This window comes from Xenopus tropicalis, chromosome 1, assembly GCF_000004195.4.
Source record: "Xenopus tropicalis strain Nigerian chromosome 1, UCB_Xtro_10.0, whole genome shotgun sequence".
NCBI lineage: Eukaryota > Metazoa > Chordata > Amphibia > Anura > Pipidae > Xenopus > Xenopus tropicalis.
In genome coordinates this window covers 151829347-151901435 of record NC_030677.2, presented here as the reverse complement: position 1 = coordinate 151901435, position 72089 = coordinate 151829347, and the positions used below count along the sequence as shown (strand labels likewise).

Here is a 72089-nt window from a genome sequence, read left to right as displayed (position 1 = left end):
TGAATCAGTTTTCCACCAGTCTGAACAGTCCAGACCAGTGATCCCCAATCACTGGCTCATGAGCAACATGTTGCATACCGCCCACCCCCTTTGATGTTGCTCCCAATGGCCTCAAAGTAGGTGCCCATTTTTTATTTTCTGTCTTAGGGCAGTGACACATGGGGAGATTTGTCACGGTGGGACTAATCTCCCCGTGTGTCACTTCCCTTAGAGGTAAGTTTTGGAAGCCTGCAGGCCAGCAGTGCACATAGGGCTACCAAATAGGCAATCACAGCAATTATTTGGCATCCCCAAATAACTTTTTTCATGCTTATGTTCACCAACACTTTTTACATCTAAATGTACTGTAGCTCACAAGTAAAGGTTGGGGATGCCTGGTCCAGACTATTAGAACTGCAAATGTGTAACAATTCAGAGAATCAGGAGAGAGCCAAAAGCAAAGAAGAAAAGATAAACATAAAAATGTAAGGGGCAAAGGGTTCTTGCACAGCCACACAAAGTGTAAACACTAGATAAACTGGTTAGTTTAAGGATCATCTGCTCTTCAGGTGGGATAAACACATACTGTATATCCTACAGTTAGAAAATTTGCTTATTCTTCCAAGAACCAACTATATATCTATATATCTATTTATTTATTTTAGACTGGCACACCCTTATTAAAATTCACAAAAATCTCTCTGCTAAGCAACAAATCTTCCTTGCCGCAGGTGACTAAACTCCCTGCATGCCATCCAAAGGGCAAGAATACGCATTGCTACGATTTGCTGAAGTCGCCGAAGTTTCCTCTCAAGGCAACTTCAGGCGACTCTGGGACATCGCAGCAACGCATATGCCATCCCACCAGCGGTTTACATTCTTGCCGATGGGATGGAATTGCGGGGAGATTAGTCACCCACGGCAAGAAGATTTGTTGCAGAGCGTCTAATCCCCCCTGTCTGCTACTGCCCTTAGATTTACTTATACAAGATGTTCAGGGATGTAGTTTCCCTTTAAGTCCACTTCTATGCCTAACCAGGTTCCTCATTAATGACACACAGCAAAATTAAGTGACTGCACTTGAAAGTAGATTGGTTGTTACTGGTGAAGTGAAATTTGGAGCAAAAATAACCTGTTTACAGTGGCACATCAACTCTATTACTTTCCCCAGTTGGCAAGAATTTCTGGGATGTAAACCTATATGAATTATGGGGAGTTCTGACCTAGGCAACACCACACATATCACTTTCTTCCAATAAATGTGTTGTGCAAAGAAAGACATGCATGAAAATAATTATTTTAAAAATAAGATTACAAACATTATTAATATTAAAGAAACTAGACAGGGACTCATTTGACAACACCTTCTTATAGAAATACAATATGGTCAGCTCTCTCCAACATAATAGCCTTTTTTGAAGAACAAGGTGTACTTAAAGGAACAGTAACACCAAAAAATGAAAGTGTTTTAAAGTAATTAAAATATAATGTACAGTTGCCCTGTGCTGGTAAAACTAGTAAGTTTGCAACAGAAACGCTACTATAGCTTATATAAATAAGCTGCTATGTTAACACGGGGGCAGCCACTGAAGCTGGGAAAAAGGAGAAAAGGCACAGGCACATAGCAGATAACAAATAAGCTTTGTAGAATATAATGGGGTTTTATCTGTTATCTGCTAAGTAACCTGTGCCTTTTCTCCTGTAAATGGCTGCCCCCATGGCTACACAGAAGCTTTATTTATATAAACTATAGTAGTCTTTCTAAGGAAAACACACCAGTTGTACCAGTACAGGGCAGCATTACATTATATAGCAATTACTTTTATACACTTTCATTTTTTGGTGTTACTGTCCCTTTAACCTGTTGTCCACTCAACAACTGTATTGTAACACTACAGTGAGGCACAAAACGCGTAAGGCTATTCATGTATAATTGTATGTAAATAATAATAAACTTTGGAATGCTTTTTAGTGCCACAGGACGTAGAATCTACGTCCTGGGTACCAAAGTACCTAAGTGCCACATAACATAGATTCTACGTCCTGCTACACTTCCGGGTTTGGAAGCGGAGAAGCGGCTTTTCAAGCCGCTTCTTCGCTCCCCCGCCTCCAGACAATAGTCAGAGGGGGGGAACGAGTGGCCCCTGGGTCGCGATCGCCCAGCGGCCCCATAGGAAAAGCCTAGCACGTGTATTCTACGTGCTAGGCTTTCCCTGCAGTTTCTCTCCCTCCACTCCCCCTCTGCTCTCGGCTCCCCCTCTCTGCACCGCCCCCTCTCACCATAGGCTGCAGCTGCTGTGGAATGTCTCTCTGTGTCTGGCTTCGATCTTCAGCCCAGGTAGGTGCCAAATACACACACACACACACACACACACACAATCACACACTTATTACACTAATACACACTTATACTCACACTTACACACACAAACATGCATTTTTGGGGTGGTTTTCACACATTCACACTCACACTTACTTGCATTTTCAGTTATGCATAGTTGTTGTTCGCTTGACTTTGTCTGTAAAACCTATTTGCCCAAGCCAGAATACTCAAACTTTTATTCTGACCTCAGATATTATTAGGCAAAAAAAAAAAAATTTTTAGTGATTTTTCTTTATTTTTATCAATTTTATTGCATTTCATATTGTTCTTTATTACTTGTTTTTGCACATGGATATTTTGTCTGCTGTATTTCAATTTGGCATCCTGTGTACCCCACTTAGTTTGGTAAATATATGCATATTGGGCATCAAACTTTTCAGTAGACCCCTGGCGTTCATACTTTTTGAGTGTTTTATGTTGGTACGTTACTAAATGTGGGGTACATAATGGGGCAACATGCAAGCTTTGTGACAATTTTCAGAAATGCCATAAAAAACGTTCTGTTAGCTTTGTAGTTTGGTAGTTTGCAGTAGAAAGTTGTATTTACCCATTTTTGTTTTGTCAGAATGTGTACTTTCGGAAAATATATGGTTTTTCTAGGGTGTCCATACTGTTAAGGGGGGGTCTTATGGCACATAATACACATACCGGGTGCAAAACTTGCACGAGCCTGAGCGTATTATGTGAAAATTCATATGTACTATTTTTATTTGGGTGCTCCTGTAGTTTGGTAAATCTATGCATATAGGGCATCAAACTGTTCAGTAAACCCCTGGTGTTCACATTTAGAATGTTTTATGTTGATACGTTACAAATGCAAGCTTTGTGACGATTTTCAGAAATGTAAAAAAAAACGTTCTGTTTAGTATAGCTTTGTAGTTTGGTAGTTTGCTGTAGAAAGATGTATTTACCCATTTTTGTTTTGTCAGAATGTGTACTTTCGGAAAATGTATAGTTTTCCAGGGTCTCCTTACTGTTAGGGGGTCTTATAGCACATAATGCACATGCCGGTAGCTTATATTGCAGCGTATACACTTTGTATGCACTAACTTCCTCTTGGGGTCTCTAAATGCCAGATACATCGGTGATTCTATGCACAATGGGCATCAAACTGTTCAGTGGACTCTTGGCTTTCATATTTAGGGTGTGTTTTCTTGGTACCTAATGTTATGTGGGAGATTTGATGTGATTATCAGGTATTTTACCAAAACTTGCAATTTTGGGAAAGCATTGGGACTCTGTAATTTGGAGTAGAAAGACATGGGTACCAATTTTGAATTCGTCCGAATGTGTACTTTCCAAAAATATATGGTTTTGGGGGGTCAATGTATTTTTTTGTGTTTTTATCCCACAGAAAATGCAGTAAACGTGTTAAATTTTCATGAGCTAAAGAGACCTCTGGGGCAATTTCTATGCACTAACTTCCTTATGGGGTCTCTAAATGCCAGATACATCGGTGATCCTATGCACAATGGGCATCAAACTGTTCAGTGGACCCTTGGCTTTCATATTTAGGGTGCGTTTTCTTGGTACCTAATGTTATGTTGGAGATAAAGTGCTTGAAAGTGGAAGATTTTATGTGATTTTTAGGTATTTCATCAAAACTGGCAATTTTGGGAAAGCATTGCGATTCTGTAGTTTGGAGTAGAAAGACATGGGTACCAATTTTGAATTCGCCCGAATGTGTACTTTCCAAAAATATATGGTTTTGGGGGGTCAGTGTATTTTTTGTGTTTTTACCCCACAGAAAATGCATAAATGTGTTGAATTTTCAGTAGCTAAAGAGATCTCCTGGGCAATTTGTATGCACTAACTTCCTTTTGGGGTCTCTAAATGCCAGATACAGTGCTGATCCTATGCACAATGGGCATCAAACTGTTCAGTTGACCCTTGGCTTTCATATTTAGGATGTATTTTCTTGGTACCTAATATTATGTGGGAGATATGATGCTTGAAAGTGGAAGATTTGAGGCAATTTTTTAGAATTTTCATAATTTTTTATAGAAAATGCTAAATTCAGCAAAGCATTGCCGTTTGGTACTTAGGAGTTGGAAGACATAGTTACCCATTTCGGATTCGTCAGAATGTGTACTTTTCAAAAATGTATGATTTCCTGAGGTAAACCTAATGTTCCAGGATTTTTGGCTTTGGAATGTAAAGTATGCCTTATTCTGCTGTAATGCTTTGAAAATTTAGTAATTTACTGCTGGGAGTTTTTGATCGATAGAAGTCAGAAATCTCAATAAAACTATACACATCAGGTATTGGCACATTCGGGAGACATGAGGCTTTCCAAATCAGTTGAATTTTTGTCCATAAAATATGTTTCTGGTATAAATCCCTATATCATGAAAAATAGCATTTTTTCTTTTTTTTTTTTTGTATTTCAAGCTCTAAATCTTGTTCCAGAAGTGGAAATACATAAAAACTCATATTTGGAAAGCTCAGGTTCTCCTGAAAAAAACAATATATAGTTTGCCTACCTAAACTTAACCCTGCCCCCAGTAAAAGCCCCTAAATTGAGAGAGCACAGAATGTTTACAAAACGTCTGGCACTGAGCCTTGCAGTCACACAAGCAAACATAGGCTTCAGTTCCCTATCAGGTCAGCCGAGTTAATAAAACCAAAGAACAGGTTTATACACTAAACAATCAATGATAGCACATCTGAAATGCACCTCAGTATTTTTTTCTAATGTTTTAGCATTTCAATTAGCGTCTCCAAGCCATTACCAGTTAAAATAATACTCACGTTGCTCCAACTTTTCGAAGCCTGAGGAATGCAGGCGTAAACTGATAACGAACAAACCGCCCAGCACTTGCATCTAGCTGAGTGCTCTCCTCCTCCTCTTCCTGTTCTGTAAGCATAAAGGGAAAGGGTGAATTATAAGGAATTGTAATATAGATAGGCAGTTTTTTTTCATGCAAATGGACATTGCCACTCAGTGCTTCTAGGTCTTAAATTGTCTGGATCACTTCTAATGAATACATTTTTCAATCAAAGCATGTATGGCGGTATTGGAAGTACTACTTCTAATATGTGCCATGTATTTCACTACCACTGTGGTGCCTGCACCTGGGCCACTGCATTGGCCTGGATGCAGGCACATCAGAAAGCAGTTACAAGTGTAGGAGTAGATTCTCAGCCTGCATTTATACGCAGGTCGAGAATCTGCCATGTATGGCACTAGTCTTATTTTGGCTACATCTTCTGCATGTCCCCAATGTTTTCAAGTTTGTCACACAATTCTCATTGCTGCTCCAGATACTTAGTTGCCACCAAGAAAGTGGAAGGCAGCCATGAAGAAGTAGCACAGCTGACTGACTGGATATACCTTGTGCCTATACTCTTCTTCTTTAACAAATGCACTGGTCTGGGGTACTTTTCCTGTGCCATTTTTGTTCTGGTGTCCCACTCCCAGGCATTCCCCGCACCTATTAAAACTGGGTACATATACAGGACAAAAATCAGCAAAGAAGTGCACCCATGCCTGCAAGGGAATCCCTGGGCTGCTTGGACACCCCTGTGATTTTATTTTTGTTATTAACTGATGTTGAGATATAAAAGGCTGATCACTGTTCTTGTCTTAACCTTACCATTTTTACCTACAGCCAACAATGTTTTTGTTTTGTTTTTTTATCAGTGAAGCATTACAAACTGCTGACTCATTACAAACTGCTGGAATCAGCCAGTTATACCATATAAATCGGTCAGTAACTCACAAACCACAGAAAAAAGTGCATAAACACTATCTGAACTGACAAAATATTTTTATGTGTATGTATATGTGTATATGTGTAACTGTTTCTGCTTTTCTATGTTTCCTTCCCCATTCATTTCTTTATTAATTTGTTGGGGGTTTTTAGTTTTCATCACCAGGATTAATGTAAACTTTTAATCGGTGTAGACTGCAGGACGCTTGTGCAACATGGTTCACTCAACTTTATCTTATATGCCTCTAGCTGTATATTCCTGGGGAAGGGAGATATAAATGCTGTACAAATGTATACCAAATGCAACTTCTACTACAGATGTACAAAATTCTCTCTAGCCAGTGCAACAAGAAAAGTTAACAACCTTTATAGCGTCTTTTGATGTACCGTGTTGATAACTTATATACAGTCATGGCCAAAATTGTTTGCACCCCAGAAATTTTTCCAGAAAATCAAGTATTTCTCACAGAAAAGTATTGCAGAAACCCATGTTTTGCTATACACATGTTTATTCCCTTTGTTTCTATTGGAACAGAACAAAAAAGGTAGGAAAAAAAGCAAATTAGACATAATGTCACACAAAACTCCAAAAATGGGTCGGACAAAATTATTGGCACCCTTAACTTAATATTTGGTTGCACACCCTTTGGGCTTCCTATAACCATCAATAAGCTTCTTACACCTTTCACCGGGAATTTTGGACCACTCTTTCTTTGCAAACTGCTCCAGGTCTCTCTTACTGGAAGGGCGCCTTTTCCCAACAGCAATTTTAAGATCTCTCCACAGATGTTCAATGGGATTTAGATCTGGACTCATTGCTGGCCACTTCAGAACTCTCCAGCGCTTTGTTGCCATCCATTTCTGGAGTTTTTTGACACAAACCCAGCTTTCTGACACTGGGCTCTACAGTGCGACCCAAAAACCTTTGGTAATTTTTAAATTTCATGATGCCTTGCACACATTCAAGGCACCCAGTGCCAGATGCAGCAAAACAACCCCAAAACATTATTGAACCTCCACCATATTTCACTGTAGGTACTGTGTTCTTTTCTTTGTAGGCCTCATTCTGTTTTCGGTAAACAGTAGAATGATGTGCTTTACCAAAAAGCTCTATCTAGGTCTCATCTGTCCACAAGACATTTTCCCAGAAGGATTGTGGCTTACTCAAGTACATTTTGGCAAACTGTATTCTTGCTTTATGTCTCTGTGTCAGCGGTGGGGTCCTCCTGGGTCTCCTGCCATAGCATTTCATTTCATTTAAATGCCGACGGATAGTTTGCGCTGACACTGATGCTCCCTGAGCCTGCAGGACAGCTTGAATTTCTTTGGAACTTGTTTGGGACTGCTTATCCACCATCCGGACTATCCTGTGTTGCAACCTTTCATCAATTTTTCTCTTCCGTCCATGGCCAGGAAGATTAGCTACAGTGCCATGGGTTGCAAACTTCTTGATAATGTTGCGCACTGTGGACAAAGGCAAATCTCGATCTCTGGAGATGGATTTGTAACCTTGACATTGTAAATTTTTTTCCACAATTTTGGTTCTCAAGTCCTCAGACAGTTCTCTTCTCCTCTTTCTGTTGTCCATGCTTAGTGTAGCACACACAGACACACAATGCAAAGATTTTTATATTGCCCACACCTGTTACTTGCCCCAGGTGAGTTTAAAGGAGCATCACATGTTTAAAACAATCTTATTTATCAAAAAAAATTTTTTTGTTCTGTTCCAATACACACAAAGGGAATAAACATGTGTGTATAGCAAAACATGTGTTACTGCAATACTTTTCTGTGAGAAATACTTGATTTTCTGGAAAAAATTTTGGGGTGCCAACAATTTTGGCCATGACTAAGTCAAAATATAATAATATGGGATGAGGATTGAAGCGGTGTGCCACCCTTGGTTCGATATATATATATATATATATATATATATATATATATATAAATGAACTTTACACAGGGCATACCTGAGCAAGGTTTAGAAATCTCAAAGAGCACAGTGCCAGTCTCCAGGTCTCTAATTTTGAAGCGAGTAAAATCAATACCATAGATGTTATCTTCAGGTTTGCACAAGTAATCTATATAAAAGAGATAAAAGCAGAAAAACATGTTAGGTATTTCAGATTGTCACCTTCTTCTGACTTGTTTACATCTACCTTATGTGCCTGCCTAGTAATTAAATTGTTTAAACTGACCTATTCTGGAAGCATAAGGCTAATGCTACATGGGGCTAATTCACAAGTGAGTGCAGACCAAGAATCAGCCCCTACCCTGGAATCGGCCTTTCCCTGTGCCTGCACTCAGAGCCACTGTGTCACCCAGGTGGCAGGCACACGGAGCAAATTTTGGTACAAAAATTAATACTAGAGCATTTCACAAATGTAACTAAACTCCAGTTGAAACAACTCCAGGTACAGGAAAAGGCTGATGCCAGGGTAGGGGCTCATTCTTGGCCTGCGTTTACCAGCAGAATGAGAATCAGCCCTATCTGACATTAGTGCAACAGTAAGAGCTTTGCCTGCAGCTTGACAGGAATGCAACCAAATAATAAACTGAATAAAACTTTAACTGGAATACAAATGACTTCTTTATCTCCGCAACAACTTTCCAAAAATAAGTATTTTACATGTTAACCATCAGTGAAAGACAAATCAATCAGCAGTCTCTCCACTCTAAAACTACACTGCTTCGAGAAGGTTCCCTGGCTGGACACACCACTGTCACAAGTTGCAAACAAATTATGCTCAAAGGATCCTATGTGCCATAACCTGTGGCATTTACAAAATGCTGTGCCATTTGTAGTTACGGGTCTTGGTTTGGGCATAAGGCATAGCAGTATGGTGTCTTCCTTCTACAAACACTCCAGTATACTTTTTATTTTTCCACCACATCAATATAGGTTCTGCCTCAGCTGTACCTTTATGCCAGCAGTACAGAGGGTAAAGTGGGAAAGTACCTATGATATAGTTGGATGACGCCTACTTTAAACTTTGCTGGTTCTTATGGAGTTTTGTTGTGGTTACAATATGTTCCCTCTTTCCAACCCTCGTAACAACCCACAACAACCAGATCACTGCAGGGTGGAAAGAGCGCGAATATCCCATGTTACAGCACGTCCCTCGCTTATCTGGTGCCATGCCTAGTACTCACTCTCAGTAACCCGACTCAGGCCCAGAACATGCTCCGGTCTCAGGTCGTTCAAGCCCAAGAGCTCCTCTTCTCTAAACGGTGTTACGGAGCTTTGGTCTGAGGCTCCAGATTCCTTTCCCTGTACGCGCCGAGCCTTTAGTCGGTTTATCACTCCGCCTCCCGATTTCTTTCGCTCGTCTTTGGGCTGCCCAGCTACAGCCGCCTCCCGGTTAGACCCGCTCATTTCTCTTACAAAATGGCGGTTGCCACCTCCGCTAGCGCCGTAACTAAGGAGAATTGGGCTGGAGGGGAGGGGGCAGTTACCTGGCAACAGAATCAGCAACCGGAAGAGGCTGGGAAATGGGCGAGTGACTTTAAATAATCAACCAATAAATGTAAAGGAAATCGCATCATAATCTCTATTGAAATCAAAGTGGTCCTTTGGCGTGTGTGTGTGTGAGATATATACAAGATATGTATGGCTCTTCTGTAAAATGTCCCACTGGGGTCATTACACCTGCCAAAAAGACAGGAATATTCATCATTGCGGTGTCAATACTCTAAAATTTGACATTTTTGTTTTAATAGTTTGGTAGCAATTTTTTTGCAATACATTTCACATTTTGCTGGGAGATATAAACACCTTTTGACAGGTTCATGTTCAGATTCAGACTAGGCATTGGCATTTCATGTACACAGAAGCTTTTTATCAGTTAATGACATGGGGTTAGTTGGCCACTGCTGGAAGGGAGTGGGGGGGTTCACTGGACAGGTCCCAGTTATTGAACCAATTTATAATTAAGATTATATACTCTTTATAGCTGGCAGCTGGGTCTGACCCATCCAGACTGACCCGCTATGGTTCCCAACCATACGACCAGTGGGCAAATAGATAGACACATGTTTTAACCACCTTCCTATTGTTCATTTTGTCCCACAGGCCAAACGACCAGAACAATAGGCATTAAATAGGAGCTGGAACACGCATACTCTGGCAGATATGCTACTAGTAATTTTTGCAGGATGCAAATAAACTGAATCCAGTAAAAGCCTTATTGTCATATGACTTTAGACCACATGAAAACAAAAGAGAACCTTTTTTTTCACAAGATTCTGTTTTTTTGGAGGGGCAGATTTGAATATGAAGATTATGGTTCCATTTCAGGTTCATATTCATCTGGATCTTTTGTGGATAATTCATTATTTCACTGAATGAAACCTGCCCCACAACCTGAGCCCCACTTGATTGGCCCCCACCTGTTATTGTCAAAAGTGTTGATTTCTTTGTACCTGGAGAGATGAGCAAAGCCAGGGATCCACAACCTTTTTTTTACCTGTGAGCAACATTCAAATGTAAAAAGTTGGGGAGCAACACAAGAAAAATGTACCTGGGGTACCAAACAAGGATTGTGATTGGCTATTTGGTAGTAGCCCCTATGTGGCAGCCTACAGAAGGCTTTGTTCACATGGTTTTTATGCAACTAAAATTTGCCTCCAAGCCAGGAATTAAAAAATAAGCACCTTCTCTGAGGCCACTGGGAGCAACATCCAAGGGGTTTGTGAGCAACATGCTGCTCCTGAGCCACTGGTTGGGGATCACTGAGCAAAGGGGTTGGCAGCTGACATCTTGTGTTGCTTCTGATCTTCTTCTGTCAGATCATGCACAGTTGACAAAAATCTGGTCCTAACTTGAACTCTGCATGCTCTAGCTGGCAAGTTCTAAGAGAGCAATATCTGAAAAGGCGAGAGATGGTGCCTGTCAACTGCATAACTCTTCATTTTTGTAGCAGGTACAAAGAAAGTATGCTTGGCAGTAACAAGCGGTGGCAGAGGGGTGGATGGAAAGGGTGTGATGTTGGGGGAGGGTTTTATTATCCTTTAAAGAGAAAATATACCCCCTTTTTGACAGTGCTAATTTAGACTAATGTGGTAAATATGCATAAACATCTGAACTTCCACAAACAAATAATAAACATTATATACCAGATTCCAGACTAAAAAGAAAACAATTTTCTGTCCCTTTACTGTAAGAACTACATGGAATGGATGCACTGTAGCAGGTGGTACTTGCCATACTACTTAAGCCATCTTCATAAATTCTTGAAAGACAGCAAAGATCAGCATTGTTTTACAGCTGAGTAAGGTAAGCCTTGTGATTTCCTTACGATCTTCCCGTTGATTCCCAAGTAGATTCAATGGCTCCTGCAGAAATTAACAATCCTGTGTGATAGGGACCTTAGGCTGGTTGTAAGTTCCACTGGGACAGGGACTGTTGTGAATGATGTCTAATGTCTGTAAACAGCTACAGGTTATGTCTTTTACTTTTTTTTTTTTTTTTATCTGCAGCTCTCTTGCTTGGAATTAGCCAGCTATCTAGTTACTAGGGCTCATTTATACTAAAAAAACAGGCAACAGTGTCTGAATTAAAAAAAAAAAAAAAAAAAATGGCTCATAGTGTTTTTTGTTACCGTGGATGTTGGCAACCTGATAGCACTGTCTCATGAGCAAAACAGATGGATACCGCATGAGTAGCTATACATGTACATCTCCACCTTCCATTGTTCTGTTCATTTGGACAGAAAGCCTAATAAATCTGAACTGCAGGAAGGAAAATGCTTCAATAATGCCTCCCAGGAACCCAAAAACAAGAAACCTTAATTTGCTGATAGAAAAAAAAAATAAACTTAACCATGAAATTCTAGATCTTAAATGGTTTTCAGGTGACCTCCCTACTACTGGTGTGTGGAAAAATCGTTTGCGGGAGCATCTTACTTTGGCACTCTTGGTATGCACCCAAAGGGGTATACCCAATAAATTTGACCAGGTTTGGCAATGTTGGCTGGACACCCCCACATTAAGACCAATATTTTAACGCTGTGTATTATTGTATTGTTATTTTTCATTGTGCCTTCTATTGATAATAGCATGTAAAATAATAAAAAAGAAAAAAAAAATTAACTGTGCAAACCCGCCTATTGTTTTCATTTGTTTATCTATTTGTTTTCCTTTATTTTTTGTTAATGTTTGTATTAAAAGCAATTAAAAAAATGCTAGATCTTAATTAGTTCCACAGAGCAGAAATGTATAATATAAACTCTTTATTTTTGTTTATAAACTGGCAGAAATATTTTATTTCCAGGTCAATTATTACATGAGTAAATCAAGCACAAAAAGTAAAAGAAAAGGTACAAAGGGGGGCAGGGTAAGAAATATTTTGGCTTTTGGTGCTTTTATTGACCAAGGGAGAGAAGAAAAAAAAAAAAAAAAAGCTAGAGCCACCTGTGTTACACCTCCTCTTTGCACAAGAGCGTATGCAGTACAAACAGCAAGACACATTCAAGACACTTATCGAAATATGTACAGTTTACACCAAACATCAGATAGAGAGATAATGAAATTAAGATTGTGGGGGGACTTTTCTACAGTAGAAACCCAAATATACCTCACACAAAGGAAACAGAAGGCAAGAGTAAGGCAGATGCTGAGAGACCAAGCATGGGCAAAAAAATAATTTTGCATGCACCAGTGAGCCTGTACAGTGGTGGAATATAGTAGTAGCCACTTGAGTGTATACTGGTGTCTTCCTAATGTCTGGGATACATTTCACCATTTTCATTTATAAACTAGGCAGCTTTTTTCCCCACTTTCCACTCATTCCGCACTGAAATGCACACTAACAGATACAGGCATACAGTGAATGACCAGTGTAAACTGTACTTTTGTCAACTGACATACAACTAGGAAATTTAAAAAGGCAACAAAACAATTTTGGAGAGTGCATTAAACAGGTCCAGAATAGAACCTACTTTTTCAATAAAGCAACTAAGCTAAAATAACTCAAAAGAAAAAATCATTTGAAGCCAATATATACAGTACAATTGGTTCAGCTGGTACCTAAATTCTGATCAAAATCATACACTTCAGTTATAAAAGAAATGCAGTGTTTCCAGGGGCTGCCAGGAAAGGATCAGTATTTGTAGCTGTGACAATGTACAAGGTACCATAATAACATTCAAGTTAAACTGGAAAAGAAAACAAAAACTGAAACTACCAGAAATTAAAGCACTGCGTTTCAAGAGTACCGATAAACGAGCGACCATTTCACTCTAAAACATTACTTACCCACTATGGGTTGAAACGGTTTAAGATGATGAACAAGAAAATTAGATTAAGCATGGCGGGGAGGCATGAATAATTCCAGTAGGTGTTTTGCAGGCTACCTACCCTGGAATCTCTAAAATACAGAAACAAGAGATATTCCATTCAAAGGGGAGTGTGGATAAAGTGATCACATGGCAGCATGTTTAAATAACTCGAGGACAAGGTCTAGACTTAATATTATGAGTATTTTCTTAAAAGATTTCCATCAAGATGATGGAAACTAACATCACACTGTTAAATGACTGCAGGCCACCCAACGCAACGTAGGCTTAAACCTGGCTAGTGGATCCAGCCGCCATCAGAACTAAAAATAGTAAATCCATATTGTTGAGCATTGTTTCACCCTATATTAAATTCCCTATTGCTCAGATTTAGATGGCTTGTTGAATCTGTATTGCTCCATACGGTTTCACACACAAGGGATATCCAAGCTATAAAAATGTCTATTTCTGACCTTGATACATCAATACTCTTAAAGAACCAGATGCATTCTTTTAATTTACCAATAAAAAAACAGTACCTAACTCCATACACCCAAAAAAGGCAAAGTAAACAAAAAGGCACTGATAAAATAAAAAAAAATAAGTGCACTCTCCATACAAGTTCTAGCCATGAGAAAGCCAGCAGCATATAGCATATGTTGGTGGGCATGAAGCAGCGGAACCTTCTTCCAACCTATAAGAGAATAAAGAGCATATGGACAGAGAGCTGCAGGGCTCAGTTCAAGGCTCTGGAAACAATCCCTACCACAAATAGAGCACTGAATTTGATCTGTTCTTCAAAATTTTTGAAATATATACTAAAAATAAGAAATTCAAATTTATTACAAGCTACTCCAGCAGCAAGAAATATAGGTACAATCTGCTTTATGACTGCATGATGCTTAGCATTAGAAATTAATTCTTGTTACTGGCTGCACTAAAGCACAACTAGATGCTACAACAATGGAGCTGTGTGCTCTTACTGCAGCCTAAAAAGCGGTGCACAAGGCAACTCAGCTTGTCAATGTGCTCTCAGTTAATTCAACATACTAAAAGAAAATAAGCAGCTACCAGAATAATATCCCTAATACAGCGCAGAGGCTCCCCTGCTAAGAGTATAGCAAGAAGGCATTTATTACTGTCACCATCTAATCACCTTTAACTTTACTAGGAAAACAACAAGATCCAGTTGTACTAGATACATTCCTCTCTACAGAAAACAGCATTTGGACTTGAAAGATTGGAGATCAGTCACTTCTAGCCCTGGAGGTTTTATAACATTCAAGTCCAGAGATCTGAAGAACAAATGAACAGAAATGCAGCACATACAGAAACAAATACCCTGGATATCAGGCAGTGACAGTTTACAGGATACCAATCCTGCTTTGTGATATGGACGACTTGGACCAGCAGCTTTTAGTTGATTATTTTCTTTTTAGGTTTCAATCTTCAGATGGATGTGTTATGGATGCTATACTTTAACTTCTTTAGATCCACAGTCCTTCAAAGCTGTGCAGTTCTACTACTGAGTTTGTCAAGCACTGCAGCTCCATGTCCATATATCAAGTACTCCATGACAAGTTCAAGGAGTGACTTGCTCCATTTACAGGACCATTTTTGATAAATTACAAACAAAAATTATTGGAAAACCAAAGCTAAAAAAACAACAAAAAGAAACAGACTGGCAGCAGGCTGCTTATAGCCGACACAGACAGAAGAGTGTGGGGATAAACACTCCAAAGGCCACCAGGATGGGAAACATGAGGCTGCTGTTGTCAGAGGCATATGGGTTAGGGGTCCTTGGACCTGACTGGACACGATTTTTGTTGCTCTGCTTCTTGCTAGTTGAACCTTCTTCCTCTTCCTCCTCTTCTTCCTCTTCTTTCTTTTCTAGGCCTGGGTGAGGCTGCAGCTTTGGGACGTCTGATATAGGCAAAAAAAAAAAAGGAAACCATACAGATCTGACAGATTCTTCACAATATAATGCACATCGCTATTTTAAATGTCTGCCAGTTCTCTGTCACATTCTAACACAATGCAAACTCCTATCCACATTTCTGTTATTTAAAAGGGGCATGAATGCAATAAATAGGGCGTGGGCTAAACATACTTTTTTTTAACCAGGAAATCACAGTATATAGTATATAAGCCTTTAAATTAATATTACATTGCTTTCTTCCTATAAAATGATTTCTACTAGATGTTAATCATAACTTACCATCAGCTGTTCCCTTCATAATGTACAGGGCACAAACTTTGGGATTGTCGTAATATCCCTGGAAAAGGGAAAAAAGTGCTTAGGTAAGAGTAATTCAAAACAATTCCCACAATTGGACAGATTCTTTCATGTAATCTACACACACGAAAGAAATAATGTTAGGAGAGCAGAAAAAAAAGGTGCACTTGTTATTTTGCCATTTTATTACCCCCCCCCCCCAGTGATTGTTTTGGCTTAGTTGATAACAGGAGCACTGGACCAGGGTATCAGAAAACTGAACTGGCCCGGGTACATGCAGGCAAGTGATCCTCTTCAGTCTTTCTCTGCGCCAGCTTCACATGTGCAGTATGGTGGAAATCCGACCTTTAACAAAAATGCTGGCTTTTTCACTCTATTGCACATGCACCAGCCCTGGGATGGCAGGAAAAGAAGGAAGGAAGAGATCGCTCACCTGCATGTATCCCGGGCCGGTGCAGTTTTCTAACATTTGGCTACCCCCACCCAAGTGATTTTAACTTTCCTTCTCTCTTAAGTAGAAGCTTACCATTAATAATGTGGGGTCAAGGTGCATTTTCCCCAGACCACCACAGTGAGTAATAGTCTAAGAATCCAAATAGGGGTAGGCACACATAGAAACCCATGTAAATGCAAGTAAACAAGTAAATGCAAGACATTTAAAGGAAAACTATACTCCCAGAATGAAAACATAATATAAACTGTTGGTTAAGTAAAGTGACCTATTAAAGAATTTAGTCAAACAGGAATATATATATATATCAGTAAATATTGTTCTTTCACATTCTTCCCCTTGAGCCGCCATTTTGTGATGGGCTGTGTGGTCCCTCAGAGATCACATGACCAGAAATAATACAGCTCTAACTGTAACAGGAAGTAGTGTGGAAGCTAAAGGCAGAACTCTGTTGATTAACTGGCTGATGTGGCGTAATATGTATGTGTGCACTGTTAATCCTTTGGTCCCAGGAGGCGACCCTTAATTCTTAAAATGGTAATTTCCTATTTAGAAAGTACCCAATACCACATACTGCTAAAAAAGTATATTTGTATGAAGATGGTTTATTTAGATGAAGCAGGGTTTTCACATATGAGCCTGTTTATCAAATATATTTTTATAGAGACCTACGTTGTTTGGGGGTATAGTTTTCCTTTAATCATAGGCTCATCATGATTAAGTACCTTGCAGCATAAAGTGTGTAAGGCTTGTTCTAAGCATGTAGCAGCAACAAACTCTACTTCATTTACAGGCCTGGTCATGGGTCATGTGTGTCAGCCCCCACAAAGATTCCTGGTATAGCAATGCAAGGTACGCCTTATATAATGCACCCATTCCTATCATTTCTGAGACAGCATGGGTTTTATAATAAGTGTAAATTATTTATTTACAATATGTCATGCGTTTATCAACATATGAAAGGCTGCAGGCTGCTTTTCCATTTCAATTTTAAAACTGCAGTTTTCTTTTTATGCCCATTATGCCCATTTTTTGCAGTTTTCCCTTTAATTAATATTAATAAAATAACATGTAAACCTACTGTGGTTTCTTGTTCTTTTTAGATAGGATCTGTTACAATGATCAAATCTAAGCTACAAAGTATAACTGGCCTTCTGGTTTTGAGAGAAAGGAAGGACGTGTAGTCACACAAGCAACAGGCGATGCACTACCCTATTTGAGCACAACTGAAGTTGCATTACATTTGCTGTGAAAAATGTAACATGCACTGCGGTACATTACACTAGACATTACCTTTACAAATTCCACACTGAGTTTCCCTGTAAACGTTGACACTTCCCCCTGCACACTTAGCTTCCCCTTCTTAATGCTAATGGGGATGATCTCATCGTGGGCTGTGCTGTGTCCCACCCGATCAAAAATATCCAAGTCCTTCACCACAGTGTGGCCATTTACACGGACATCAAATACCTGAGGACAACAAAGGGGAGAAATTGATCCATCAATTGGGCATTATTTTCTTACAGCTGGCAGCATAGCATCTGTGAGGTTCCCATAAAGCACGAGCACTTACAGCCAGAGGAGGAGGTGACAAAGAAATGTGAGAAGCTTACCTTCTGCTGAGACTGGGCAAAGTACACCTCAGCAAACTTCAGCACTAGGACATATTCCCCTTCCTCCTTGATGGGAATATCATACCCAAAGCTGTCCTCATTGTAACGTTCAGTCTGATACAAGACTTGGTCTTCTGGGTTGGAACGCAGAATAGGCAGCTTCATACCATAATCGGATGCTGTGTAAACAAGAAGAACACATAACCATTCATTATATAATGCTGATACAGTTATATATAATTTGGCACATTATACCATATCCTTAATCAGAGACATAACTAGAAGCTACTGGTCCCCACAACTGAAATATTTTAGGGAAGTTAGAGATTTTTCCCTAAACATATATGCAACTACTTGTGAGCGCCCCCCCTAGGACCCAGCAGTCACAGGGTCTGCTTCCTTATAATTTCCCTAATGCCAATTGTTTTTGTACTTTACTTTTACAACACCTACTGCAGTTTGATTTTGTTTTTGCCACTTAGTAATTTGTGTGACTTTATGGCTAACCACCAAAGCAGCCCTTGCACAGCACTGTGTACCACTGGCTTTTGTAATGACAGGTCGCACTTCCTTGGTATAATAATCATCAAGATTTCTGGTGTAAGAACATGCAAGATTTTAACAGGGATATTGTTGTGTGTATATAAGCTAAGTTGGTGTACAACAATAAAGAGCTATCAATATATAATAGGATATTAAAATTATTATAGAAATAAGCTTATATAAAGCTGCAGTGGCTGCAGAGAAGTGGGCACTGATATATTTAGGGGTTTAAAGAGGAACTAGAGGCTTGAAAACATTTTATTCAACCTTCTAGTTCCCTTTTAAGACCTGTAGCCAGAGTTGAATACTCGTTATTAAACGAAACCAAAAGAACATGAAAAAAGGAAACAGCTATTTCAGAAGCAGGTGCCCAGACAAGTCCTTGCTATTTAGATATTGACACACTTGAAGCATGTATCATTCAGTAGCACTGACAAATCAGAGTGCTTACTGATCCATCTGTACTTCTACCAGAACATCACATAATATCATGCAATTGGAGCAGAGAAAATAACGTAATTAACCTACAGACAAATACAAAACACTTTATTACACTGAGCAATGTTTCCTGCTATACCATCCCCCCTCGCCACCACAAAAACATAAGTATACAAAAATAAGTCACTTGAATTCAGTCTTAAATAATGCATTTAGATTAGAGAAATGGAACTTTCATTTGAAGCAGCGTAGGTGGTTTTTCACAGTAAGGTTGTGGAATGCCCTTCCTAGTGATGTTGTAATGGTTTCTGTTAATGCCTTTAAGAGGAGCTTGGATGATTTCTTGAGAAGGCATAGCATTCAAGGTTATTTTGATACTAAAGTCTACAATAAGTATCGATGTTGGTATATATAGTTTATGCACAGTATGCAAGTGTATAGACAGGTCAGTATAGGTTTGTGTGCCGGGTTCACTTGGAAGGGTTGAACTTGATGGACTTTGGTCTTTTTTTTTTTTTTTTCAACCCAACTTAACTTATGTAATGCCACCTCTAATCTTTTGTTGTGCTAAGTCTAAAGCTGGCCATACACGTGGCGATCTGACGATGTTTCATCGTCAGATCCGCCACACACTGTCAGGGCTGAAACAGCAGATAAGGAGGTAGAAACAATAGGATTTCTACCTTCTTCTGCCGATTCAGCCCTGATGGCAGATTTTGGTCAGGCGCCTTCTATGGCGCCCGATCAAAATTTTCTAACCTGGCCAATCGGCGAGTCGACCGATATCAGCAGCTTCCTGCGATATCGGTCGACTCGCCGACATGCCATACACGCACCGAATATCGTAAGAAACGAGGTTTCGTACGATAGTATCGGTGCGTGTATGGCCAGCTTAACACTCATTTAAAAACTGCCTTCCCATTAATTTCTGGTTTGCTTCAATTAGAAACATAATTAAACCATTAACAACGCATTGTGCTTAAGGCCCTATATAAATACACTACCTAGACCTACTTGCCCAAAAATATTGACTCCTCTGGCTACAGTCTAGTCAGATAAGCTTATTTTCTCAGGCATATTTAACAGGAGCTACAAGGACAAACACTTTAATTGATCTTTAATGAGGAAATGCAGCCAACATCACATTAAAGGAAGTATCATAGGGATCCGGCACACGGGGAGATCAGTTGCCTGCAACATATCTCCCTGTTCGCGGGCGACTAATCTCCTTCCGGGTCCTTCCGGTCCCACACGATGTGCAGGCGATTTCGGCAAATCGACGAAAATGCCTCACGAGGCAACTTCGGCAATTTGCCGAAATCGCCTACGCAGCGTGTGCCATCCCACCGGCGACTTACATTTTCGCCAGTGGGATGGTAGTTCGGGGAGATTAGTCACCAGTGACAAGATAGATTTGTCACAGGCGACTAATCTCCCCGTGTGCCAGGGCCCTTAGAGGCACACAAAAAACAACCAGTGGTCTACAAAACAGTTAAAATGGCCCCTCTTCCTCAATAGTACATATGTGCAGTTGCATTTACTTTGCACTGTTTAGGCTAGACATGGGCAACGTGACCCTCCACAATGTCAAATTACAATGTTTTTTGGAGCAACACTACTCTCCTGAACATTTTAGAAATGTGCAGGATATGTGCTAAAGATATTTAAGGAACAAGAACACCAAAAACGAGAGTGTTTTAAAGTAATTAAAATATAAGCAGCAGAAATTATCTGTTATATATTATGTATCCTGTGCTTACATGGATTCCCCCATGGCTACAGAGCAGCCTATTTATAAGAGTTTCTGACGCAAACACATATCTGACGAAGGGGCATGCCCCCGAAACGTTATATGGTTTGCTACTATTAAAAATCAGCAGGGTTTATCCCATTTAAATTAAGTCCTGTTGTGCCGGTATTTTTGTGCTGTTTGCAAACACATCAGTTTTACCAGTGCAGGGCAACAGTACTGTACATTATATTATCACTCCTATAAAACACTATCAATTACAGAAGTTCCTTTAAAGTTGGTTCAAAATTCTATTGGGGAATATAGTTGTATCTTACCTTGGCAGTTACCCAATGTATGTGTAAAGTTGTAGATGTATGTTGTTCTTCCTCTAAGTCTAAGCAACACTTGTAACAAGAGAAAGCTTATAAACGCTTCTCTATAAATCTTTAAGACAACAAGCAGTGTCAGTTAATATAGCTGTCGGCTTCACCCTGGTCGCAGGATAACGGGGAACATTATATCATAGTGAGCTGTCTATTATTTCTTTATTTATATAGAGGTGAGATCTTTTGTAGAACTTATAAATATATGACCGTAAGATGGCAGCTACACTGTAGAGAAAGGACCAAAGAGTCCCCTTTAACTCCTCCAGTGTATAAGACATGACTTCCCCCGCTCTTTAGATTGCTGCATGTGTAAAAAAATGTAATTGCCATTCATACATATACACTTAACTCCTATATAAAGCAGCTGCTCACTTCACAAGGTAGGAATGCTGGAAATGCTAGGGTTACAGTGCTGCTGTAGTGTCAAGCAGGCTTACAAAAAAATAAATAAATAAAAGCACAGGTGATTTTTTTTTTATTGATAAATAACCCCCGTAATCACTGATGGGAAGTTGTCCAGGGTGTCATCAGCTATACAAATCCGCCTCTGCTACTCACTAATGCACCTGTTATTTTATCCAGAGAGCATATGTCCTAAGTTTGAAGCAATCTTGCCACTAGTACTTAACATGCCTGGTGTGAAACCTGGCTACACTGGTCCATAATAAAGAATTAATGTTATGCATTGCCTTGCTTAGAAAGGACAACACACTTATAGCAAGGAAGTCAAAAGGCTGCCCTCCAACTGTCCTTGAACTACATCTCCCAGCATCCCCTGTCTGCTGATGCTTGAACCTGCAGTGCAAACGTTGGAGGGCCTTACGACTGCGACTCCTAACCTAGCTGCGGTAAATTCTATCTACTCTGCTAATGGGGGCAACTGCAAAGGCTGCAGGAGCCAAGAATTAAAGGAGGGGACCTAAGAGCCAGAAAACTAAAGGAACTTGCTGTCCTCTGTCTTGCTCACCCCATCCAGGGTCCTGTCCCTCTCATGCTGTCCCCCATTGTATTGGTCTTCCCTTCAGAGTCCCGCTTCTCCCAAGCGCTTCCACTCTCCTGATGTGCCTTCTAGAGCAGCTGGACTGTCCCATTACCTCTGCCCACTCTGCCCTCCAGCGGGTCCTTCCGGTAATGGATGCCGTGAACATCCACATGCGACTCGCCTCCTGCATTCACTGCCCAGATCACTGTATCCGCTAGACCAGATCCATGCGCTCCGAACGGCCCGAGTACTGTAAGAAGGATAGCGGCCAATGGCCCTAGAACTGTCCGGATGCTGAGCATCTCCTCCGGCAGCAGCCTGATCGGGGCAACAACGAGCCTTAGAAGCCGGAACTGGCCACCAACTTACTCCGCTCAATTGCTTTCACCGGCTCCGAGCGGATTCCCCGCAATCCGCAACCCTCAACCCGCACATTTCATTCACTCTCCCTGAGGCCTCAGCCAAACCTGCAGGCGCTCGGGTTACAACCAATCTGTCTGTCGCCCGCCCCATCCTGGCCGATTTAGGGCACTGATTGGCCGGAACCGCGGCTAAATGGGCCGCGCTACGGAATGACAAATAGAGATACTGTCCAACCCCAGAAGGACACTAGGCAGAGGGTGGGGACAGTGGCTGGGCTAGGTTGAGCAGAAGGAACCGGTTGGTCCGGTTGGCAGGAGGCGGAAGTTCTCAGCGCTTCCGGGTGACAATACCGAGAGTAAGTTTAGCAGTAGGAAGAAGACGAATCGTATGTATGGCCTGTTTAATTGAGGCAGCCAATCAGCGAGCTCCAGGTCGGCCTTGCTTTGGGCATTGGGGGTGTGGGCACACCTTCAAAAAATACGCGCTGTGTGGAGACTCTGTGCCATGGCAACGCCATGCCTCTGCTTCAATGGAAAGCTATTGATAACGGGTAGAATTTAAAGATAAATACAATATCTTAACATTATATTTTACCGATGTGCTGCGGTAAAATAGCTGAAGCAAACCTTAATGGCAGGTCTACTGACAATCTCTAGCTCTGAACATTGGCTGCCATCTTGCCTCCCTGAATATGCTTATCCTACAGTGTAAATTCTGTATAAATGTAGTACTTCTTTTAAAGTACTTCTATTAATGAAACTATAACTTGCCAATTCATCTCTTAAATTCGTATTTGTTGATATGTTAGAGGAGTAACAAGCAGGGGAACAGACCCCGGTGAGGGGGCTCCAGGGAGCCCCAGGCTCCTTCTCCCTCTGACCCCAGGCCTTGCTGCTAGATGTATAGGGCTTTGTGGGTCTCTTTCCTTGTTTGTGAAGGTTTTCATTCAGCCCAACGTATGCTGGGGCCAAATTCGAACCATTTTGGTGGGGCACTCTAGATTTGCCCTTGCTTGCTAGCAGAGCAATGGGGCTATGGGGCTGAGTGGGCAGAGAGTGCCTGCTGCTGAAACACTACCGGGTATATTTATCATACTCAGGCCCGGATTTGTGGAGAGGCCACAAAGGCCCGGGCCTAGGGCGGCAGAAGTTTAGGGGCTGCATGCCGCCCTGCCGCAAAAAAAAATTTAAATTTGGCTCCCATACGGAGCAGTCGGGACCTCTCCCCACTGCTCCGTATGGGAGTTTAAAGGAGCGCATGCGCACGGGAGGGCGCGCTTTTGCGCATGCGCACGGGTGGGGAGGGGGCGGCCTCGGGGCGCCCAAAACAGAAATCCGGCCCTGATCATACTGTGTAAAAAGTGGAGGGAAGAATTACTGGGGAGGTTGCCCAGGGCAACCAATCAGCAATTAGATTTCAACAGTTAGAAAATCAAAGCAAAGCATCTGATTGGCTGCTATCAAGGCCAGCCCTGCAGCCCATATTAGCAGTTCTTTGTAGAGATTATTGTAAAGATACTGGACTTCTTGAATAATCTTCAACACTTATCTGATTGGCTTCTTCATTTCAACTGAGTGGGTTCAAACTCTGGGAATTCCCTGCCTCTCAGCTGAACTGAAGAAGCCCCTCCAATGTGTGGCTAAGTGTTTTTAAAATTACTCAGCACCCCTGCTTGTCACACCTGTACTACCCTGCATTGTTTACACTGGTAAGTGCTTGCATTATTTACACCTGAAAGACCTCAGATTCTGTAGGCGCAGTGCCAGCACTGTGTCAATGTACGAAGTACAGTACAAACTGTTTATGTTGGAGTCATCATGATCAGTTATTTATATAGCCATTAAGGATGTCCCCTTTTCTGGAAAAAATACAGGCCTCTCTACATTTTTATCTTTCTTCCCTATTAAAGGAGAACTAAACCCTAAAAATGAATATGGCTAGAAATGCTATATTTTATATACTAAACTGACTTCCCTGGCATAAAGTTTCAGTATCTCTATAGTAGTAATGTTATTAGTCTTTACAATTGTCACAGGAGCATTCCATCTTGGATTCTGTTAGAACTGTCCTGAACAGTACACATTCTCAGTTCTGCTCTGAGCAGCTTTTGAGAAGCTAAGTTTAGGGGTCATCGCAAATTATCAAGCAGAAAATAAGGCGTCCTTGTCTGATGTTACAGAGCTAATTATTCAATTCTGACGCAGTTGCCCTGGTTTCAGATCTCTCATGTAATGTGAATCTAAATGAATTACTAATCATCCTTATACTGTTACTTTTCTATTCTATCTATACAATATATATAAAGGAAGATGGGGGGCTACTGGGGAATCTTTGGGGGCACAGATCTTCCCTGCTAAAGGGCTGGGGTTGCCTTGGGCTGGTACAGAAGCTCAAAATATAATGTACATTTCTGCCCTACTTCTTTAGTTAGGCTTTAGTTCTCCTTTAATAACATTGGCATCAAGCATCATTTTTGCCAGCCAGGCCAGTAAAATACGTGCCAAATGGCAACCCTAGTAGTCATGATAGGTTTCCCTGTCTCCTGCCCTAGTCTGCCTGCCCTGCTCTACCCTGTCTGTGTGTGCCATACTCTGCCTGTCTTTAGCTACCTGTGTGCCCTATGCTGCCTGTGGGTGCCATATTCTGCCTGCCCTATGTTCCTTGTTTGTGCCATACTGTTTGCCCTATGCTGCCTGTGTGTGCCATACTCTGCCTGCCCTATGCTGCCTGTGTGTGCCATACTCTGCCTGCCATATGCTGCCTGTGTCTGTCATACTCTGTCTGCCCTATGTACTGGGGGTTGCTGTGCTATCCACAGGGGAGGAGGAGGCGGCATATGGATTTAAGGGTATGTTTTAATATAACATAAAAAAAAGATTTTACATACGAGTAAAGGGTGATATATACAGTGCAGTGGGCACCAATTATTTGTTTTGTTTTTTTTTACTGTGCTACCACCATTAATGTGGGTGTGGTCTTGAAAGCACTTGTGATAACATAGGTGTGGTTTAAAGTGGGTGTGGTTTAAAAAGGGAGTGGTCAAAACTGGTTTCCATTATTGTCCCTCCGCCACATAGGCCAGGAAAATTTCTGCCCTTGGTACTACAGAAGTTGGATAGCACTGCTCTAAGCTGTTCAATGTCTCCTTCGTTATCACCATTTTAATAGAACCAGGCCCTGGAACACTCATTACATGTAATAAGTTGGACAGCACTGTTATAGAGGAAGGGACAGTTGCAATGATGTGATGTCCTCACAATAATTATACAAACCTGCATTTTTAGTTGTCTGTAAAGTGGTGAAAGTGTTCATGCTGAAAATACTTTGGACATTGTTCAACAGATAAAGGCAGTGGAGCCAGATCTCTGTGAACACCTGTGTCACCTGGTTCTGCATACAGTCAAAGTGATGAGAGCGGTGACATTTTATTAATGAGACATGTGGACTAATTGCATCTTGAGTTATACTGGCTATGCACATTGAGATCAAGCCTGTGTCGGCCCAGTTTGGCAAACCACATGCTTGGTCAAATTAGGACGATCCACTGGTTGGCCAAGGAGATCACATCACAAACTTGTAAATTTAAAAGAAAAATATATTTATGAAGTTTTTCAAACAGTACTAAAATAATGATTTTAGCGTAACTAGAAACTACTCATTTTAGGACCCCCCCAAAACTTGGGAAAACTTCATTATTGATATTATTATATCAATAATGATTCCCTATAACTCTTGGGCTCACCAGCAGTCGCAGGAACTGTTTTCTATAGTTATGTCCCTGTTTTGGAATGGTTGCAACTAAGCCGTGCAAATCATACTTCGAACTTATGGAGAGCTATCAACATGCCAGTATGGTTGGAGTTTAGAAACCATACTATTTCGGAATTAGTGTGCATGGCCAACTTTTCCTTACAGATGTTCATGGGCAGATTGTATTGGTCTGATTAGTTGTCCTATGCTGAACAAACAGCTTTTAACAGAAAGGTGTGGAAGGTAAATCTCCTAGATATTCCTTTAAAGGAACAGTAACGCCAGAAAATTCAAGTGTATAAAAGAAATTCCAATATAATGTACTGCTGCCCTGCATTGGTACAACTGGTGTGTTTGCCTCAGAAACACTACTATAGTTTATATAAAGAATGCAGCTGTGTAGCCATGGGGGCAGCCATTCAAAGGAGAAAAGGCACAGGCACTTAGCAGATAACAGATAAAACACTATTGTATTCTACAGAGCTTATCTGTTATCTGCTATGTAACCTGTGCCTTTTCTCCTTTTTTTCCAGCTTGAATGGCTGCCCCCAGGGCTACACACCAGCTTATTATATATAAACTATAGTAGAGTTACTGTAGCAAACACACAACTTTTACGAGTGCAGGGCAACAGTACATTATATTTCATTTACTTTAAAACTCTTTAATTTTTTGGTGTTACTGTTCCTTTAAGCCAGTGATAACCCTTCTGCAATTTATCATTAACCAACAGAATTCTCATTTCTGTGTCAGAGGAATCTAACTGGCCTTGCATCTGTCACTCAGAATGGTTGCTAGAGGGGCCTCTTACTTGAAGCAATACATATAAGTTCTTGTGCTGTCACAAGTCCATGAAATTGAGTTGAGAGATCAAGATAATCAGCAGGATAATCCTGCAGTTAAAGTGTTAGTGGTAATGAGATGATCCTATTATTTCTTTATGGTAATTGGATTGCTTAAGTCAGATCTTGTTTCATTGATATACAGTATATACAGTGGTGTGAAAAACTATTTGCCCCCTTCCTGATTTCTTATTCTTTTGCATGTTTGTCACACAAAATTTTTCTGATCATCAAACACATTTAGCTATTAGTCAAAGATAACACAAGTAAACACAAAATGCAGTTTTTAAATGAGGGTTTTTATTATTTAGGGAGAAAAAAAATCCAAACCTACATGGCCCTGTGTGAAAAAGTAATTGCCCCCTGAACCTAATAACTGGTTGGGCCACCATTAGCAGCAATAACTGCAATCAAGCGTTTGCAATAACTTGCAGCAAGTCTTTTACAGCGCTCTGGAGGAATTTTGGCCCACTCATCTTTGCAGAATTGTTGTGATTCAGCTTTATTTGAGGGTTTTCTAGCATGAACCGCCTTTTTAAGGTCATGCCACAACATCTCAATAGGATTCAGGTCAGGACTTTGACTAGGCCACTCCAAAGTCTTCATTTTGTTTTTCTTCAGCCATTCAGAGGTGGATTTGCTGGTGTGTTTTGGGTCTTTGTCCTGCTGCAGCACCCAAGATCGCTTCAGCTTGAGTTGACGAACAGATGGCCGGACATTCTCCTTCAGGATTTTTTGGTAGACAGTAGAATTCATGGTTCCATCTATCACAGCAAGCCTTCCAGGTCCAGCAAAACCAGACTGATAGATCTCAATTACTTTTGTTCTCATTTGTTCCTGAATTTCTTTGGATCTTGGCATGATGTCTAGCTTTTGAGGTGCTTTTGGTTTACTTCTCTGTGTCCGGTAGCTCCTATTTAAGTGATTTCTTGATTGAAACAGGTGTGGCAGTAATCAGGCCTGGGGGTGACTACAGAAATTGAACTCAGGTGTGATAAACCACAGTTAAGTTATTTTTTAACAAGGGGGGCAATCACTTTTTCACACAGGGCCATGTAGATTTGGAGTTTTTTTTCTCCCTTAATAACGTAAACCTTCATTTAAAAACTGCATTTTGTGTTCAATTATGTTATCTTTGACTAATAGTTAATGGTTTTTGATGAGCAGAAACATTTAAGTGTGACAAACATGCAAAAGAATAAGAAATCAGGAAGGGGGCAAATCGCTTTTCACACCACTGTATATTAGAACTGGTATAGTGACATGCCCCCAAAGATTCCCGGTATAGCTGTAATACATTTATGAAAATGGGGATACCAGTTTGCTTTGTATTTTACACACTATATATAGATATCTGCAACATGCTGAAACAGTCATCAGTAGTCGACAAATTTAGGTAAGCTATAGTGGTAACCCTATTTTGCTTATAAAACATCAAAAATATATGGCCTCACCAGCACAGGCTTCATTTACATATTGGGATTACTAGTTGGCATTAATCTGCCACACATCAAAAGGTTTTAGCTAGCTGCTGGCTTGGTTTCAATGGCAATAGAATAAATGAGGACAAGGAATAGGGAGGGAATTAAATACACAGTCTATGGGGTTGATTTACTAATCCACGATTGGATCGAAAGCGTCCGAATGCATTTTTTTCGTAATGACAGGTATTTTGCGATTTTTTTTCGTTGCTGTTGCGACTTTTTCGTAGCCGTTACGACTTGCGCGAATTGTCGCGACGTTTGTCCGCCATTTACTAGCGCTCAATACGAAAAAGTCTCAACAATTCGCGCAAGTCGTAACGGCTACGAAAAAGTTGCGACAATTCACGCAAGTCGTAACGGCTACGAAAAAGTCGCGACGGCGACGAAAAATTCACGAAAAAGACGCAAAATGTTTGTTTCCAATCCGATTTTTTTCCATTCGGGATTCGGATTCGTGGATTAGTAAATCAGCCCCTATGCTGATAATGTAATGACTAACTGCAGGGCTGCAAAAAAAGATGATTTCTATCTGCTATTCCAGTTAAAGGGGTTGCTTCACTTCTATTGGATTATATGTTGTAGGGCCAATTAAAATCAGGGAACTGTACTTTATGACACATCCTTTGTTTAATCAATAGCCTTTAAACATATCATGCCCCAAAACTAGAAAACCTCTATCAGCTGGAAGAGCTCTGCAATATATCCTTCCTTCTAAAACACATTATTGTTTGAGAAGGAAAACAACTTTTAATATTCTAGTGTATTTAAAAAGAATATGCTACCAGATGAATGCTTGGCATTGTACTGGTCATATATATGGTATGATAATGATATTTAGATATTTACATGGTAAATGGAAAGTGGCATTATACTATAGTGTGAAAATGATGGGCCCTGAGCAAAGATCCTACTTGTGGGTTCCCAGATTGCCCTCCCCCTACAAATTTGGAGCAGTTTTGCACCCCACTCTATTTAATTATCTACACCCAAAGTTCTAAAACATTTTTATAATCTGTTCATGAAACAAATATCTCAAAGGGGATGTCAATTAAAATTTTCTACAGTCCTTCCTATATTGTAATTTTCATGGATTACCCGGTAGTGTTGTTAGAGGAGTAGTATACTTTATCAGCGCCGGATTTCTTATCCGGGCGCCCTGAGGCCACCCCAATTCGAACCCCCCCCCCCCCTGCGAAATTGCACAAGCGGTCATTTAAACTCACATACGGAGCAGTGGAAAGAGTGGGGAGTGGAGAGAGTATGGGAGCAAAATTTGTGCCGTCCTAGGCCTGGGCCTTTGTGGCACCGTACATAGAGCACTTATCTTAAATCCATTGCACCTATAAGTGTGACTGAGGCCCAAGGCGCAATGCACAGAGGCAGAAGGGATACTTGTACCTTTCACCTGCCATTGACAAGGCACTCATCTTTTTCCTCCAAAATTTTGCATGACGTTATACACTCATACCCATTGTTCCCTTAATTCCTCGGCTATGTGCACAAAAAGATTCTTTTGTGCACTCATTTTAAACTTATATGTGCATTTTTAAAAACTGTGCTCAGGTTGGAATAAATACAAAATGTAATGTTTTCACACAAAATTCTTTGTGCGCACCACAATTGTGCACTGGCCTCCAAATTTGTGTGTGCCACATGAGTGTATAGCTTAGAGGAAACATTGCAGTCATGCCCTGCCCTATGGAGTCCCTGAATAATGACAGTACAGCTCACACACCTTTAACAAATAGACACTTGACCTGTATTTAGCAGTTCACATAAAATCTTCTGGAAGAAATTGTTCAGGAATTCTGGGAAAATAAGTGTACTGTCAATAATGAAGACAAACAATGTTGACTTGTGGGGTGTACATTATATCATAAAATTGACTAACTACAATAGAACCCTGATTTTATGTTTCTCAGGGGACCATCAAAACAGCATAAATTCCAGGAAATCATTAAATCCGGGGGAAAAAAAACAACATAAATCCTGAGAAAATGTAAAATTGGGGTTCTACTGTACTAAAATTAAGAGGCTATTAGAAAGCACATTATCACATTATATCTCTATATAGTTTAGTGCTCTTTTACAGTAGTTCAGTAGCAAAATCAGTTAAAACTAAATGCCAATGTCTTTATGTGCTCGCTAGAAAAGAAACTAAGCCAGGAGAATTACTTTAGTAATTACTAAAATGTGTCACTAGAGTACAATAGGAAATCTAGGGCATAAGAGGAGTGTGAGAAGTCTGGGAAGCTTCAAAGGATCTTGTGTTCCTAATCTAACATAAAAGGCTACAATTGTAAAGCGCTGCAGGTAGGGAGAACAGAAATTACTCAGCTATTGGAAAAACTGTTATCTCCTTTGTGTGGTGTAAAAAAGTATCTTCACCCATACAAAAAAATATAATAATTTACTAAGATGGTTGGCAACCTATTTTTTAGAGGGGGGATGCAAAGGGTGGAATGAGCGGTACTATTATAACCTGACAGCCAGAAATTTACAGACTTGCTAAAAAAGAAAAATATTCCACACCATCCTTCCAACACCCCAATAATCCCTGGCATTAGATATCATAGTCTGGGTTTGTAGTAATTGTGTCAAGACAAAACCCAATGGATAAATTTTTTAATGTGAATGGTCATTTAGAAAAAACCCAGCCAGCTGTCAGTTTTCCTTTGGGGTTTGTATTCAGTGGTAACTGTGAGACCCCCTGAGCCAGCAAAATGCTGACCTTGGTTCTGACAAACAGCTGCTTCAGTTGCTGCTGTTCTGGAGTCAGTGCATTTTGCACTCATTTCTAACAATCATTTAAGCTCTATATGAAAGAGGACAAAAATACTGTACAGAGGGACAGGTGCAATAGAAAAGGAGGAGGGGTGTGTCTGTTCGTTAAGCAGGAATTAAAAGCAAATATTAAGGAGAAAGTGGTGTGGTAAATGAGGGAGCTGAAGCCTTATGGGTTGAGCGTCTCACAGATAGTAAAGGGTCCACTAAATTTATGGTAGGGGTATGCTATAGACCCCCTAATGTAAGTGAAGAGGAGGAGGCTCAGCTCCTGTTGCAAATAGAAAAGGCTGCTAGTTTGGGGCAGGTGATAATTGGGGCAGAAGCTGCATTTAATGAATATAAGTACTATAACAAGTTTTGTAAAGCAGAAATCCTGTAGGCAAAGATAGAAAATGAGGAGCGCAGAGGCTAAAACTAACCTAAAACGTTTTTTAAGTATATTAATAGTAAATACATGCTGGTTGAGAGTGTAGCCCCATTGACTTATCGTGTCAATATGGTTACAGCGGATACAGAAAAGGCAGATGTAGTAAACCAGTTCTTTTCTTCTTTGTATACGGTAGAGGAGCCAGAGTGCCAAGACCCACCCAATAGCTGCACTGTTGCCTTAGGTCCAACTAGTCAGTGGTTGGCACAGGATATGGTGCATAAAGGTTTACACAAGGTTAATGTAAACAAGGCACCCAGGGCCAGATGGAATACACCCTCGGGTGCTGAGAGAGGGTCAGTTTTACATCGGCTTCTGTTTCTGATATTCTCAGACTCGCTTTCATCTGGTATGGTACCTATGGATTTATGTAATTATTATAGAGAAGATGATAAGCATATGGGCTAGGGTTGCCACCTGTCCGGTTCTGACCCGGACAGCATGGTTTTCGGAGGGGCTGCCCGTGTCAAAACCCCACATTTTCCCTAACTAGGTAAACCAGGCAGGACTCAGTAACTCAGGATTACTGCGTCAAAGCCCCACCTCCGCAATGTCATGGCCCACCCTGTGACATCACAACATTTCAATCTTGTGTATGAATTCGCTGGTGCAATGGAGAATGCCTAAAGGTGCAACATGCAAAGGTAGTTATTGGACAGTGCTGCTGTGCACCAGAGCATACTGCTTTTTGTGCCTTGTATCTCATTCATATAACCAGCAATGTGGCATACAGCACTGTAATGATGAGCTAAGTAGCTTAATGCATGGTATGTTTCTGCACCCATTTCAGAGCATAGCAATGATAAATATGCCCTTTTGTGTAAATCAGTGCTGTCCAACTTCCTTATACAGGGGGCTGGAATTTTATTGGCCTACCTGGTGGAGGGCTGATAATGGAAGCCAGTTTTGACCACTTCCCTTTTTTAAACTGCAATCACTTAATTAAGGCCATACTCACATTACTGGTGATAGCGCAGTAAAAACCCAAATGGTTGGTGCTCACTGCAGGGATCTTACCCTTTACTCATATGTAAAAGAAGTTTATTATGTCATACCCTTAAATCCCCTATGGATAGCACAGCAACTCCCCAGCACATAATTAGACACCTTAGGAACCATATAATGACTATTTCCAAATGCTAACTAACTCCTGGAACAAATCCTTGCCAGGTTCACTTCACTTATGGCACATACAGACAGCATAGGGCAGGTAGAGTATGGCACACACAGGCAGCAGAGAGCAGGCAGATTATGGCACATACAGACAGCATAGGGCAGGTAGAGTATGGCACACACAGGCAGCAGAGAGCAGGCAGATTATGGCACATACAGGCAGCATAGGGCAGGTAGAGTATGGCACACACAGGCAGCAGAGAGCAGGCAGATTATGGCACATACAGGCAGCATAGGGCAGGTAGAGTATGGCACACACAGGCAGCATAGGGCAGGCAGAGTATGGCACACAGGAGGGTAGGGCAGATACAGGCCGAATAGGACAGATGGAGTATAGCACACACAGACAGCATAGGGCAGGCAGATTATGCACACACAAGCAGGGTAGGGCAGGCAGAGTATGGCACACACAGGCAGGGTAGGGCAGGCAGAGTATGGCACACACAGGCAGGGTAGGGCAGGCAGAGTATGGCACACACAGGCAGGGTAGGGTAGGGCAGGCAGAGTATGGCACATGCAGGCCGCATAGGACAGGCGGAGTTTGGCACACACAGGCAGTGTAGGGCAGACAGTACATACAGTGACACAATGCTGGCACTGCTCCTACAGTTTGTCTGAGGTGTAAACAGGTGAACAATGAGAGAGGGAAATTAGAGGCAAAATGTTTCTCGGGAATGCATGATTCTACTGGAAGGGAATGTCTGTTGAGATAAAATATAACCCAGAGAATCGGTAAGATCACCATTTCTCAATGTGATGTGTGCCCTCTGAGCTGCCAAGCATCTTCTGTCGGCATGTGCATTTCACATTCTGGAGTTATCAGCTCAAAACAAATGCATCCTTCATTATGCTGCTTAAAATTTATTTTTGTGCAGTCCTACAGAATATAATTAGAGTTCTATAAATAAATCAAATGGTTTTAGCTGATCAGTAATACCCATACACACATCAAATTTAGTGCAGCTGTTATTTTTTTTTCTCTTCTTTTTTCTGCTGTAACAGCCTGTTGCATAACCCTAGTAAGCCTCGCAAATAAGCCTATGAAAGCAATAGAATGTAAGATGTTGCAGTGCTTATACAGCACGCATTGTTAGATAGTGTAATCCCAGCGTACATGGCTCCGTTCCTAGAGCAGCTCAGGGATAAACACGCTGAGATTAGTCGACAAATGGGATAACGATGATGTTGGAGGAAAACATCTCAGAAAATGAGTACACTACAAAACCCAATCAGTAGGGTTATCCTGAGGTGGGCTAATAAATAATGCACACGCTAAATAATAATATATGCAATAATATATATCATCTAACATACATATGTATTTGTGTATATATTTATATATACACATATATTACATCGGCACTCACCACTCATATAGATAATGGGCAGGTGCTGACCCAAAAACATACATCAAATCCAAAGAGAGCACACACGGCACAAGAATCAGTGAAAAAAAGTCCTTTATTCGGACATCATCTCTGCGCATTTCGATCCCCAAGGATCGTCATCCTGATGACATTCCCTTGGGGATCGAAACGCGTAGAGATGATTTTTTCACTGATTCCTGTGCCAAGTGTGCTCTCTTTGGATTCAATATATATATATATATATACTGTATATATATTAGTACAGTATATCAGCGACCATAACTCCCTTTGATAAAATCATGCACAATTTTTATATTTTTTACTCCATTATACAGCATCTGTAGGCATCATTTTGATCCCATTTAGGGATCTTTCTCAAGCATAATGCAGTAGTGATAGCCCAAGAGTCCATCTTCCTAGGACTATCTATCTATCTATCTAATCTCTCACTCATTCTTTTTATACATTGTATTTCCACAATTCCTGCTAATTATAAAGGCATTTAAAAATCCCAGCTGTCAATCATATATTGCCTTCCCCACCTCTATGCTTCTTAATGTGTAGTCAGTACATGGGCATGGGCCTTAGGTCTTGTCTTAATTACAGTGCCCACAAAATTGCACCTGTCTGCTTGCTGCAATTGTGTAATTTCAAGACTGAAGGAAACAAGTTTTATAGTATTTATTTAGTGTAAATGAAATTTATCTTGCTTGACAAACACAATAAGAAAGAATTTGGAATTATTATAACAATACATGCCTCCCAACTCTCCCGATTTTCGTGGGACAGTCCCTCTTTTAACAGCTCAGCCCGCAGTCCTGTATTCTTACTGAAAAGTCCTTATTTCCCTTTGACCTCCTGCACTGAAGCTAAAAAAGATACAAATGTTTCTCAAACTTAATTAAAAAGTAGCTTTTGGATTCAGTTCAGCCAGGAGTGTGGATTCGGTCGAATCCTGCTGAAAAAGGCAGAATCTTGGTCGAATCCTGCTGAAAAAGGCAGAATCTTGGTCGAATCCTGCTGAAAAAGGCAGAATCTTGGTCGAATCCTGCTGAAAAAGGCAGAATCTTGGTCGAATCCTGCTGAAAAAGGCAGAATCTTGGCCGAATCCTGAACCGAATCCTGGATTCGGTGCATCCCTAAAAAACACCTCAGGAAATTACAACATTTGTGGGCCAGCTTGTAGTCATATGGTCATCAATATCAGGGCCTGGCTGAAAGTATAACTGGAACAGGTTGGGGCACCCAGCAGTCAGCTTCCCCACCATTAGTATTGAAACAGATATATTTATTTAATTCCTTATTGGAATTACCCCTATGCTGGCTGTCTATCTTGAACATAAAAAGGTAGCATAATAAAAACCAGGCAAGCATAATTTCGCCTGTTAGTAAAAAGCTAATAGACCTAGAGAATTACACAAGAAAGTGTAGTGAAAAACCAGTCAACCATGGGAAATACAGGAAACATGTTTTAATTAGATAAGGAAGCCATGGCTGTCAAACAAAGCCTATTTACAATAGCATAATGGTTTTTTTTTATAAAACAGGAACACGAACAAACAAGAAAGGGTGGTATATAATTATTGGCAGTTAGACTCTAGTATTATATATGGATGGGGAGTTTCCCTTTCAATGAAGGCAAAGGCTATGTATTGTCATAGTGCAGTACTTGCAGGAGTTTACTGTAGGGTGAAACTTCTGGCTTGTTTACCTAAGCCAGCAGCCAACCATGATGTGTATATGCTTTCCAGCTTTTGGAATGTATCCATGTCCCCTGCTTTATTCCACTGCCCTTGTAGCTGAAGCTATTTTAAGAGAACATAACCAAACCCTTGCACCCTCCTCTTTTCCTTTTACCTTTGTGACTTGAGGCTAATTTAACTGGCAAAGTACTTATATGTAACAATAATACCCAAGGGATATGTGCATTGCCTGCCATTGTATGCCACTGTATTTGAGATAGCCAACTATATTTTTTGTTCTCCTTAAAAAATGCATTTCCTTCCATGTCATTGTGTATGCACTGACATGTTCATTCTGATACAAAAGCATATCTGTTTTTTGTGGATCCGTACTGGTATATTGCATTTTTAACATTTTCTGCTAAATATTAATCATAAGAAGGGCACAGCAGTTTAATGTTTGTACATTGATGGTTTGTAAATCAAAAAATATCCCCTTTGTCCCTTTAAAGGAAAGGATAGGGATAGGGATAAAGGGATCATATCTTAAGGGAAAGAAGCAAAGGGTTCGACAGAGAGTTATAGAACAAAAAATATTTCAAAGATATAATACATAACATATCCTGAATACAGGTAACATATTTACTGGTCTTTCTTAGTTTTAGTTTAATTGGGGATCAAATAATCTTAAATTTTTGCATTTTTCTACGTATAGGCCCAAGATTGGCTAGAGCTAGAAATGTATTGTGTCTGTCTAAAAACAGATCATTTTCCATAACTTTACCATAATCCAGTTCAGTGGGAATAACAGAAAACTTTAACTGCTAAAAAATGTTCCCTATTTAAGCTTTCTTATTAGGATTTATATAGAGGATTTTATTTAATAAAGCTTATGGTTTTTGCCTTGGATTGATTTCTGTTACTGAGTGCATTGATCGTTTTCTGTTTTAAATTATATTCATGGCTTTGTGTTAACATTGTACATAAGTTTCCATCAAAACGATTAACTAGAAAACTTAACCAAGCCTTTTATATATAATAAATTATCTTCCACGCTGGTACAATTTGTTCCAGTACAGAAAATAATTGTTTAACTCCTTTCAAGGATTCAGAAGGGTGACAGTGCTCAGCGCTGCCCCACAGATCAAAGCAGGAGACAAACTGACTGAAGGTTTCACACTTACCAGGAGACTTTGCCTTAGGTTACATTGCCCCAGCAGAAAGAGATTGGATATTTTGTTAGGCACATACTGAATGTGTAATAGAAATTTAAAGTTAACAGATGAATGTATAGATGGATCCACTCACCTGAATGAAGGTGAGTTCCTCTAATAATAATATATTAAACACTTCAGAAAATACATTTTTCCTAATATAAAATGGTAACTGTTTGATATTTTGTGTGTGAACACATCACTAAATAATGCATATAAATAATGAGTTTATGAAATTTGCTAAATATGGACATAATAAGCATCTTCTTATGCAACCACCAGCATATCTAGTTCTGCACCAATAACTTTTGCTATTCTGTACACAGGAATTTCCATGTCACCAAATGACTCACCATACAGTTTAGTTCAAATAAAATTTATTCATTTTTCAGGCAGTGAAAAGTAGTATTAAATATGCTCCTTGGACCACTTATTGCCAAAACTGAGGATGCTCAGTGCATTCTTGGCCAGCACCACAATCAGCCTTTTACTGCTGTAACTGTCAGCTCATTATTAGCACCGGCCACAACTGAAATATAAATATACAACCAGTTTATCTGTAACCGCAGAATACACACATTTGGCCCTGTGCTACATATATGCCCACTTTTGCTTTATAATGCAGGTCCATCAGATAATGGTTTAAATGACAATTATTTATTCATTTGTTAGGGAATATAGGAAGCTGCATCTATTCTATTATTGCACAAATCCTTTAGGAGTTAAGTCACGTTAAGTCACACACTGAGGGAAGGCTCATGCACGCAGTCTTCTCTTTGCATAAGAATTTATAATCCTTCTACCTGCCAAGGATTAGGAATATATATTTCCAGGGCAGATAAGTGTATATACAGGACCCATGCTTGGAATAAGATTTGTATTTATGGGATGGCAAAGCCTTTATTAAGGCAGAAGGATTCACAAGAGGACTTGATGGCAGGAACTGGGTGGCAGAGAACAGTGCCTCCAGGATAAGGTATTGTAGGTGACATGGGCACTTCCCCTTGGGGTCATCATGCAGTGTGTCTTGAGCTCCAAGCTCAGCGAGACATCATTCGAACAAATTCTGCCAAAAAAAGGAAGAATTAACATATAAACAGTGTCTGCTTTCTCAACAAGCACTTAGTACTGCCCAAACCAGTCATATTAAACAGTCTTTCTCCTAGAGAGGTAATTTCAAGTAAATCATTACTGCTAGCATATCAACATATTCAGTGACTGTGAATTCTGCTAACTGAGGTTCTCGATTACCTTAAAGGGCCATTGGCCAATGTAAATAATAAACTAACGGCACAAATATTAACAACACGCTCAATCATCACTCTTAGCACCAATATAAATGCATTCCAACCCATAGCAAAAAAAAACTTCATAAAATCAGTTTACACTTGCCCAAGCAAATAAATCAGTATGTCGTAAAACAGATTTATGAAAATTATATTTGCCTTCAAAATCCACTTGTCCGTCTCCATTCAGGTCAACGTCCCGAATAATATCTTCAATATCCCTGTGCCCAACCTGCTGCCCCAGGAGCTTTTTCATAGCCTCACGCAATTCACTCATACTGATCTCTCCGTCGCCATTAGTGTCAAACTGTTGTGACATGAGGTTAAACACAAAAAATTGAACACTAAAATGACATGCATGACTGTAATCACCGCTGTTAGTTAAAATGCAGGTTATTACTAACAAGAAACTTAATATAGATAGCTAGTTGATTGTTAATTACAAACACAATAGCCATTTCCATGTTAACTTCAACCCTTACAGTTTAAAGGTAATATATTTCCTCTCTATTTTAGTAGGTGGGTTAAAATTAGATGCATTGCAGGCAATTTGCAGGTTTTGGGCTATATTACCTCTTTAAAGGCATCTCGAAGCTCCTTTACTCCAATCATATCGGCTGTCTCAGCAAGAAGTTTTGGGCCCATCAGCTCGACAAAGTCATCAAAATCCACATGACCCCCAACTAAAGTGAGAAGGAAATTGTAGGGGTATTTAGATTGTCCTCCAAAACCATTTCCATGCCTTTAAGATGTGGTTGTAAACAGTCTTATTAATATGACAGAATAAGTCAGTGATTAATAACCTGGTCCAAACTCTGTGTAGTAAATCCCTCAAATAGTATGCCTTTTTTTGTGTAACTTAGGCACCTTGTAGATATATGTGCAGTTCACATTAAAGTTAATATTTAGTGTGAAAATGTAGGAGACAAGGGCCTACCCTAAACCTCTATATGTAAAGGATTCTTTGGCATTATAAAACAGATATGGCTGGCTGAAGTAAAGTGCCTTCTTTTTTGTGGGATAGGGCAGGGGTCCCCAACCACCGGGCCGTGGGCTGTGCTGAACCGGGCCACCTCTGGTCCCAATTACCTGTGATCACAACTCCCTGATGTGTTACACAGCCATGACAACAGCTATGCGAAACTCAGGAAGCTTTCTACTGAGCAGGACAAGGACCAAAGTACTTTATTAAGCTGTATGTAATAATAATAATAATAAAGTGCATAATATAAGAGTTAATAATTACATTTACATTATATATGTCTTTGACTATTTAGGTCCAGCCAATCAAGCGTGAGCTGTACTCAGCTCTAATACATTGCCTAGGCAAGGTGAGAACAAAACCCGACTCCGACCCCTGCATTAAAGGAACAGTAACACCAAAAAATGAAAGAGCTTTAAAGTAATAAAAATATAATGTACTGTTGCCCTGCACTGGTAAAACTGGTGTGTTTGCTACAGTAACACTACTATAATTTATATAACAAGCTGCTGTGTAGCCACGGGGGCAGCCATTCAAGCTGGAAAAAAGGAGAAAAGGCACAGGTTACATAGCAGATAACAGATAAGCTCTGTGGAATACAATAGTGTTTTATCTGCTATGTGCCTGTGCCTTTTCTCCTTTGAATGGCTGCCTCCATGGCTACATAGCAGCTTATTTAAATAAATTATAGTAGACTTTCTAAAGTAAACACACAACTTTTACCAGTGCAGGGCAGCAGCACATTATATTTTAGTTACTTTTATACACTTTCATATTTTGATGTTACTATTCCTTTAAGACAGATTGCTTGGGATTGATAGTGAAGAGTAACTTGATTATTTCAGAAATGGCAAACTAGCTGAAAAGAAGCAAATAGAAAGGCTAATAAATAAAAGATCAATTTAGACCTTCCCCTTTAAGAGAAACAAATGACTCACGGTTCATATTAATTTGCTGAGACAGTTCTATTAGTTCCATTTCAGTTGGCATGTATCCCATGGTCCTCATACAGTCCCCCAAGTCCTTGCAGCTGATGTAGCCATCTTTATCTTTGTCAAACTCCTTAAAGGCTTCTTTGAGCTCTGAAGGAAATTCCTGGGATTAGCAGAGAGAACCTGAACCGACCAACCCACACCAAAGCACTCCCACTTCTATAAAGCTAGCTTATACTTAACTGGAAACCTTCCTTGCTATCCAAGAATTTCTATGGATACTACGTAACTATACCACTAACCAGTAATCAGCATTTAGTTACATCACCACCATCAATTGCAAATAGCTGTAGACTGTTGTCTTTGATCTCCTAGAAACACGTGCACATATTCAGTATTATTATGCTCAGCCCTAACCCCTTACTATTGGAATATACGTAAACTGATTGGCACTTATAATTGCATTATGATATCCTACACTCAGTCATTATTTTGTGTGCTTCTGCGTTCATAATTTCTGCATTCACAACACTTTTTTCTGTTTTTGAACTCAGAACTGAATAGTTTTTAGTAAATTCTTTATTCCTTATGTTCAGTATATCCCAATAACCTTTCACTAACTGGTAACATGTCAGGGGTAGGCTGGCAACATTTTACCCAAAAAAACAAAGAGAACTAAGGGGACCTCAAGCAGTAAAGCTGGTCCAGTCAACAAATCATCCCTTATTGAAATGCTATTTTTATAAACCATATATATAATCAAAAAATTACAAATTATTGCAGTTCCCTTTTGTAGGCCCTCCATTATAAATAGCATTAAGCAAGGCTGTTAGCAGCTGCTCAAGCCCACAATAGAGGCATTTATCTAACCTGCTCCTGGTATGGAAAGGTCCATCTCACCTTTTGTCAAAATTAGATTTTATTTTGAAAAACCCTTCCAACTGAATAAGGCAATGGGTCTGCTATCACTGGCATCTGCAAAAGCTACTGAAACACTGACTAAAATATTATCATCTGCATTTGCCTCTAATTCACCAGATTTGGTTATAAGCCAACTGTTTTCCTTAAGGGCTGCAATAGAACAGAGCCAAAGACTAATTTGTTCTGCAAATATAACACTTGTGTGCTTGCTTAATTCCTTCCAGAAGCTGACAGCATAGCAGAAAATACTTATATCCCTGCAGCCAGGGGACATCAGACAAGTTAAAGGGACACCATAATCATATTTAGTCATTTTACTTTTTACATTAATATATTACTTTATATTGTATATGGTATAAAATATTACTGTACAGATTCCTGTTAATCACGTAATTTAGCTTTCATAAAACCTAAAAATCTGGAGTAAGATGCAGGCTACAGCAATGCCCTTAATGTTTCAGGCAGTAAGTACAGGACTTTTCTGCATCTTGTGCCTTCTGGTCTTTCCCAGCTTGCAAATCTAAATGAAACACAAGCTTGGGGCATTACAGGGGACACATATGTCCTATCTAACTCCATATTTAAGTAAGTGCTGCCATTGCTGTATACATGGAAGTCCGTTTGGTACATCAGTGTAAAGAGTTTTGGCTTTGCAACATTAGAATGACATAGGGGGAATGGTGCAAAGTACAAAAGCCCACTTTACACCTGTTTTTGCATCTTGGCCCGAAAAAAAAAAATTCTAATTAAAAAAAAAAAAAAATATATATATATATATATATACCTACAGAGTACAAAGAATTCCACTGGAAATGTATGTATATGTTTATTTATAGAGGATATGAACAGCTATAAAAATAAATCACCACAATGATGTGGTCTTTGCTGAAAGTGTACTTAACACTTCTGCTTCTAACTCTAAGGGGCTGATTTACTAAGACACGAATTCGAATCCGAATTGGAAAAATTCCGATTGGAAAACGAACATTTTGCGACTTTTTCGTATTTTTTGCGATTTTTTTCGGCGCCTTTACGACTTTTCGGAAATTGTTGCGACTTTTTCGTTACCAATACGATTTTCGCGAAAAAACGCGAGTTTTTAGTAGCCATTACGATTCGCTCGTATCTTGTCGCGACTTTTTCGTATTGAGCGCTCGTAAGCGGCGGGCAAAACTTTCAGACTTAGCATGATTTTGGAAGCCTCCCATAGGACTCAATGGCACCCTGCAGCTCCAACCTGGCCCAAGAAAAGTCACCATACTGAAGCTTGAATGAATCCGAACGCTACGAAAAAAATCGCCAGATTTTGAGCAACATTCGGAATGGCAACGAACAAGTCGCGATAATTTTCCGAAAAATCGCCAAATACCGATCATTACGAAAAAAACGCAATCGGACGCATTCGGCCGGTTCGTGAGTAAGTAAATGGGCCCCTAAATGTAGCATGGCTACAAAGCAATAAACACTAGCTCAATAATTTAACTGTAATGTTAATGTACTGGTCCAGTTTGTAATTAGAGCAGAAAATCACTGACAAAGTTGCTGGTGTAGCATTTTTTTATTCCACCCTAAATTGTGATTTTTGCTAAATTTTTTGTGTGATCAAGTCACCTAATTGCAAGTAGAGAATTGTTTGATACATAGTAGCTAATAAAGTGTATTTAATGTATTTGTAAAAACTTGTTTTTCTTATATATTCTTTGGCTTTAAAAATAAGACATTTCTGACACACAAGCTACCTGCTTAAAGGAAAAATTGTCCTATACCATGAACTATTCTGTCCAAGAAACATTATTCATTTAAATATTTGAGTTGTGAGCAGCCAGAAAAAGTGTAGTATGAAAACTGGACAGGGATCTGAAAACATAATTCAGAAGAGTAAGGCTGTGGAATGCATTGGCAGTGAAGACTGGACTGGAACATGGAGGACGGACATATATGTGGGAATTTAATGTGATGACTCTTTGAGGCACATAACTTCTGCTCTAAGACTGCTTTCTCTGCATTGTGAGTGTAGGGCATCCTTATATGCCATGGAAATGCCATTTACTTACCTTCTATTTCTTCTGGGCGTAGCTCTCTGTCCTAAAACAAGACATTGAGACAGATTAAAGTCAAAGCATGGCAGAGTTGAAGATAAATGAGGGGAAGGGATTAATGGACAAGCTACAGTAATCACACAGTGACATAAGGTGGTAGGGTAGAACAGGGGGGTTGTGATTGCTCAGGCATTTATTTTTTATAAGTGCTATATATATAAATTTTATTTTTTCATTTTTTTATTAAATGTTTCAAATCACAATTTAACAAATTATATCCTCCCCTAATTACGACACACACAAAAAAAAGATAAAAAAAGAAAGCCCCCCAAAGCCAAAAGAGTAATACACTAATAATAAATTTAGATTAACTTGACTGAAATAATGCAGCCCCAGATTAACTGAGGTTAAATCAGTGCATGGCCATATGGGGGCAGGGAGTTATTTTATTAATTAATGTAGTGGCTATGCCTGCAACAACGGGTTATATGATTACTAGACTACTGGGTTAAGTGCCCCAGAATAAACAGCAGACTCAATACAATCTACACATCTGTTTATGCTACACTTTCCAGATCATACAGAAAATTAAGGACAAGTCTAAAAATCCAGCAGGTAGGCTGCACTGTATTGAGTACAACCCTGCTAAGACACATCTACATGTCAAAGACAAGGCCAGAGCGGTAGGGATTCTACCAAGAATACTACCCACTATGCCCCACTATACCCACTAAGCACCACCTTTCAGCTAAAGCCACATTCAGTGTAGCAATGTAAAAAGTAGTTCAAATGGGAGTGCATTACTTGTTCTTTGCTCTTTCAGTGAATGGCTCCCCCATAATTTTCATTTCCAAATGCAGTAAAGATAGGTCTGTGATACAGTGATCATGTGGAAGTTAGAAGCAGCTAATAATATTGAGTATTTTTACCCCAGCATGCCTTCTATTATCACATATGAGAGCTCAAATATTTTTTTCTCCAAAGCTCCAGTAGTGCAAATTAGTTGTTACATGCATTATCAATAGACATATTGCAAAGCGGTCTGTTTTCGAGTCATTTGCATTCATGCTAAAGGGGTGCACTAGGAGTTGTAAAGGCAGGTGCAAACTTTCATTTGCTCGCCCCTTTAAATCTGCTACCCAGCACACTCACACAGAACTCACACACACACTCACATAGAACTCGCACACACTCACTTTACCATCATGATATTAGAACCAAAAATGTTGGAGAAATGTGATCATTGTTTGGATATAAGAATATTGAAAGCAAAACACACTAATTTACTTTATTGACTTGAGGCATTATCTGAGCCAGGAATCCACTGACAGGACAGATCTTGGTTTAGTAATATTTGGAAGTCCTCCTAAATTACCCACAACAACAGTTACTTTTTTAACAGGTCTATCACAGCTAGAATAATGAATACACATTTCTTATCAGTTACTATGGGCTGCTGCAGTTGTGATATTTTCACCCATCACTACCTTAACTCGACCTTTGGGTAAATTAGGGTAAAAACAAGCTAATACATAAAACTTCATTTTTCAAAACTTTGTGATTTAACCCTACCAAATATCAACCAAAGATGTTACATGATGTGAGGAAGAAAATCACATAATGTGGATGGAAGGGTGACATGAATAAGCAAAGTAGGCACAAAGTAGCACAATAGCTACAAAGGGTCAAGACTCACGTACAGGCTGACGATTTTCAGCGAATCCCTTGCGGAGAAAGATACAGGCTGGGCCAAGCAGGTTGTGCATCACTGCGCAGTTTTGAGCCAAAAGCATTAGTGGTCCCTGTGCCCCCTCCTCCCCTGACTGCGTTGGTCTGAGGCTGAGTCGTTCCTCCTGGTGCATCTTACAACACACAGCTTATTACCAGAGGGAACTGAAAGGTTGATATTAAGAGGAGGGGGGTTGATCATATCCCAGTCCCATGTACAGTAATAAACGTGACTCTGGGATGCAACACAATGGCCTGGTATATTCAGTTTGTTTATTTCTGTGCCTTTTCGTAAAATCCTAGACACTTGGGTGAGCTGTTCCCATGGGTATCTCTCTGCTCATTATCCCTAAATTTCCATTTGTCTTGTTTTTGCTTTCTGGAAACTGGTCTGTTGCTATCCTAGGTAAATCCACAGTCCTTGTTCTTATTTTTCTTCCCATCCCCGTAAGCATCCCCCCCACCCCTCCTTATTCCCTCTCTGTGTCTCTCCTTCTCTATATAAGGAGCTGTTCTGGTCACATTTTGCAGGACCCTCTATTCCCACGCCTTAATAAGACAATTCTCCTGGCAGTTCTTGCAGATCCTTTGGGATCATATAGCCAGGATCAAAGGTCACAACTATAAATATAGGATTGAAGGTTTTTTTTTGTTAAAGCAATTACTAGTTCATATATAGAACTTGATAGTGTGGAATATTCATATCACCATCTAATCAACAGAAAAAATAAAGCCTTGGGCTCCTGTGCTGTGAGAGAAAGTGGGGGGGGGGGGGGAGGCAGAGCAGAGAGAGAGCAGTAGCTATTTCTGCATCTAAGGTTTAAAATGGGGGAAAGGAATTAAATATTGTCATTTTCTATCATCACTCTTATCCTGAGCCACCATCCCTCTACCCATTCTTGCCCCAACTTCCATTGTAAGTGGCAACCTTTGCTTCTAATGACATACCTTCTTTGAGAGGTTTTGAAGAGGAGACTTCACACAATTTCCCATAACCCAAAGCGAGGAGCAGAGGACAAGCTTTCCCGAAGGAAGAGGGTTAGAGAACAAGAGCCAACGAGGCATCCCGCTAAGTGAACACTTCTGAGCTTTGAGGACAAAGAGCGGTGGCCGCAGATTAGAGCCTCTGAGCCACAGATTGTTTCCCAGATAGAGCTTCTGCTTACAGCAGATAAACTGCGGCAGAAACTATTCCCTGATGAGCTCAGAGAATCCTGCTAATTTGGACATGGTCCCCTTCCCCCATGAGCCTTAGAGCTTTTCAGTGACATGATGTTGGATAGATCAGCTGGAGGCGAACGCAGGGTACATGACTGACGTTGATGCACAACAATGCCAAAAACCTTCTAATTTTGGGATTTGCTTCAGACCTTGCTCTCTACCAGGAAAGAGTTACTTAAAATGTCTAGTTGTTGTGGTAGCCTCAGTGTTAGGCAATGTTTCTGCCAAACAGGCACAAAGAAACAATACTGGCATCTCCTAAATATCTCACATAAAACCCCTGCAATAACAATGGCAGGGGTTCTAAACAGACAGAACCTATAAGCAGCTACGGCGTGCTGTTTGCATGGATTGGCCCTGACTTACTTGCAAATGACAATTGAGATTTGGGCTCCTCCAATTTTTTTGAATATACATGAATAAAATGTCGGCTTCCAGGAGTAAAGCAAAAAGCCTTTATACTTTATCATGCAAATGTGCAGTCTTCTGGACATAAGAGCGATCTAAACATTAAAATGATAAAATTAGCAAAAAAAGGGGAGTAATAAATATAACTCAGTGGCTAGATATTTAGTAACCTAACTAGCAAAGGCAGTGTTGCAACAAATGTCTTCTTTTTTTTTTTAGAAGACATTTTTAAAAAATCAAGGGATAGAAAATGTAATATTATTGGATTAGGAAAGGTAGTTATTTTGGAGGTTATGTTTCATTATTAGCCCAATACGTTTATGGCCAAGTTAGATATTGCATAATGTTTGATAAACACAATATCTTACAAATAATGTGTATGGAATGCTGTATAACTGCCCTTGTTTACAGTGGAATTGTATCTCCATGTTCTAAATGAGTTTACTGAATAGGGATTGTATTCTTTATACTTTTTACCTGTTATTTAAGAATGATAGCAGGCGGGATATTTGCCACCCAGTGCTGGCAACAAAACATCATAAAATACCTTTGCCATGATGTCAGTGTTAATATCTACTGGTAAAACATTTAAATCACATAAAGGCTGGAAATTGCGGTCACCTGCATTATCTGGTGCTTACGAGATTCAAATATTTTAATTCACACTATCACCAGTGAAAAGGCATTTTTGGATGTTTTTGATGCTCACACTGGAAGAGATTTAGCACTGGTGGAAAAATGTCCCATCTGCTATTAACCATAATCAGGAAAATCTGTATTTTTTCTTTTTTTGTGAGCTTAACAGGGCAAACAGGTAAACAGAAACTACTTAATGTTTGGTCCTTGCCAGTACACTGGGAAAATGTACAGTGTTGTAAAAAGTGGGATATTTAGTTGGAAAGGAAGGCTGTGGATGCTGTGTCTGGACAGGTAAGTATTTATAGAAATGTAATATAAGGGGACAATTCATGGTGGTGAATAGCCGATGGGAAATATAAGGAGGCTATGGGAAAAGATTAAATGAAAGGACAAAAAGTTATTTAGTATGAAGGCAAAAGGACATTTAGATATTCACACATGAACATAGGACACATAGACAGAAACTTCAGATCTGCACTTTTATTCTGCCATTTCACACAATGTAATATGGGAAAAGATTCCCTTTACAAGCTGAATAAAAGTAAGTCTTATGTTCAAACATGAGTTGCAATGTATGAGCATTCCACTAAGGCAGGGTGTGGAGTGGGATGTTTATCTAGTTAAAAGGATAATAATTTTAGCATTTTACTGCCAATAGATTCTCCACATTAGTGCACCTTAGAAGGTTATATTTATTCAGCAGAAAGTTTAACTATACCTGAGTAAAGAGCTCTAGAAGCTCCCTACGTTTGTTTAAGATTGTAGCTGCCATTTTAGCTTGGTCTTCCTAGCTTCCTGCTACAGCTGGAGAGGCTGGTAGCTCAGATTACACATTCCTAAGGGGGGGGTGAGTTTTATGAATTATTAAGGGGGGGGGGCAGGAGAAGGGAGAGGGGAGAGAGCTGCACAGACTCTGGCCCTGGGAATTAAGGATTAAGGAATTAAGTGGAAGTCTGAAACCAAAGAACATGTTTACAAAAAAGGATACAAGAAATCCTGTGTTTCTTTTAATAGAGGACTCAGTGCAGTGTTTCTGTGAGTGCTTATGGCTGTATTTACATAGACCTTTCTGATAAAGCTTTCTTAGTGTTTACCTTTCCGTCTCCTTTAAGCCAGGCTCATTGGTCACACACATATATATAAAATGCCAGGAAGCTGCGCACCATAAGAGAATGATGATACCTGGGTGCCTGTGCATAAGAGCATTATACAGGCATGAAGTGACGGCACACACAGGATTTTCACATAGGAGTTACAGGATCAAAAAGATTAATAAGAGGTTTTTATTTTTGACCTTGGAGTCCTGCGACTTCTATGTGAAAATCCTGTGTGTACCATCACTTCATGCCTACATAGACAAACACACATACACATGTATTTTAAAAACAGTGTGTGTGTAAATAATCTCCAAATGTTAATGAGGTCACAGATAAGCAGACTCTGCACAATATCTAACCTATACACGTAAGTGCTGATGGATGGATAGCATATGGGGGACATACACTATTTGGCTCTATTGATCCATACTTTCATGTAGTCAGCCAAATGATCAGAACAACAGAAAGTAAAGAAGAGCTGCAGCCCCTCTTCACTTTCTCATCTGCCGATGCACCATACATTGACCTACAGTAAGGGGCACAACAACATTTCTAGTGCCCCAGTGAAGCCCTCTAAAGTTGTAGCTGTGCCATGGAAAGCAAACGTCTTACAGTAAAACAGAGTCATTTCAATGCTTTTTTGGACAGGGCCTTCTTAAATTTTTGTATCAGTTATTGGTTTCTTTGTCTGTTAGTATGTATGTTCAGTGTATTTATTGTACAGTGCTGTGGAATATGTTGGCGCTTTATAAATACAGTGAAACCTTAATCTCACATGCCCTGATTATAGGTTTTCCCTCTTATATACTGTTATTTTGTGGTCCCACCAGTATATAATGCATTATGCTTTTACCTGATTTTATATAATTTTTCCTGGTCTCCTGAAAAACATAAAATGGGGGGTTCTACAGTATGTGTTAATATTAGTAATGCTGCCACTAACAACCATTAGTATTAATGGTGCAGTTCTATTTTTGTACACAAGAGGGCAGATAAATCTCACACCAAAAACACAAGGACTTCTCAGAGAAAATATGACATTGTCATATTGTCATAGCTGGAAGTGGGGCTCAGTTAGGTTGTGAGCAGAAAGAGTGACAGAAGAGCTCAGCCTGAACCTGCCTGCCACCTGCTTCTGATATGCAGATGTCGGCCCCAACCCACCTGACCCGGGGGTAAACCTGTATGTATGTATGTATATCTTTATTTATAAAGCGCTACTTATGTACGCAGCGCTGTACAGTAGAATACATTAATACAAACAGGGTGTTAATAAGATAATAGATAAATACAAAGTATAATAATAAATACAGATAAATACAGCAGCAATAAGTTAAGAGTCGAGGACACAAGAGGAAGGAGGCCCCTGCCCCGTAGAGCTTACAATCTATATGGGAGGGGTAACCTGTGGGTCCTGCGAGTATCCTGCGAGTATCAGACCAGCCCACATATAGTGATATATAGTGAAGCGGGCCCTTGCTGCTCGGTCCAGCCCTGCATCCAAGAAAGAGATTTACCCTTAATATGGCCATGCACGGGCTGCCGATGGGCCCATGTATGTGCCCCCCACCAATCGATATCTGGCCGAAAATAATCCTGGCGCCGATTGGACAGGTTTGGTTTTTCTGTTGGATCAGGGACCACATGGGCTCATTGATGTGTCCCTTGGTCTGATGGTGCATATACCCACCGTTTGGCCTTAGGGCCAAACAAATTAGCTTGATATTGCCCACCTTAGGTGGGTATATTGGGAAAAGATCAACTTGTTTGTTGACCTTGCCAAATGATCGGATCTCAATTTGTATGGCCGCCTTTAGTGGAGGGTGTATTCTAGGCTGACAAATTTAGTTCATGAAATATTGACATGTCAGAGATCCAGTTTTGTCCTTTAGGTCTCTGCATATCCAGCAATAGTCTCCCTGTACCTCCCTACTTATAGGCATGCATCTGCCCCACCCCCTGCATGACTTCAGGGATGCGGTGGGCTCAGGTCTACATACAGACATGGAGCCACGGGTGGAATTAGGTGCTGGTTGGGGGGGCAGGGTTGGGGTCGGGTGTAGGTTGACTATTTGCCGGCCCACACATCACTTAAAGTGTGCCAAAGATGAAGCCCTGCTTTCGATCGCCCCTTCCCCATGGGCGAGTGAGCACGCTGACGAGAGAGAGAATGGTGACGAGCAGCATGTGCAGGCCATGACTATCTGCAACAGCTACTATTCACATGACCTCTATTACAATTGGTTTAGGGCCATCTGGCAATACGAAAGACAAGTTTTTTTTATTGGTCCCTTTGCTAAAGCCACGTCCGGCTTATAAACACCGGCCAAGTAACAGCCAATCTGCTCTTCTCAACCCACTCTGGGCTGTCTGCAATAACAGACACTGGGCCCGATTCACTAAAGTCCGAAATAAGGAGTGCTATTTATAGCATGCGTTAAAAATCTTATCACTTCTTATTTTTCGCTCGATTCACTAAAAGGACACTTGTCATAATTAAGAAGCGATGTTCTTGGCGTTATTTATCTTGCGACGACATATTTTCAAGCAACGTTGCGTAATATGTTGTGTGCTGCGTAATATATTGCTTGAAAATATGTCGTCGCAAGATAAATAACGCCAAGAACATCGCTTCTTAATTATGACAAGTGTCCTTTTAGTGAATCGAGCGAAAAATAAGAAGTGATAAGATTTTTAACGCATGCTATAAATAGCACTCCTTATTTCGGACTTTAGTGAAGCGGGCCCACTGTGTCAGTTGGTGTGAGATACACAGAATGGATGTTGCCATAAAAATGCTTACTCATGCATTCCTGGGCTGAAATCTGTGTGACGTACCAACATTAATAAGAAACTTTGCTTTGTATGATATTATTGGTACAGGTATGGCCAGTTTTAGGACTGATAATTTATTAATGAAAAACCTTTTAGGGATGCTCACAGGTCAGCATATTCCTGCTGGAACTAACAAGTGAGTGATTCTAAGTGGCTGCATTGAGGGTTTCATTTGCAATATGGTACGTACAGCCTCACAAATGCTTTAGTGACAGCAAATGACAAAGTGCCTTAAAATAATATTACAGTAAAAAGGGAACTTACAATAAATAAACCAGGGTTACAGAATGAAACAGCAGGATCAGAGGGCCCTGTTCACAAGAGTTTACCATCTAAAGCATATGATTTCCTCTACATCTGTAAATCCACAGAATGCTCAATCCTCTATAAGACTGTGAATCTTATCAGCAGGATTACGTTCTTTTAAAATATGGAATTTTTTGGTTACGTAATTGTATTTTTCATATAAATTACCCCCTGTTCACTTTGATCGGGAATATTGTGCACCCAGTGAAGTCAAGTGACAGGTGCTTATCACAAACAAATGCAGTACTGAGTGTTTTTGAGGATTAAGTGCCTGTCACTAGACAACAGTGGGATATTATAGACAACTGTAACTCAAAGTAGCTGACAACAGAAAATGTTTGCTGGGGGACATGCGCTTCAGAAAAAAACAGAAGAAGTCAAAATCATGGACAGAATTAAGCGCAGGATTTCAGGAGAGTTCATAAAGATTGTGAGAATGCTGTGGGGGATTCAGCATTTTCTCCTCTGTCTATAGAGCTACAAAATGCTTATATAATGAATGCCCTTAAGCTTACCATACACCTTGACATCACCAACAAGCAGACCATTGCCCTATTTGGCTTTCCACCAATACTGTGGGGACCTACTGGGCATGGACCGAATGATTGTGTAGATTTGATTCATGTCTGGTGGAATTTTCAAACCTCCTGACAGATATCTAGCAGGCCAGATATTGATTGGGCAGGCAGAATTTTCTATAAGTGTCCCCTTGTTTCTCACATGATCTAGTAACCTTATATTATGGTACTTGGTAGAATTTCCTTTATACATTAAATACATATACAGTATGTATATGCACAAAAAGCAACACGTCCTTTATTTACTACAACGCTGAAACTATATCTGCAAGATTTGTGCTTACCATAGTCTCCATATCAAATGTAAGACCATAAGGAATTTTATTATTAATGTATGAAAGAGAGCAAATTTCTGCAGGGGTCAAGCCAAAACCTGTACCTCTTAGTGCTTAGTTACAGAGCACTTGAGGTCATAGCATCTTTGCACTTAATTCCCATATAAATAAGTAATGAACAGCTCCATTCGGAAGCACACAGATCTGTGCCAATGGGCACTAAGTACAGGACAAGGTACAAAATGTCAAAATACATGGCAGTTTATGCCATTTTTTTTGCTTTTTGTACTCTGCCCCTTTTATGGTAAATAATGCCTATCATCTCCAGTTCAGTTAAACACTGGCGAGGCCAGGCTGATGACATAAAAAGGTTGGAATGATGATTTCAAATGGGTATGTTTAAACAGGAAACAGAGTGGGTCGGGCATAAAACAGGAGGGTATCACAAATTTACAGGCAAGTAGATTACTTGTCACGACTAAGCAGGAAACGTCACTGGAAGAAGTCGTTGAGGAAGGACCTCTCCTACACCTCCCACTAAGGAACACAGCCGCTGGGGGTGAAACAGGACTGGAGCCAAGTGAAGGAGTGGCAGGAGTGCCGAACCAGGCGTCTAGGCAAAAACGGAAAGCAATCGGATGGTCAGGCAGGCAATAGGTCGGTACAGGCAGCAGGATTCAGAATCGGAAGTCAGGCCGGGTCAAAATAACAAATATCAATCAGGAAACAATGCTTGGCGTCTTTCACAAGGAAAATGATCACTTCGCAGTGATCCTAGGCCTCTGGCGTCTTTTTAAGCGCAAGGCGCATGCGCGGGCGTCAAGACGCACGCCGGCGTCAGAGCGTGCGCGTGCGTCAAGGCGCGCGCCGGCGTCAGAGCGTGCGCGTGCGTCAAGGCGCGCGCCGGCGTCAAGACGCGCGCTGGCGTCAAGACGCGCGCTGGCGTCAAGACGCACGCCGGCGTCATAGCGTGCGCCAGCGTCAGAGCGCGCCCCCTTGCGACCAGGTGGACGGCCACGACGAGCAGGTACCTTACATTACTGCAACAAGGGCTGCCACAAGGGCTTTGCATAAAGATTGGGACCAGTTTGTGCCCATTGAGCATTCTCACCTGCTGCAGCAATGTCACCAGAAAAGTCCAAAAAAATAGAAATTTCTATTATAGGTGGTTAATAACCTGAAGCAGTGGGCAACAATTGGGCATTTGGTTGTTGGGAGAACCGGTAGTGTGCATTTAGAACAGTTGTTAGGTACCCTATTGTACTGAGAAGGGCTCTTGTCAGTTCTGTAGAGCCATTAAACTGACACACACACGTAAAAATAAATATAGGAGATATATTGATACTTAGCACCGATCACTGAGGGACCCCTTCCACATAAGCAATAGCTCAGCAGCTATTCCAACATAACCACATACCAGGAACTGTGAAGTCAAGGCCAAAGTAAAAAAAATCCTTCCCCCCAAGCTTTATGTATGCTTCTCCCCACATAGAACACAAGAAAAGTATACATCTTATCAGTTAGTATACTATATATAGTATGGTATACATCATTTTTAATATATCATATCAGTTAGCATAATATATATGGGAAAAATCAAGCATTAAACAATGTCACATTGCTTGAATTGCTAAAAAAGTGCCATCTTTAAGGAGTTCTCTCTATTTTCTGCTCTGTGAGTCGCCTATTTTCCTGATACCTATTCACCCCTATTTTGTACCTACATTGTGTATTTGCAATGGGGGGGAAAGATTGACCTTGTTGTTATGAACAGACTGTTCTATGACATACTAAAGGTAATTTAAAGGTGATCTTCCACTTTAATGTGCCCTTTTTCTGATTGATTGTAAACAGCACCTGGCAATGAGAGCTGCAAAAATGTTGCCCTGAAGGAGAAGAAGGAAAGAAAGAGGACTGCTAAATAACAACAAGACTTTCATGGAAACCCATGTTCATTGGGGGTGCCAATATATTAGGTTCCCTCCAGTGACTCTAATAGGTAAGTTTTTTCCCCAGATGCTGCTATTTTTAGTCCAAAAATGCACCCAGTAAAGGTATGTAAGACACAGTGGCACTAGTTTTTTTTCCATGAGCTGGTGGTGATTTATTGTAAACAGAACCAGAGCTGCAGAGTAACAGGTCCTGCCTTGAGATGGAAAGAAAGGAAAAGGACTGCTGTAGGACAGAACAACTTTCAAGTGAAGGTAAAGAAATCGTAAATTAAAAAGTTGTTAAGAATAGACTGTTCTTTAACATACTAAAGGTAATTTAAATGCAATTGGTTACCCCTTGGCTGATCGCTTGTGTCTCACTTGCACATAAAAAGGATAATTGTGTCAGTTTAATAAGTGAAGATTCTTTCTTGTTTTGTGAATCAGTCCTTTTTTTGACCACATTGTACAGTGGATTTCTTTTGTGTCCTTTTAGAAAGCCTGTCCCAAACTTGGTAAGGTCAGTATAGATCTGGAAAAACCTTACTGTGTACTTCCTAAAACACAGGACAATCTATGACACAGCCCCATCTAACCACAGTTACATCTCAATCTGCCCAAAACGCCACCCATTTCCATGGTAAATCCAGGCCCTTACTGGCAATCTGTGGATTCTGGCAAATACCAGAAGGACTGCTATAAGATGCTGTAGACAGTTACGGTACTATTTAGTGGGCTGGTGGGGAGTTGTTTGGGCCTCTGTGTATTTGAATAGCCACGGCTTGTTTTGAATTCCAATCTGGGTCTGGGTTAATCACTCTAATTTTGGAGTCCCCAAATAAGGACTGTTAAATTACTGATATAAAGAGTACGGTTTACAAATCAATTTTGTTGATTGGCCCACTGGTTGATGTGATTGGGGTAGACTTGAAAGCTCCTAAAATTATTATTATCAGTTTTAAAAGGTTTCAGCAATAAAAAAAAAAATAGTTAATTATTTCATTATTCATTCAGAATCCTGACCAGTCCCACAGTCCTGACTTTCCAACCCCTTCCCTGCACCTGTGTGCAAAATCCACACTGGCAATCCTTGGAGTGTTCCATGATGATAATTATGCCACTGGCCCTGGCGCCTGCCATGGTGCATCTAGATAGAAAACAGACTACACTCACCAGAAGGCAGGGATCTGGTTATACCCTGCTTTACAGAAACTGCAAAAATAATAAACAACAATAGCCACAACATATAAGCAACAAAGAACTAACAACTATTTGCCTGTACACAGCAATAAAGAGGTTAATCATATTAACATCTGCTCAGTAGATTTCTGACAAGGAAGGGTTTAGCTGCTGTTTTGTGGATCATTGGAACAGAATGTGGAAAACTGGTGCTCTGCAGCTCTATAGAAAAGGGTTAATAAATTGGCAGATAAGAAATGCTGAATGCAAAAAGAGCTGATGGGATTACAGACATTCTTTTTACTGTGATACAAATCAGAGGTACAGCTTTGTACAGTAGTTTTGCTATGTTGGCTTATATATGTAGAACACCATTGTAGTCTTTCCTAGGAGCGCTGGAGTCAGAAAGAGGATCCTTGTGGGACCATTATTATCCCAGCAGTATTTAGGAGAACATTTACACTCTCAGTATAAATGTGACAGGCAGCTATACGGAGGGATTACAACAACTCAGAGGTGGCTGTCATCTCTAATCGCTGGGTAGCTATTCATACCTCTGTGATAAATCTCTCTATAGCCAGACTTCCACTATCAGAGTGTGAATGTCAAAACTGAGCCGCAAGGCTCTCATAGTGATAGAGATGTTCAGCAGAGTTTAGCATAAATTAATCTCTAATGGCAACCATGGTAATTGTTTTATACACTCCCTATTGCCAGCAAGTGACCATAAAACAGTTTAATGCCTATCAGTGGGCTCCTATTTAAGCACTCAGTATGGCCCTGTCAGATAGAACTTGCAATGTGTGTGTGCCATATTGGGGTTGTTATTAGATTGGGCTGTGGCATGATGGTACATTATTTGGAATGCTGGCAATTACACTGCAGGCAGACTCACTGCAGTAGGTAGCACTCTAAGGGGCAAATTTACTAATCCACGAACGTCCGAAAAGCGTCCGAATGCGTTTTTTTCGTAATGATCGGTAATTTGCTATTTTTTTCGTAAATTGTTGCGGCTTTTTCGTAGCCATCACTACTTGCTCGTAAATTGTAGCGACTTTTTCATAGCCATTACTACTTGCTCGTAAATTGTAGCGACATTTTCGTAGTCATTACTACTTGCTCGTAAATTGTAGCGACATTTTCGTAGCCGCCGTGCCGAGTACGAAAGTTTCGGATTCATTCAAGCTTCAGTATCGTGACTTTCCTTGGGCCAGGTTGGAGCTGCAGAGTGCCATTGAGCCCTATGGGAGACTTTCCTTGGGCCAGGTTGGAGCTGCAGAGTGCCATTGAGCCCTATGGGAGGCTTTCCTTGGGCCGGGTTGGAGCTGCAGAGTGCCATTGAGCCCTATGGGAGACTTTCCTTGGGCCAGTTTGGAGCTGCAGAGTGCCATTGAGCCCTATGGGAGACTTTCCTTGGGCCAGGTTGGAGCTGCAGAGTGCCATTGAGCCCTATGGGAGACTTTCCTTGGGCCAGGTTGGAGCTGCAGAGTGCCATTGAGCCCTATGGGAGGTTTTCCTTGGGCCAGGTTGGAGCTGCAGAGTGCCATTGAGTCCTATGGGAGGCTTCCAAAATCATGCAAATTCCCAAAGGTTTGCCCGCCCTTTACGAACGCTCAATACGAAAAAGTTGCAACAATTTACGAGCAAGTCGTAATGGCTACGAAAAAGGCGCGACAATTTACGAGCAAATCGTAATGGCTACGAAAAAGTCACGACAATTTACGAAAAATCGCAAAATGTTTGTTTCCAATCCGATTTTTTCCCATTAGGGATTCGGATTCGTGGATTAGTAAATCAGCCCCTATGTATCACACAGTATTGCTTAAGTCTGGACTAGCATTTCAAGCACACAGAAGCCCAAACAGCCCCCACCAGCCCAATAATTAGTGACTGTCTATGGCATCTTACAGCAGCCCCTCTGGCATTTGCCAGCATCCATAAATTGCCAGTCTGGGCCTGGCATTGCTCATGTGTTTGATGTCTAGTGCTGGCTACAGACCACCAATAGGCATCAATGCGTGGAAAAGCTAATAACACTGATTTTTGTAACTGAAGCTTTAAAAAATTAATGTTTCAACTTCCCTCAAAGCAGAAAAGGTGCTGCACTAAAGCACTATCTGCAAGGAGTTTGTATGGTCTTATTATTTATATTTAATTTTGTGCTGTGCTTTACAGAGTAAAAGGGATACAAATATAACACCAGACAGTTAAAATATACAAACATTTCTACAATATTGACTTACAATTACATTTGGATATTGTTAGCAGACAGCAAGGGGAGGGCCCTTTTCACACGTTAATGCGTTGGTTCCTTAATTGGTGACTTTAGAATGTGAATGTAATAGGGTCATAGACTGTAAGCCCCACTGAGCAGGGACATCAGTAATGGTGTATGGTGATATGTATGGTGTATAATCTGCGAAATATGTAGGTTTATATAAATAAAGAATAATAATAACTGCACTGTGGGGAGGAATGACCTTCCTTCGATACAGCCTTGGAACCATGAAGGGACAGGGATCCTGGGGAGCCAGACTATAATTAGAGCTCTTGATCAGTCATGTGACCTGTAATGAATACCGGCTGTGTGCAAAACAGTATTGAATACCATCACACTAAGGGGCCTTTTTTATAAAGCTATGAAAAAAGGACAACCATAAAGTATGTCTCAGTTTGTTGTACTGTATCATATACATTTTTAGGCATTTACAGTGCAGGTTTAACTAAACATTTGTACCACAGAAACATTAAGTAAATTCCCCATGTGCTATTGTATTACAGACTCAGCTGAGAGTGTACAGAGTAATTAGTGGCGTGCAGCATACACTCCAATGCAGTTACCAGATTTTTCTTTGTAAATAGGCCCTTAATGGGAAAACTGAAGCCAGAAATGAGTGAGAAAAAAATGGGGTCATTGGAAAACCTGGCACAAGATGGAGCTGTAGTGTTACATACAAAGAATTTGGTATGTGTAAATTGCACTGTACCTGACTGTATATCCTGAAAACTGTCACATACTTAACCATGTGTCCGGCATATATTATCTCAATCATGCACTTTATCTAAAAATATTGTGGCTGCCTTTACAATTGCACATACATGAAAACACATATATGACCTCTAAGTTGTACAGGGCAATCTTGACCACCGAGCCACCATTTCCTTTAAGAAGACATTTTGTCATAAAAGGCTCAGTGTGATATGGTGTTAGAAGAAAACCATCTTTGGCCAGTGGCAACAAAATATTTTCTCCAGTAAGCAGAAAATACAGCGATATCTGCCATATTTGATGTATCCCGTACAATGAACCTTTCATGATGTCCTAGCCCAATTTCTACAGGGGTGGAATACTCCTTTTTAATATGAGTGCAGTGAATAGGGCTTGTACTGCACAAACATTCTACTTATTGATCATTAAACATGGAAGTTTAATTTCTTGCACAATACAGAGCAAATGCTGAAATTTATTACAGATTTCACTGGGTTTTGTCTGAAAATCCCAACTTTTTGAATTGTCACATCGACAATTTGATAAAATCTGTATTTTCACGGCGGCAATTTGAAATTTTTTTTTAGTACATTTTAGACATTTTGGAGAACAAGTTTACTTGAGTTTTAAAATAAAAAAAAAATGAGTGCTTATGGAGTTTTAGTAAATCTGCCCCTAAGTGTTCACATTCTACTTCCTGCTCGTACAAGAACTATCAAAACAAATTAGCAGTCCCCGTGAAGCCTTCAGTGTATAATGAGCTGCTCCTTTTCCGCAAGCCTAACAGGCTGCAGCTAGAGAAAGGGAGGAGTTTCTTTACATAGAGGACATTTCTGTGTTACATGCACAATATAAATAAAAGAGAATAAAGTACAAACCTTTCCCTAGAGACAATGTACTAGTATTTATTAATAGCGGTGATGATGGGGCTGCATCACCCATCAGGACTTGGTGTCGGTGCTTGAAGCAAAAAAAGTGGAAAAACACCATATGCACTGTGTGTAGCGCAGCATGCCAGTAACATGACCCACCCACAATTATAAATCACACCCAGTTTTAGGCCTTGGCCACCAACGCTTAAACCAGAGGTCGGCAACCCGCTGCTCCAGAGCCGCATGCGGCTCGTTTAGGCCTTAGGTGCGGCTCCGGTCAGGCTGGTGACTAACATCCTCCGCGGCGAGCAGCGCGCCTGAAAAGTCACTGAAAGACTACTGACTTTTAGTCTTTCAGTGGCTTTTCAGGCGCTGCTCTCCGCGGAGGATGATGTGTGTGCTGCCGCTGGCCGGCAGCCTATCAGAGAGGCCGCCGGACTGCGATGACGTCATCGCGCCGCCAGCGCTGAAGAGGACTGAAGCCAGACTGCAGGAGGACCGGGCTGAAGGAAGGCGCGTGATTCGGTCTCAGGAGGTAAGTCACACTTTTAGGGGGGCCTGGCACATTATAGGGGGGACTCTGGCACATTATAGGGGGGACTCTGGCACATTATAGGGGGGACTCTGGCACATTATAGGGGGGACTCTGGCACATTATAGGGGGGACTCTGGCACATTATAGGGGGGCCTGGCACATTAGGGGGACTCTGGCACATTATAGGGGGGCCTGGCACATTAGGGGGGCCTCGCACATTAGGGGGGACTCTGGCACATTATAGGGGGGCCTGGCACATTAGGGGGACTCTGGCACATTATAGGGGGGCCTGGCACATTATAGGGGGGCCTGGCACATTAGGGGGGCCTGGCACATTAGGGGGGACTCTGGCACATTAGGGGGGACTCTGGCACATTATAGGGGGGCCTGGCACATTATAGGGGGGGCTATTGGACTCTGGCACATTTTGCGGCTCCAAGTTTTTTTTTCTTTTCGAAAACGGGTCCAAGTGGCTCTTTATGTCTTAAAGGTTGCAGACCCCTGGCTTAAACCATTTTGCTATTTCAATTTTGTTATTTACCTGGGGCCCTGGGGAATGCAATTTTACAAAAAAAAAGAAGTGGAGAGACACCATATACGCTGTGCATAGTGTAGCATGCCAATAACAAGACCCACCCACAATTATAAGTCACACCCAGTTTTATAATAGGCCTTGGCCACCAACACTAAAGCCATTTTGCTATTTTAATTTTGTTATTTACCTGGGGCCCTGGGGATGCTATTTCACAAGAGATAAAGTGGAAGAATGGCATCACGCTATACCCCTGCCTATTTCCAGATCAGCTTGGTGTAGTTTTTCCTGTCACTACTATACATACAGGCAGTACCATGAACAAATGTCAGCTGCTTGTACCATACCAGAAACAGCTTAGCTTGGCATATGGAGTCACATCCAGTTTGCATTTTATATTTTACTTCTTTAGAAAGCCAATAATCTGGATGATGTGTAGAAAGAGGTCACGTGGCATAATCTCAGGATTCGATGCAGATATATGTATCAAAGTGATTTACAGCAGGGGTGTTAAACTCTTGGATCTCCAGCTGTTGGGAATGACAGCGGCTTGCTGCTTATGTTGGGATTTGCTGTTCACAGCCACCAAAGCTTGACATGAAAGATGTAAATATATTGAACTGCACAGAAGTGTTACAGAGAAATGGCTAAAGCCAATTTAGAAGAAGATTATATAGTCCACATTTTAGCACTCTTTGCTTTACCGGACACCAAATTTCTAACAAATAGAAATAAAAACTCATGCTAGGAATTCAGAGATATTTTTGCATATATTAACAAGAAAAAATATTGTACCACTTATTGCAGGAATACATCGCAGGCAGATGCTGGACAGATACTACATGACTTAGTAAAACAGAAAGCTCCAGCAAATCATATGTATATATACAGTAAACCCTCCTGTGTTGCTCCTCTCATCCCTGATCTCCTCCCTTGTTTGTGTCCTTTCATAATAACAGCATTTGGGATTGTACATGGATAACTGCATGAACTGTCAATCAGGATGACAAACTGGGCATAACAGCTTAATATCCCTCATACTAGAAAATATAAATCAGTGCATCAGGGAAGTTCTGGATAACTGAAATCCTCCCAAGCCCTTGGATTGCAATGTTTATGATGTAACAAAGAAGCACATTAGGGTGGAGGTTGAGGATCTTAGACATGGTAAGCCTTCTACTGCATGCAGTACTACAACAAATCTGAAGGCAGAAATGTATTAAAGGGGACCTGTCATCCTAAAAATAATTCCAGATTTATTCTATTGTATTTGTCAATCAAAATAAATTTCACTTACACTATATCATTTATCTAAATCTTGTTTACTTCAGTTTTGGAATTACACAATCACAGAAAGTAGACAGGCACCATTTTGTGGACACTGTTATAAAGGCAAGCTTTGGATCATGCCAAAATCTTGTGTTTGTGCCAAATGGGGGACCTGATGCCCATGTACTGACTACACAATTAGATGGTAAAGATGGAGGCGGAAAATGATAAGTGCATGTAGAAAGTGCTGAATGTAAAGTGAAAGTAATGCTCTGCCCCACCTCTATGCCTAAGGCATAGAGGTGGGACAGGTAATATATTACAGCTGGGATTTTTAAAAGCCTTTATAATGGGTTTGGATGTGTTAATAAAAAATCAATTTGGGTTTCATGTTTAATTTAAAAAGGACTTTTATTATACAGCTTTTTATGTGTGTGACAGGTTACATTTAATTCACATTTGAGGAATTGAAATTGAGCTTTATAAAGAAATGGTGCTGACATCATCACGCGCCCCATTGTGTGGGTTTAAAGCCCGGCAAAGGTGTCAACCCTAGGGCCAGGGTATCAGGTATCTATGATAATCACTGTGGGGTGCCTAATATTTGGTACATCCCCAGTGACTTTAATTATTATTGTGCTTTAAAATCAACAATTCAGTGAAATACTTAATGTTTAAGATACAAAATAGGTCTTGTTGGAATTTGTTAGGGCTATGGAGTTTACTGTTACTTGTGGGTAAAGTTTGTATAAAATAAAAGTTCCCCCCAACCACTCTCAACCTAAGGTCTCACCAACCACCCTCAACCTAAATGCACTTTTTCCAATTTACAGCAAATCTAACTGGCTATTATTGATCTAATCCTCTCTAGCCTCCTGCATGATGCACTTACAGCAATAGTTGCCAATGGTGTGCACATATACAGGCTAGAAGTGCAGTCTATATATTCTATAAGTGTAGTCTATAAGTTCTCAAGATGAATAGATATGAAAATCAAGCATGTGTGCACTAGCAAGTAGCAAGGTCATAAGTGAAGTAGACACTCAAAAATCATCAACAGCAAGCATAGAGGAAGTGTTGGCTGGCAACATTCACAGGAGAATTTCTTTGCAAAATGGGCTAATGCTACAGAACTGCTTAAAACTGGCCAGCCAGAAACTTTTGAAACTAGGGTAATTTTAAAGACTTTAGATTTCCTTTAAGCCAGTTGATCTCTGTGGTGCCTTCTAAATGAATCAAATGAAAAGTGGTGGACATTTAAGACATTAAAAAGTGGCCATTTAAAAAGTTAACTGCAAACAGTTAGGCTCATTGATGAACACAGGTACTAGGCGCAAATATTAAAACTCAATATATTAAGGTAGAGGCGGGTCAAGTCAGCCGGGTGCCCTAGGAGACCCAGCCACCTTACTCCCACCGCTTTCCCCTCTCCCCCCCCCACGCGCGCACACACACACAAAGGGATGCCATAGAGGGGGGAATGCGGCGCACAAGACACGCAGACGCCATACAGGGAAGGAACCCCAGGAAATCAGCTGTGGGGGTAAGTTCCGGAACTAGGGGTTGGCAACAGGTGTACCTGCCTAGCGCCCCCTTACTGTTGCGCCCTATGCAGGTGCCTCTTCTGCCAACCCCTAGTTCCAGCTGGAAGGGCCTTATTCATTAAAGTTTGAGTTTCTAGAAATAAAATGTAAGCGCAAAAAAAAAAAACAACACTGACAAAACGCCAGTGACTTTTATTTGTTTTTTTTCTCGAGCAGTACCTTATTTTAAAGCAAAATGCAACAGAGTATTCTTTAGTCTTTTTTTTGCAGAAAAAAATCACATTGTTCTATTCATTTTCAATGAAACTAAAAAATTTGAATTTTTTAATCAACTGAGAAAATAAAATAATAAAGTTGTTAGAGAATATTCCTTTTGATTTCTGTACAACCTCACCAGCTTTTATTTGCCTAGTTTTTTCTAGCGACTTTTTGTAGATTTTTTTCTTGAATAAATCCTGACCATTTAAGGTTTCTGAAAATATTTGAGTGCTTTAATTTTTTCATCTTTGTTTTTCTCAAAAGTAAAAAAGCCCAACTCAATTTTTGATAAATTAGCCCCAAAGTGATTGCATCTATGATATTTTTGTGACTAGGGCCAATGCACAGTTTTCAATGAAAATGAAGTACAAGGCCAAGTCTGCAGAATAGCAAAACAGCCCTGTACCTTACAGCCCTATCAGCGATACTGACATGAGAAATTAAACCTTTTTTACATTTATCATAACATTGTGTTTCATGCTATTTCTAATTTTTGCCTTGAAAATATTTGCCCAATGCTTTTACATTACCTATCAGATTCCCCATGTTCCTCTATGAGGGGGCTGCCATATTTGTGCAGCAGTAGCACAACAGCAAACATGCATTCTGCTAGATATCAACATGTAATATGTGTTTTTCAACAAGTGGCTTACAATGTTTTCTAGAGTAATGCTTTTACGGCAGTTTTATGCATCGTTGGGACTTCTTAACCACATTTCACATAGCCCTAAGGGCCAAGAAGTAGTTAATTTCTTTTGCCAGTGGGTAAAGACAAGCAGAGTCCAAAACTTTGGCAGAGCTTTCTGGGTCAGATCCAAGGAGTTATCTGAAGAATAAGCTAGACAGTCTAGGGCTCAAGGGCCGGGGGTGGGCAATTACTTATTGGAACAATACTGTGGAGTTCATTTGTATTGTGTTTCCTATGCAATCCCATGCAATATTAGCACCTTAGGTTGTATGTCAGTCACTCTAATAACGTATGTATGACAATAGTCTTCCCAGTAGATTTTCCTGGTTTAGAGAGCAAATAAAACTGTGCCTATTAATGAAAAGCAGAGGTTATGCTGTGCAGCCAGCTCACTGTAATCATGGACATTAGATTGAGAAGCAGCTCCTATTATCTTGTCATATGACAAGACAGAAATTTTCAGATAGCTCCATTGTGAAATTATATCCAGCTGAGCAACTGGAAGACAATAAAAGATGCAGAGCTGTCGCTACAGTATCTGCATATTTCTTCAATTAAGCTAGAAGGGTACAGGGGACCTTGTGCTTACACTGTGGAATGTATTAAGCCTACGGGCAGATAAATTTGGTCAGTTAGGCCAAGTATTGACTAAACTTGCCAATATCTACCCATGTGCTTGGGTTATTTCCAGCTGGAACCTGATTAGAATCATGGAAATTCTGATCAGACATGTTCAACATTCTTTTTTAAATGATGAAATTGAAGCGCCCATATATGTCCAGTTTCATGTTTCAGCAACTGCTGAACAAGTAGCCCTGGGACAGTACTGACCAGTACCAGTGTTTTTAGACAGATAGGCCAATGAGGTGCTTCTTTAGCTGTTGGTATGTAAAGGCAGATCTGCCAAGTATATAGTTCATTGGTAAATGTGAATGTGTGTAAGTGTGTGTATTTGAAGGCTTCAAAGTAAAAATTATTTAATTACCAGTAGGTCCTTCAACAGATACAATGGCATTCATTCTGATTAGAAGAAAGGAGGTTCCATCTAAATATTCAGAAAGGATTTTTAACTGTAAGAGCTGGGAGGTTGTGGAATTCCCTCCCTGAATCAGTCGTATTGGATGATACATTAGATAGCTTCAAGAAGGGGTTGGATGGCTTTTTAGCAAGTGAGGGAATACAGGGTTATGGGAGATAGCTCTTAGTACAAGTTGATCCAGGGACTGGTCCGATTGCCATCTTGGAGTCAGGAAGGAATTTCCCCCCCCCTCTGCGGTAAATTAGAGAGCCTTCAGATGGGGTTTTTTGCCTTTCTCTGGGTCAACTAGAAGTTAGGCAGGTTATATATAGGCATTAGAGTTAAACTTGATGGACATATGTGTTTTTTTAACCTAACATACTAGGTTACTATGTAAAGGGGTAAATCATCAAGTTAACTTTAAGTATGTTATAAAATGGCCAATTCTTGACAACTCTTGTTTTTATTTTTATATGTTTTTGAATTTTTTGCCATTTCTTCTTTAAGCTTCCAAATGTGGTTCGCTGACTCCTGCAGCCCACAAACTATTGCACTATAAGGCTACAATTTTTTTGTTATTGTCTTTTTGTATTACTTATCGTTTTAGTAAAACCTTCTCCTATTCATATTCTAGTCTTTAATTAAAACCACTGCCTTGTTGCTAGGGTAATTAGGAACATAAAAACAATAGCTGCTGAAATTCCAAACTGGAGAGCAACTGAACAAAAAGCTAAATAATTCATAAACTACAAATAAAAAAATGAAGACCAGTTGCGAATTGTCTCAGAATATTACTCTCTACATCAAAATAAAAATTAATACAAAGGTGAGCAACCTCTTTAATGAGATTAATTAAAATTGAGTTTTCATGGAAAAAAATGGTTTTTGTGTGTATTTGTGTTATATGTGAATTTGTTTATTACCGAGGAGAACAGCTGAGGACTACAGCTTCAGGACCTCTCCCATATTTTTTATAAAATCTATAGCTTACAATGAGAATTTTTGCATGTTATAATGTGTAATAGAAAGATAATGAGAAAGCACAGAATAATGCTTATTGAAAAGCTCGTAATTTCTATATAGGATAAAGCACCACTGTTGTATACATTATCAGTACATCAGAGGTCGCCAAGGAATTCTGTCACAGAATACAAAGCTTCAAGGTGACATTAGATAACCTTTACTATTTTTATCCACGAGAAGTAATTTACAACAAAGCAACCACTGATCAGTCATAGGATTCTCTGGTGTTAAGTATCCTATATGCTGAAGTCTCATTGCTCCTTACAGGTCTTGAGACTCCAGGGTGACCTCATATCTGCAGTATGTCACTTGCATTTGTCCAGCTGTGACTGATCTATACCCAGTGACCCCTGAAACAGAATCTGGGTGTCCACTGATGCTGGGAGTTGGATGACTGCAGGTTAGACATCTATGAATTATAACCTTATAAATCTGTGTGGACCATTAATCATTCTAATACATGAGTATGTCATAGCTGTACCATTATAATGCTTTAATCATAGTACTGGCATAAGAAACTTAAGAACTTAAGAACAGCTTAATTTACTGGACACAAGGATAACAATGTGACTTTTATGCATGTATTAAATATACATACATTGTATATAATATATATTATTACAAGATAGATAATACATTTTTGCGTATTTTCTATTGTATATTATCTTCTAAAATAATAATGAGTAATTTCACATCAATAATGAGAGCACTTGAGTATTTACCACATTTATGTATGTTTGTCTATGGGTACTGCTCTGCTATGTGATTAACTTTAACTAACTACATATAAAATTATATTCTACATGACCCTTTCAAAAATTTTGAGGTGCATCCCTAATAAAGTTGTAAGTAAGGGCGTCTGCAGGCTCAAGTGTATCTGTCCTATGGTGTTAATCAGAATCTCCAACAGAAATGTATTTAGAGCCAAGGTTTCTTATTTACAAAGCAACACAACATGTACTGTATATACTAGAGCACCTGTTTCCTATACCATTAGTCTACCATCTGGGAACCTGTATTGACAGAGCCACATTTGAAAGCTTTCTAAGATTCTTTTTAATCTTGGTATCCTGGCAGGTATTTTGGTATTTAGCAGATGATCACAAAAAATAAAGGCTATCTATCTATCTATCTATCTATCTATCTATCTATCTATCTATCTATCAGCTATCATCTATCTATCTTTATTTCTATATATCTGGTAAACACACAAATGCCGTAGCACTGCATGCAAAAACAAGGTGCTCTCCATGTTGTGTAAAGTGCTGCAGTGTTTGCTTGTTTGTCTACAAGTGCTCACCTCCTGAATCAGATGAGGTATACACTGCGTACTTCAGTATCCACACTGTCTGTATGTGTAATAGCAATAAACAATCTGATTGCTTACATGAACGGATCATAAATAAATAGATTTGTTGACTGCTATTATGATTATTATTATACAGTCCACATTATTGCACCCAAAGTTATGGGTTTTAGCTGATGACAATTTATAGATGAAGCCATAAAAATATGGCTTTTATATCTTGATAATCTGGGCCTCTGTTTATAATGCTTTAAATAACATTATTCTATATTATTACTAACATAACCAGAAAGAATTCCAACCAATAATTTATTGACTGTGCAGGTCACAAGCAAGACACAGAAAAGATATATTATAGTGGTCAATGGACTGGAGCTTTGGCTGAACTTAATGTAAAACTACAGCAAGAAAAAAAAATTAAGGGGGGTTGGGGGAGTGACACAGGGCAAACCTGACCATCCGATAGCCATAGAGCTGCTGAAGTACAACAGTATCACAGCCTCCTGCAGTGAATATATATTGAGATATGTAGTTCAGCAACAACAGGAAAGTTTCAGGTAAGACATTCTTTGCTAAAGGCTAGGTAAGGGTGCACAGGAATTTATTTTTCTCACCTGACCAAACACAGAGCTGAGAATGGGGTGCAACTCCACAAACAGTGGTTCTGTTTCAGCCTCTGGCTCATTGTTGCTGGGCTTGGATGACTGATTAGAGACTCCATCTGAACTCTTAACGTTCTCTTTTCTCTTTACTTTCTGTTCATCAGCACCTTCTTGTAGCTCCTTAGGGCTGTGTGGAAGTTGCCTAGGGCTGGGGGTTTGCTCCCTTGGGCTTACTGGGTACTCTCTGGTATGGTGAGCTGGATGTCTGGAGCTAGGGTTTTGTTGCCTGGGGCTAGAATGGAGTGGTCTTGAGCAGGGTTCATGGATAGGGGCAGTCTGAATTTCATGATGTTGATGAATGGGGGGCTGTGGGTAATGACTTTGAAAATTAGGGTGATGTTGTATGTGACTGGGGTGATCATATGGAGGGCTGCTGCACTGCTGACTGTTGGAAGGGTAGTGGTGATGACTGGGAATATGCCGGTGATGACTGGTGGGGTTATGAGGATAATGGGGATAACCCGGATGCCTAGATCTCCTTCCACCATCTTCTTGCGTAGATCTTCCCGGTGTTCCTGATAGTGGGGAGCACTCAAGTTGCCGGGGGGACACACGCATCCTGCTTACACCCATCTCTCTGTCCATGGGATAACACAGAGGCCTCCTAAAGCTTGGATCAGGCTCGTGGGGCAGCTGGTGTCCATGGTGGGATCTACGAATATCCCCTGCTTGGAGCAGAGAGCTGCCGGGCTGGCTCATACTCCAGACTTGAGGATGCTTTAGTGCCTGCTTCTCATAGTAGAGGCACGACAAGTGCAGGCATCTCCTACCGGCCGCCTCAGATCAGCACCACAGAGCGTGTGACAGCTCCAGGCTCAACTTGAATGGGAGGGAGGGGACTGCTGGGGAGGGAGGGGGAAGAGTACGGATGGAGTGGGGAGAAAGATATGTGTAGCAGAGGAGGAGATTGTGTTGAGTGATTTAACCTCAGGGCCAGAACAAGGCATTGGCATAGTGCTTAGAGTGAGCATTTGCTTTATTAAAATGACCACAGCACTGATCACCCTCCCTTATTTTGAAGGAGTAGGGGGTGGGACTAAGAAAAAACATGTAGTCCAGCTTGATCGGTCATCTGCAGAGAGGAAGACAAACTGACTGTGTGACCTTCCCCAAATGCATGGATTGTGGAGCCAGAGTGAGAAAAGTGTCACAGCTCTGCAAGTGATCTAGTTATTTCCCCAGCCATGCATTCTGCTGAACTGGTTAGCTGAAAATAAAGACTAACCAGACATCATTATTGATATCTAGCCCCCTACTTACCCTTGACTCCAGTCTCCTGTTAATTTCAGGTCAGATTTCTCTAGTTGTGTTTGTATGTACAATGTATATGTGCCTATGTTTGTGTGTGTCAATCAGGTATAACCCCCCACTCAGAAATGCATATCACTGTAACATTTCTTGACACTGTTACTGTAACAATGGGACTTTCACTCAAGCGTGTATGGATTACTGTTTATGTGTGTGCATATCAGTCTCTGTGTACAAGTATATATAGATCTGTGTCAGCCTGTGTGTCAGTATGTGTCACTCTGTACTGCCTTTAATCAACATGATTACTGTGTATGTGCGGGTATGTCAATCTACGTGTATTAATCTTTGAGTATATGTGTATGTTTGTCACTCTCTACTACCTTGAAACCTTTTTAAATTACCCTTTTTTAGTTACCTTATCACTACCTTTAACTTGCTGAATCTTCTATGGTTATTAATAATGAAATACCCACTGTACTTTTTTATTATATCTTTTTAAGGGTAATGAACCCCAGGTGGGATGCTTTTTGCTATGTAATGCCTTTATAATCATGTAGGCCTTGTGGCATTGCAGGGGCAATTATGTACCGATTTGTTTAAAAACGGCTTAATATACAGGGCTCGGTAGGTCCTTAGGTGCAAAAGTACCCCTGTTTATAGTTTTTGCTTTTGGGCCATAAGGTCATCGAGTCCTTTTCAGTCTTACCTTCTCATCTAAAGGTGGCCACACATGTGGTCGCACGAAAGATCGTACAATCAAGGGAGTTAAAACAAGGTAAAAAAAAAAAAATTTTTTTTGTTTATTTAATAGCCTTTTTTCACCAATTTTTGTTTAACTGTTTCTGTAACTGGGAGAATGAGTGGCAGCAACATTGAAGGTATGACACAGTGCACAGCCTGCCGCATGTATGCAGTTGTGGAACAACAGTTCCAAAGTGCATACCTCTGTTGTGGATGTGAGCGAGTTGCCACTTTAGAGGCTCGCGTTAGAGCACTAGAGGAACAAGTTGCAACACTGCGTTCTATTGACAATCTTGAAAGAAGTCTCTTGCTAACTGAACAAGAACTAGCGGGGTCAGATAGTATGGGGGGAGGGGAGCAAGGAAAGGATGATAGGGCAGTAAGCTGGGTGACAGTTAGAAAATCGAGTGTGGGGAAAAGAAAAAGGGAGGCTGCTCCAGGGTTTGCGCATCCCAACAGATTTGCCAGATTGTGTGAAGAAGATGGGAGTGTGAACTCTGGACTGGCGGTTCTAGATGAGGCTGATCTCTCTAACAGCCGGGAGACCAGTTTCTCTAGTAGTGGTGGGGAGGAGAGCAGAGCTAGGCCTAAACAGATGGTGGTTATAGGGGATTCAATCATTAGGAAAGTGGACAGGGTAATCTGTCGAGCGGATCGCTTCAACCGGACAGTTTGCTGTCTTCCTGGTGCCAGGGTTCGGCATGTGGTTGATCGGGTCGACACATTATTGGGAGGGGCTGGGCATGACCCGGCTGTCTTGGTACATATCGGTACTAACGACAAAATGAACGGTAGGTGGGGGACCTTAAAGAGTGAGTTCAGGGATCTAGGCTCTAAAATTAAGCAAAGGTCCTCCAATGTAATTTTTTCGGAAATTTTGCCGGTGCCGCGTGCTAGTTTAGGGAGACAGCGGGAGCTTAGGGAGCTAAATGCGTGGCTAAAGTCTTGGTGTAGGAAGGAAGGGTTTGGGTTCCTAGAGCACTGGGCTGACTTTTCTTTGGGGTACAATCTATACAGCCCTGACGGATTGCACCTCAATGGAAGGGGGTCTACTGTGCTAGGGGAGAGAATGGTTAAGAGGCTGGAGGAGTGTTTAAACTAGACAAGGGGGGGGTTGGTAAGCTAGATTCTTATGGGAGAGCTAGTGTAGATGGGGCAGTGGGACCAGTAAAGGGTTGTGGGGGAGGAGTGAGGGGGGCATATAGTTTATCAGATAAGGAGCTTCCATTGTTACAAGGGAAACAGACTAATTTTCACCTTAGCTCTAACTGTCCTTTAGCTAATGTAAGCTGTAGAGGAAGAAGTAGTAATCTCCGCTGCATGCTGGCTAATGCGCGTAGCTTGTCGGGAAAAATAGGGGAGCTGCAGGCTATTGCATGTATTGAAAATTATGACTTAATTGGTATCACTGAGACCTGGTGGGATGAAAAATGCGACTGGGCAGTGAATTTAAATGGGTATACACTTTTTAGGAGGGACAGAGGGATTAAAAAGGGTGGAGGGGTTTGTCTTTATGTAAAGTCAGATTTAAAGCCATGTAATAAAGACATTACCAATGAAAACGTTGAATCTCTTTGGGTAGAAATTTCAGTAGGGCTGAAGGTCACAAAGAAAATGATCATTGGTGTATGCTATAAACCACCCCGTATAGATGAGGGGGATGAGTCCCAGCTACTTTTGCAAATGGAGGAGGCTTCAAAATTGGGTCAAGTTGTTATTATGGGGGACTTTAATTATCCGGACATTGACTGGAGTAATGGGGTGGCTAAGTCAGAAAAAGCTAGTAGGTTTGTAAATATGCTAAATGACAACTTTTTATTTCAGGTGGTTCAAGAACCTACTCGGAATGAGTCTATTTTGGACCTGGTAATATCTAATAATACTGAACTTATCTCTAACATTTGTGTGGGTGAGCATTTGGGGAACAGTGATCACAACATGGTCTCCTTTGAGATAATGCTACAGAGACAGCTCTATAAGGGAGTAACTAAAACGCTCAATTTTAGACGTGCAGACTTTGCCAGTTTAAGGGCATCTCTGCAATGTGTCAACTGGGAAAGGCTTTTCATGGGGTTAGACACAGAAGGAAAATGGAACATCTTTAAAACATTGCTTTGCAGGTATACACAACAGTATATTCCCCTTGTAAGCAAGGAGAGGCATCGCAAAGCAAAACCTTTATGGCTGAATAAAAGAGTTAAGGTCGAGGTTGGTAATAAAAAACG

The 72089-nt window shown here is 40.4% G+C and overlaps 3 protein-coding genes across 8 annotated transcripts in view; all 3 read right to left on the bottom strand.

Annotated features, from left to right (window-relative positions):
• Positions 1-9548, bottom strand: part of unc119b (unc-119 lipid binding chaperone B) — a 14658-nt gene extending 5110 nt beyond the window's left edge. Inside the window, exons 1-3 of one of the 2 annotated variants that reach the window (XM_012962840.3) lie at positions 9229-9548; positions 8046-8156; positions 5114-5219 (exon numbers count right to left, since the gene is read on the bottom strand). In XM_012962840.3, the coding sequence (XP_012818294.1) occupies positions 5114-5219; positions 8046-8156; positions 9229-9451 (440 nt within the window). In that variant the 5' untranslated portion in view covers positions 9452-9548. 2 annotated transcript variants of the gene reach the window in all.
• A 2742-nt stretch (positions 9549-12290) lies between these two features.
• On the bottom strand, positions 12291-22263 carry mlec (malectin). Of its 2 annotated transcripts, none has more exons than XM_002932080.5 (5): positions 21843-22263; positions 17650-17828; positions 17330-17506; positions 15568-15625; positions 12291-15272 (listed from the first exon to the last, which is right to left on the bottom strand). In XM_002932080.5, exons 1-5 carry the CDS (start codon positions 22030-22032, stop codon positions 15046-15048), a joined length of 831 nt encoding a protein of 276 aa, XP_002932126.1. In that variant the 5' UTR covers positions 22033-22263; the 3' UTR covers positions 12291-15045. The 2 variants fall into 2 exon arrangements, with proteins under 2 accessions (XP_002932126.1, XP_012825197.1); XM_012969743.3 differs by lacking the exon at positions 21843-22263 and adding an exon at positions 21716-21830.
• Positions 22264-37179: 14916 nt separating this feature from the next.
• Positions 37180-68705, bottom strand: cabp1 (calcium binding protein 1). 4 transcript variants are annotated; one of them, XM_012954610.3, is made up of 7 exons: positions 45656-45884; positions 44680-44841; positions 42995-43025; positions 40026-40169; positions 38679-38788; positions 38265-38412; positions 37180-37885 (listed from the first exon to the last, which is right to left on the bottom strand). In XM_012954610.3, exons 1-7 carry the CDS (start codon positions 45770-45772, stop codon positions 37860-37862), a joined length of 738 nt encoding a protein of 245 aa, XP_012810064.1. In that variant the 5' UTR covers positions 45773-45884; the 3' UTR covers positions 37180-37859. The 4 variants fall into 4 exon arrangements, with proteins under 4 accessions (XP_012810064.1, XP_012810029.1, XP_012810133.1 ...); XM_012954575.3 differs by lacking the exons at positions 44680-44841; positions 45656-45884 and adding an exon at positions 67825-68705; XM_012954679.3 differs by lacking the exon at positions 44680-44841 and having other exon boundaries at positions 45656-45871.
• Positions 68706-72089: the final 3384 nt, after the last annotated feature.

Coding starts and splice junctions, on each gene's coding strand:
- mlec (XM_002932080.5), bottom strand. CDS start 22,032: ATGCTCAGCATCCGGACAGTTCTAGGGCCATTGGCCGCTATCCTTCTT. Junction 17,829..21,842: donor GGAGGGCAGAGTGGGCAGAG/GTAATGGGACAG, acceptor TTGTTTACACAG/CATCCGATTATGGTATGAAG. Junction 15,626..17,329: donor TCAGTGTGGAATTTGTAAAG/GTAATGTCTAGT, acceptor TCCCTTTTCCAG/GGATATTACGACAATCCCAA.
- cabp1 (XM_012954575.3), bottom strand. CDS start 68,571: ATGAGCCAGCCCGGCAGCTCTCTGCTCCAAGCAGGGGATATTCGTAGA. Junction 43,026..67,824: donor TCAGCTCTGTGTTTGGTCAG/GTGAGAAAAATA, acceptor GTCTTGTTTTAG/GACAGAGAGCTACGCCCAGA. Junction 37,886..38,264: donor CGGACAAGTGGATTTTGAAG/GCAAATATAATT, acceptor TTTTTTTGGCAG/AATTTGTTCGAATGATGTCT.